Source organism: Coregonus clupeaformis, chromosome 12, assembly GCF_020615455.1.
Source record: "Coregonus clupeaformis isolate EN_2021a chromosome 12, ASM2061545v1, whole genome shotgun sequence".
NCBI classification, from domain to species: domain Eukaryota; kingdom Metazoa; phylum Chordata; class Actinopteri; order Salmoniformes; family Salmonidae; genus Coregonus; species Coregonus clupeaformis.
The window spans coordinates 29369584-29441672 of record NC_059203.1 but is presented as its reverse complement, the minus strand read 5'-3'; the positions used below and the strand labels follow the sequence as shown (position 1 = coordinate 29441672).

General features: G+C 42.7%; 4 protein-coding genes across 8 annotated transcripts in view; 1 reads left to right on the top strand and 3 right to left on the bottom strand.

The window, feature by feature from the left end:
• Positions 1 to 14344: 14344 nt before the first annotated feature.
• On the bottom strand, positions 14345 to 16601 carry LOC121578168 (green-sensitive opsin-like). The gene is made up of 5 exons (XM_041892332.2): positions 16161 to 16601; positions 15813 to 15981; positions 15512 to 15677; positions 15159 to 15398; positions 14345 to 15023 (listed from the first exon to the last, which is right to left on the bottom strand). Exons 1-5 carry the CDS (start codon positions 16522 to 16524, stop codon positions 14922 to 14924), a joined length of 1041 nt encoding a protein of 346 aa, XP_041748266.1. The 5' UTR covers positions 16525 to 16601; the 3' UTR covers positions 14345 to 14921.
• A 19025-nt stretch (positions 16602 to 35626) lies between these two features.
• On the bottom strand, positions 35627 to 46430 carry LOC121578463 (synaptoporin-like). The gene is made up of 5 exons (XM_045224053.1): positions 46298 to 46430; positions 43744 to 43868; positions 39313 to 39511; positions 38773 to 38964; positions 35627 to 37396 (listed from the first exon to the last, which is right to left on the bottom strand). Exons 1-5 carry the CDS (start codon positions 46319 to 46321, stop codon positions 37016 to 37018), a joined length of 921 nt encoding a protein of 306 aa, XP_045079988.1. The 5' UTR covers positions 46322 to 46430; the 3' UTR covers positions 35627 to 37015.
• Positions 46431 to 58341: 11911 nt separating this feature from the next.
• LOC121578167 (caveolin-3-like) lies at positions 58342 to 68973 on the top strand. Of its 5 annotated transcripts, none has more exons than XM_045224052.1 (4): positions 58342 to 58424; positions 58544 to 58779; positions 59210 to 59397; positions 67790 to 67877. In XM_045224052.1, the coding sequence occupies exons 2-4, from the start codon at positions 58549 to 58551 to the stop codon at positions 67806 to 67808; spliced, it is 438 nt and encodes a 145-aa protein (XP_045079987.1). In that variant the 5' UTR covers positions 58342 to 58424; positions 58544 to 58548; the 3' UTR covers positions 67809 to 67877. The 5 variants fall into 5 exon arrangements, with proteins under 5 accessions (XP_045079987.1, XP_045079986.1, XP_041748262.1 ...); XM_045224051.1 differs by lacking the exon at positions 67790 to 67877 and adding an exon at positions 64764 to 65051; XM_041892328.1 differs by lacking the exon at positions 67790 to 67877 and adding an exon at positions 59622 to 60334.
• A 1812-nt stretch (positions 68974 to 70785) lies between these two features.
• LOC121578166 (isotocin receptor-like) overlaps positions 70786 to 72089 on the bottom strand; it is a 16242-nt gene continuing 14938 nt past the window's right edge. The window contains exon 2 of the mRNA XM_041892326.1: positions 70786 to 72089. This exon is cut by the window's right edge and continues 2313 nt beyond it. The gene's annotated coding sequence lies outside the window, so the exon portion shown is untranslated.

Sequence of the window (72089 nt, the reverse complement as noted above, 5' to 3'; positions counted from 1 at the left end):
CTGTGCAGCGATGCTCCTCATCCAACCTGACAGAGCTTGAGAGGATCTGCAGAGAAGAATGGGAGAAACTCCCCAAATACAGGTGTGGCAAGCTTGTAGCGTCATACCCTAGAAGACTTGAGGCAGTAATCGCAGCCAAAGGTGCTTCTACAAAGTACTGAGTAAAGGGTCTGAATACTATATTTCTGTTATTTATTTTTAATAAATGTGCAAACATTTCTAAAAACCTGTTTTCGCTTTGTCATTGTGGGGTATTGTGTGTAAATTGATGAGGAAAACAAATAATTTAATCAATTTCAGAATAAGGCTGTAACGTAACAAAATGTGGAAAAAGTGAAGGGGTGTGAATACTTTCCGAATGCACTGTACATTTCATTCTACATTTCATTTTAGCTCACAATCAAGGATGGCTATGTATTCCCTCCACCAGTTGTGAAGTGTAGGCCTATGACTATGTAGCCTTGTGACACTGTTCTACTGGACTTCTCAATGACCCAAGACCATCTCAGTTAATCCCTACCATTGTGACAATGAGATGTCATAATGCCGCATCAAATGTATATTATCCCAGAGGCTTGGCAGACACAATGTAAGTAACTTCATTTATGTCCCCCTAACTGCCCTGAATACCTCTGTTGATCCTACAGCTATTGAATGCAGTCATGTGCCTATGAACCAGAGTTACACTGTTAGCACTGAGGCGGTGTGCCCTGGTAGGAAGTCCACTGTGTGTAGCTCCCCGTGCACTATCAGCTCCAATATAAATAACAAGAGCAAGTCTACTTCTGATAAGCTTTCCAGTAAAGCATTAAAAACAATCAAGCAACCCAGAAAAGTGCTAAAAATAATTGCCCATATTAACATATGTAGCCTAAGAAACAAGGTTAACTTTCTTGTAACAGATGACATTCATATTCTGACTATCTCTGAAACTCACTTAGATAATACATTTGATGATACAGTGGTAGCTATAACATCTACCGAAAAGACAGAAATTGTGTTGCGGTTTATATTTAGAACCACATTCCTGTAAAGCTTAGAGAGGATTTCATGTTAAATACTGTTGAAATAATATGGCTACAGGTTCATCTGCCTCACCTAAAGCCCATTCTTGTGGGAAGCTGCTATAGACCACCATGTGCTAACAGTCAGTATCTGGATAATATGTGTGAAATGCTTGATAATGTATGTGATATCAACAGAGAAGTATATTTTCTGGGTGATTTAAATATTGACTGGCTTTCATCAAGCTGCACACTCAAGAAAAAACCTCAAACTGTAACCAGTGCCTGCAACCTGGTTCAAGTTGTCAGTCAACCTTCCAGAGTAGTTACAAATAGCACAGGAATGAAATCATCAACATGTATTGATCACATCTTTACTAATTCTGCAGAAATTTGCTCTAAAGCAGTATCCAAATCCATAGGATGTAGTGATCACAATATAGTTGTCATATCTAGGAAAACCAAAGTTCCAAAGGCTGGGCCTAATATAGTGTATAAGAGGTCATACAATAAGTTTTGTAGTGATTCTTATGTTATTTGCTGGTCTGTGGTGTGTAATGAGGAGCAACCAGACGCTGCACTTGACACATTTATGAAATAGCTTATTGCAGTTACTAATAAGCATGCACCCATTAAGAAAATGACTGTAAAAACTGTTAAATTCCCGTGGATTGATGAGGAATTGAAAAATGGTATGGTTGAGAGGGATGAGGCAAAAGGTATGGCAAATAAGTCTGGCAGCCCAATCGATTGGCAAACGTACTACAAATTAAGAAATCATGTGACTAAACTAAATAAAAATAAACTATACTATGAAACAAAAATTAATTATATAAAGAATGACTTTGGAGCACCTTAAATTAAATGTAGGAAAAAAGGCTCCATCATTAATTGAATTAGATGGCTCATTCATCACAAAAGCCACTGATATTGCCAACTACTTTAATGACTTTTTCATTGGCAAGATAAGCTATCTTAGGCATGACATGCCAGCAACAAATGCTAACACTACATGTCCAAGTACAGTGGGAAAAAAAAGTATTTAGTCAGCCACCAATTGTGCAAGTTCTCCCACTTAAAAAGATGAGAGAGGCCTGTAATTTTCATCATAGGTACACGTCAACTTGAACAGACAAAATGAGAAAAAAATATCCAGAAAATCACATTGTAGGATTTTTTATGAATTTATTTGCAAATTATGGTGGAAAATAAGTATTTGGTCACCTACAAACAAGCAAGATTTCTGGCTCTCACAGACCTGTAACTTCTTCTTTAAGAGGCTCCTCTGTCCTCCACTCGTTACCTGTATTAATGGCACCTGTTTGAACTTGTTATCAGTATAAAAGACACCTGTCCACAACCTCAAACAGTCACACTCCAAACTCCACTATGGCCAAGACCAAAGAGCTGTCAAAGGACACCAGAAACAAAATTGTAGACCTGCACCAGGCTGGGAAGACTGAATCTGCAATAGGTAAGCCGCTTGGTTTGAAGAAATCAACTGTGGGAGCAATTATTAGGAAATGGAACACATACAAGACCACTGATAATCTCCCTCGATCTGGGGCTCCACGCAAGATCTCACCCCGTGGGGTCAAAATGATCACAAGAACGGTGAGCAAAAATCCCAGAACCACACGGGGGGATCTAGTGAATGACCTGCAGAGAGCTGGGACCAAAGTAACAAAGCCTACCATCAGTAACACACTACGCCGCCAGGGACTCAAATCCTGCAGTGCGAGACGTGTCCCCCTGCTTAAGCCAGTACATGTCCAGGCCCGTCTGAAGTTTGCTAGAGTGCATTTGGATGATCCAGAAGAGGATTTGGAGAATGTCATATGGTCAGATGAAACCAAAATAGATATTTTTGGTAAAACTCAACTCGTCGTGTTTGGAGGACAAAGAATGCTGAGTTGCATCCAAAGAACACCATACCTACTGTGAAGCATGGGGGTGGAAACATCATGCTTTGGGGCTGTTTTTCTGCAAAGGGACCAGGACGACTGATCCGTGTAAAGGAAAGAATGAATGGGGCCATGTATCGTGAGATTTTGAGTGAAAACCTCCTTCCATCAGCAAGGGCATTGAAGATGAAACGTGGCTGGGTCTTTCAGTATGACAATGATCCCAAACACACCGCCCGGGCAACGAAGGAGTGGCTTCGTAAGAAGCATTTCAAGGTCCTGGAGTGGCCTAGCCAGTCTCCAGATCTCAACCCCATAGAAAATCTTTGGAGGGAGTTGAAAGTCCGTGTTGCCCAGTGAAAGCCCCAAAACATCACTGCTCTAGAGGAGATCTGCATGGAGGAATGGGCCAAAATACCAGCAACAGTGTGTGAAAACCTTGTGAAGACTTACAGAAAACGTTTCACCTGTGTCATTGCCAACAAAGGGTATATAACAAAATATTGAGAAACTTTTGTTATTGACCAAATACTTATTTTCCACCATAATTTGCAAATATATTCATAATAGAATCCTACAATGTGATTTTCTGGATTTTTTTTTCTCATTTTGTCTGTCATAGTTGACGTGTACCTATGATGAAAATTACAGGCCTCTCTCATCTTTTTAAGTGGGAGAACTTGCACAATTGGTGGCTGACTAAATACTTTTTTTCCCCACTGTATATCTGACCAAATTATGAAAGACAAGCATTGTACTTTTGAATTCCGTAAAATTAATGTGGAAGAGGTGAAAAAATATAAATATATAAAAAAATATATTGTTGTCTATCAACAATGACAAGCCACCGGGGTCTGACAATCTGGATGGAAAATTACTGAGGACGATATTGCGGACGATATTGCCACTCCTATTTGCCATATCTTCAATTTAAGCCTACTAGAAAGTGTGTGCCCTCCGGCCTGGAGTGAAGCATAAGTCATTCCGCTACCAAAGAATAATAAAGCCCCCTTTATTGGCTCAAATAGCCGACCAATCAGCCTGTTACCAACCCTTAGTAAACTTCTGGAAAAAATGGTGTTTGACCAGATACAATGCTATTTTACAGTAAACAAATTGACAACAGACTTTCAGCATGCTTATAGGGAAGGACATTCAACAAGGACAACACTTACACAAATGACTGATGATTTGCTGAGAAAAATTGTTTATAAAAAGATTGTAGGGGCTGTTTTGTTAGACTTCAGTGCGGCTTTAGACATTATCGATCATAGTCTGCTGCTGGAAAAACGTATGTGTTATGGCTTTACACCCCCTGCTATATTGTGGATAAAGAGTTACTTGTCTAACAGAACACAGAGGGTGTTCTTTAATGGAAGCCTCTCCAACATAATTCACCAGGGTAGCTGTTTAGGCCCCTTATTTTTTTCAATCTTTACTAACGACATTCCACTGGCTTTGAGTAAAGCCATAGTGTCTATATATGTGGATGACTCAACACTATACACATTAGCTACTACAGCAACTGAAATTACTGCAACACTTAACAAAGAGCTGCAGTTTGTTTCAGAATGGGGGGCAAGGAATAAGTTAGTCCTAAGTATTTCCAAAACTAAAAGCATTGTATTAGGCACAAATCATTCACTAAACCCTAAACCTCAACTACATCTCGTAATGAATAATGTAGAAATTTAGCAAGTTGAGGTGACCAAACTGCTTGGAGTAACCCTCGATTGTAAACTGTCATGGTCAAAACATATTGATACAACAGTAGCTAAGATGGGGAGAAGTCTGTCCATGATAAAGCACTTCTCTGCCCTCTTAACAACATTATCAACAAGGCAGGTCCTACTGGCCCTAGTTTTGTCGCACCTAGACTACTGTTCAGCAGTGTCGTCAGGTGCCACAAAGAGGGACTTAGGAAAATTGCAGTTGGCTCAGAACAGGGCAGCAAGGCTGGCCCTTAAAAGTACACGGAGAGCTAACATTAATTATATGCATGTCAATCTCTCATGGTTCAAAGTGGAAGAGAGATTGACGTCATCACTACTTGTTTTTGTAAGAAGTGTTGACATGCTGAATGTACCTAGCTGTCTGTTTAAACTACTAGCACACAGCTCGGACACCCATGCATACCCCACAAGACATGCCACCAAGTCCAGAACACACTATGGGAGGCGCACAGTACTACATAGTGCCATGACTACATGGAACTCTATTCCACATCAAGTAACTGATGAAAGTAGTAATATTAGATTTAAAAAACAGACAAAAAAACACCTTATGGAAAAGCAGGGACTGTGAAGCAACACAAACATAGGCACAGACACATGCATAAACACACACGATAACATACGCACTATACACACACGTACACATGGATTTTTGTACTGTAGAAATGTGGTAGTGGTGGCGTAGGGGCCTGAGGGCACACAGTGTGTTGTGAAATCTGTGAATGTATTGTTATGTTTATAAAATTGTATGAACTACCTTAATTTCGCTGGACCCCAGGAAGAGTAGCTGCTGCATTGGCAGCAGCTAATGGGGATCCATAATAAATACAAATACAAATACTACATAGAGACATGACTACATGGAACTCTATTCCACATCAGGTAACTAATGCAAGCAGAAGAATCAGGTAATGGAACAGCAGGGACTGTGAAGAGACACACACAAAGGTACAGACACGCATACGCGTACATTGTAATATTTTTGTATGGTGGTATTATACATTTTGTATTGTCCATTTTGTATTGTAGATAGGTAGTGGTGTTATGATGTTATATGATGTACTGTTTTATCTGTTGTTTTATATGTAATGTAAGTGCTTTAATGTGTTTGGACCCCAGGAAGAATGGGGATTCCGAATAAATACAAATACAAATACAAAAATTAGATTTTTGAGAAATAGAATCCACACATGGGGGTGGCTTCACCTCAATGTATTTTTACATTTTAGGCATTTCAAATACAGTCACTCAAGAGGTATGAATACAGAAAATATTCATACCTCTTGACTTATTCCACATTTTGTTGTGTTACAGCCTGAATTTAAAATGGATACAATCTATGTTTTTTCTCATCCATCTAAACACAATACCCCATAATGACAAAGTTTTTTAGAAATGTTTTTACATTTATTGGAAATGAAATACATAAATATCTAATTCACAGAGTGAAAAGAAGGAAGCCTATTCCAAAACATGCATCCTGTTTGCAATAGGGCACTAAAGCAAAACTGCAAAAATGTGGCAAAGACATTTATTTTATGCCCTGAATACAAAGCGTTATGTTTGGGGCAAATTCAACACAAAACATCACTGAGTACCACTCTTCATATTTTCAAGCATGATGGTGGCTGCGTCATGTTATGGGTAAACTAATAATCGGCAAGGACTAGGGAGTTTTTTAGAATAAAAAGAAATGGAATAGAGTTAAGCACAGGCATAATCCTAGAGGAAAACCTGGTTCAGTCTGGTTTCCAAAAGACACTGGGAGACAAATGTACCTTTCAGCAGGATAATAACCTAAAAAGACAAGACGACATTGAAAGTTCCTGAGTGGCCTAGTTACAGTTTTGACTTACACTACCGGTCAAAAGTTTTAGAACACCTACTCATTCAAGGGTTTTTCTTTATTTTTACTATTTTCTACATTGTAGAATAATAGTGAAGACATCAACATTATTAAATAACACATATGGAATCATGTAGTAACCAAAAAAGTTTTAAACAAATCAAAATATATTTTATATTTGAGATTCTTCAAATAGCCACCCTTTGCCTTGATGACAGCTTTGCACACTCTTGTCATTCTCTCAACCAGCTTCATGAGGTAGTCACCTGGAATGCATTTCAACAGGTGTGCCTTCTTAAAAGTTAATTTGTGGAATTTATTTCCTTCTTAATGTGTTTGAGCCAATCAGTTGTGTTGTGACATGGTAGGCGGTAAAAGACCAAGTCCATATTATGGCAAGAACAGCTCAAATATGCAAAGAGAAATGACAGTCCATCATTACTTTAAGACATGAAGGTCAGTCAATACACTGTTTGTGATTTATTTAGAATTCAAGGCACACTTAACTAGCATGGCTACCAAAGCATTCTGCAGCGATACACCATCCCATCTGGTTTGGGCTTAGTGGGACTACCATTTGTTTTTCAACAGGACAATGACCTAACACACCTCCAGGCTATTTTACCAAGAAGGAGTGATGGAGTGCTGCATCAGATGACCTGGCCTCCACAATTCCCTGACCTCAACCAAATTGAGATTGTTTGGGATGAGTTGGAACGCAGAGTGAAGGAAAAGCAGCCAACAAGTGCTCAGCATATGTGGGAACTCCTTCAAGACTGTTGGAAAAGCATTCCAGGTGAAGCTGGTTGAGAGAATGCCGAGAGTGTGCAAAGCTGTCATCAAGGCAAAGGGTGGCTACTTTGAAGAATCTCAAATATAAAATATATTTTGATTTGTTTAACACTTTTTTGGTTACATCATGATTCCATATGTGTTATTTCATAGTTTTGATGTCTTCACTATTATTCTACAATGTAGAAAATAGTAGAAAATGAAGAAAAACTCTTGAGTGAGTAGGTGTTCTAAAACTTTTGACCGGTAGTGTATATCGGTTGGAAAATCTATGGCAAGACATTAAAATGTCTGTCTAGCAATGATTAAAAACCGAATTGACAGAGCTTGAAGAATTTTTTTAAGAGTAATGTGCAAATATTGTACAATCCAGGTGTGCAAAGCTCTTGGAGACTTGCTCAGAAAGACTCACAGCTGCCAAAGGTGATTCTAACACGTACAGTATTGACTCAGGGGTGTGAATACGTATGTCATTTAGATTAGTACTGTGGAGTAACTTAAATGTTGTTGGGGATGGATCGAAATTGACAGAACGGTTACCTGGAGGAAAATGGGGGAGGGTCATCCTTTTTCAATTTCAGTCAAGGGGAGTTTTATTTGTAATTAATGGAATATCAATTTTTCTCAGTGTTTTAGAATTAGTTGCTAATTAGGCTATATATCAATGTGCCCGATGCTGCCCCTCATCTCTAATTCTCCGCTGGGCATGCAATATCAAGTGTACATATAGGCTATTTAAAGACAGTATTGGCTGTCTAAAATAAATAATGGATGATTAGGCTTTATAAAATTGATTTATTATACTTTTTTAAATGTAGATGTTCCAAAGGTCTGCATCAGTGGCTTGTAGGCTATGCGTGGAAGCCAGGAGATGCTAAACGTGTTTATGTTAATTAAGGGTCAATTTTCTTGAGAATCACCAGCTGACAAAATGTCATGACCGCCACAGCCCTAATCGCAATCAAATGATCCATAGCCTGTTGGCTATAGTCTACGAAGTGCATGCTTGGAGAAGCACAGAGCAAAGTTATTATTAGGCCTAGTCCCAAAAACATTCAGCACTGGCTAGAGAGCTTGGAGATGAGAAGGAGGACCGGAGGTCAACTTTGATAGCTTGCTACTACTATAATAGAGTTTTATTAAAAAACAATATGTTTCTTAGCCATTATGTATTTATCAGAGTTATTGACCTCACAATAAGACAGATTTGAGTAAGTTATATTGTGGTGCTGAAACATGAAGCAGCAGCCGCTGCAAAATAAATCGGAAATGGACAGCTCATGGTTCTGAAATAATTCATTTCAACGTCTTCATTTTAATGAAATTAGGGTATAGGCTGCTATATCAATAGATGTGTCTGTCAATTCCTCCCACTACCATGCACTCTTTAAATAGCCTACCTCCATATCAGTGAAGGGCTGTTAAATGAAAACCAAGACTGGAATTGAGGGGGTATAAGAAGGTATCCCATAGGCCTACCTTTTATTAAAGAAAATGGCAAAAAGCATAGGCCTACCCATTGTTAGTTTAAGATTTTGAAGAAATTAAACAGATCCGATTATATAAAGTGATCTATAACAGTGCTTTGGTCCATGATGCTTTATGCTACAAACAAGCTGTAAAATACCCGGGAAAGATGTGACTCCGATGCATATGGGAATATCCTGGTTTCGTTTCTTGACATTCAGAGGCTGCGCTACAACCTTCTATAGCCGAGGAGACATAAATAGACTTTGCTTGGGAAGTAATCTAATTCTGTCACTATCAATTGATTAAGTTATTCACTTTCTCGACAATAGAATATGTTTAAACCCAGACAGTTTTTAGGGAAACGTTTGTGACCTTCTCTCGTTGGGTTAAGCCATGGAAGAAGAGTAGCCAGCAGCTGAAGATTACATTTTTCTGCATCAGAAGGCCTTCTCTATCTGGGGTGGAAAGGTAGGCCTTACGTTTGAAGGTACCATGCTCAAATTCCTAATGACTTCTCAGATTAAATATTTTGCAAACAGGGACATTTTTGTTGCAAACAAGACACACTGATTTGGCATTGGAGAAATATGATACGATGAACACATTGGCCTATCTTTCTGTTCTTTCTTAGCCTGTAATTCTTAGCCTGTAATTTATGTAATTATGTTATTAAAAAAGATTCTGCTAATATGTAAAATTACGTAGAATTGCATGACATGATCATAAAAGGCAATTTTTTCTCGGATCTGCAAATATGATGAGAGATTCATGCAATGCTTTTACTATAAATAATAATAATAATTAATAATTGGTCATTTAGCAGACGCTCTTATCCAGAGCGACTTACAGGAGCAATTAGGGTTAAGTGCCTTGCTCAAGGGCACATCGACAGATTTTTCACCTAGTCGGCTCGGGGATTAGAACCAGCGACCTTTCGGTTACTGGCACAACGCTCTTAACCAGTAAGCTACCTGCCGCCCGATGTGGCCCAGAAGTTAATTGACAGCATGCCATTGCAGAGGTCTTGAAATTGAAGGGTCAACACTGCAAATATTGACTCTTTGCATAAACTTAATGTAATTGTCAATAAAAGCCTTTGACACTTATGGAATGCTTGTAATTATACTTCAGTATACCATAGTAACAGCTGAGAAAAATATCTAAAAACACTGAAGCAGCAAACTTTGTGAAGACCAATACTTGTGTCATTCTCAAAACCTTTGACCACGACTGTACATGAAATGGTCAAAAGAGCGCCGATGTTTTGGTTTCTATGTTTGCTAGCAAGCTACCGAGGAGGCTGATGAGTCTGTGTTGTTGAAAAAGCTTCCTGTCCACTGGACTATACGTCACGCAAGAAACAGCTCTTGAAAGACTCACATCGTCATCTGCTGACTGGAGTGGGTAACGCAGTTTGGGAAAATATTCACTATACTGTGTTCATTCTGCCAAATAATATCATGTCATTTCAAAATATGGTGAGCTGGATGGTAGACAGGGTTGATCATGGTGAGTTGGATGGTAGACAGGGTTGATCATGGTGATGGTGAGTTGGATGGTGGGATCTGAGAAATGAGATCTTTCCATCCCTACTCTTGTCCATGGTGGTCTGCCAACCCACAACCTTCTGGCCCGCAGCCCTTTGCACTATCAAGATTATTGCATTGCCATGTAAGGATTATAGGACGAAGAACACTTTATAAAACTGTATATCTAAGGCTCCTGTCTGTCTAAGAAGTGAAGGTAAACGGTAGACATGTTCTCTGCTATCCAATTTGTTTTAATTATTATTTTGGGTATAGGGGAGGGTCACTTGTCTTTTGTCTTTTTAAGTGTTCAGGGAAGGTTTAGGTAAAATATACTGAACAAAAATATAAACACAACATGTAAAGTGTTGGCTGAAATAAAAGATTGCAGAAATGTTCCATACGATCAAAAAGCTTATTTCCCTCAAATGCTGAGCATTTCTCCTTTGCCAAGATAATCCATCAACCTGACAGGTGTGGCATATCAAGAAGCTGATTAAACAGCATTATAATTACACAGGTGCACCTTGAGCTAAGGACAATAGAAGGCCACTCTAAAATGTGCAGTTTTGTCAGACAACACAATGCCACAGATGTCTCATGTTTTGTGAGAGCATGCAATTGGCATTCTGACTGCAAGAATGTCCACCGGAGCTGTTGCCAGATAATTTAATGTTCATTTCTCTACCATAAGCCATCTCCAATGTCGTTTTAGAGAATTTGGCAGTACATCCACCCAGCCTCACAACCGCAGACCACGTGTAACCATGACAGACTAGGACCTCCATATCTGGCTTCTTCACCTGTGGGATGGTCTGAGACAAGCCACCCGGACAACTGATGAAACTGTGGGTTTCCACAACCGAATAATTTCTGCACAAACTGTCAGAAACCATCTCAGGGAAGCGCATTTGCGTGCTCGTCATCCTCACCAGGGTCTTGACCTGACTGCAGTTCCGCGTCGTAACTGACTTCAGTGGGCAAATGCTCACCTTCGATGGCCACTGGAGAATGGTGCTCTTCACGGATGAATCCCGTATTTCAACTGTACCGGGCAGTGTCGTGTGGGCGAGCGGTTTGCTGATGTCAACGTTGTGAACAGAGTGCCCCATGGTGGCGGTGGGGTTATGGTATGGGCAGGCATAAGCTACAGACAATGAACACAGTTGCATTTTATCAATAGCAATTTGAATATACAAAGATACCGTGATGAGATCCTGAGGGCCATTGTCGTGCCATTCATCTGCTGCCATCACCTCATGTTTCAGCATGATAACGCACGGCCCCATACCACAAAGATCAGTACACAATTCCTGGAAGCTGAAAATATCTCAGTTCTTCCATGGCCTGCATACTCACCAGACATATCACCCATTGAGCATATTTGGGATGCTCTGGATCGATGTGTAGGACAGCTCCCGCCAATATCCAGCAACTTTGCACGGCCATTGAAGAGGAGTGGGACAACATTCTACAGGCCACAATCAACTCTATGCAAAGGAGATGTGTCGCGCTGCTTGATGCAAATGGTGGTCACAACAGATACTGACTGGTTTTCTGATCCACGGCCCTACGCTAAAAATAAAGTTATCTGTGACCAACAGATGCCTATCTGTATTCCCAGTCATGTGAAATCCATAGATTAAGGCCTATTGAATTTATTTCAATTGACTGATTTCCTTACATGAACTGTAACTCAGTAAAATCTTTGAAATTGTTGCATGTTGCATTAATTTTTTTGTTCAGTGTATATTTTGCTAAAGGGATGTCCATCCATTTTTCTTTCGGAGAGGAACAATTTTCTCCATGTAACCCTTATTATAAATAACCTTCACTCCCTTGATCCATCCTCAGTTTTCTCCTATCACAGCCATTAAACTTTGTAACTGTTTTAAGGTCACCATTGGCCTCATGGTGAAATCCCTGAGCGGTTTCCTTCCTCTGTAGCAACTGAGTTAGGAAGGACGCCTGTATCTTTGTAGTGACTGGGTGTATTAATACACCATCCAAAGTGTAATGAATAATTTCACCATGCTCAAAGGGATATTCAATGTCTGCTTTTTTTTTTACCCATCTACCAATAGGTGCCCTTCTTTGCGAGGCATTGGAAAACCTCCCTGTTATTTGTGGTTGAATCTGAGTTCACTGCTCAATTGAAGGACCTTACAGATAATTGTATGTGTGGGGTACAGAGATAAGGTAGACGTTTAAAAATAATGTTAAACACTATTATTGCACACAGAGTGAGTCCATTCAACTTATTATGTAACTTGTTAAACACATTTTTACTCCTGAACTTCTTTAGTTTTGCCATAACAAAAGGGTTGAATACGTATTGACCCAAGACATTTTCAGCTTTTAATTGTTTTTAATTTGTAAAAAATTGTACAATCTTAATTCCAGTTTGACATTATGAGGCCAGTAACATTTTTTAAAATATTTTATCCATTTTAAATTCAGTCTAAAACAGCAACATGTGGAATAACTCAAGGGGTGTGAATTCTTTCATAAGGCACTGTGTACTGTTCATAGCTATGAGCTAATGTGTTTGCCTATAAACTACACATTTATTTTGACTGATTATTAGCAAGCACAACAACAGCATGATCTAACATCTTATTGAATACTGCCAGGCATTGATACAATCATGCAGTAGATTATATCCATGAACACAATAACAATCAATTTACCATCTTGCCTAACTCTTAGGGGAGAGTGGGGTAAGTTGAGCCAAATGGGTAAGGTGAGTCACCCTTGTTTCTAGGAAACATACACAACATGAATAATTGTATCAAATATTTAGGAAGAGGTCATCATTTCATGGAGTCTGTGAAGGAAGCAACCACATGGAAAAAGTGGTAAGCAAGTTATGTCCAAAAAACAGATTACATCTAAACCAAAGGAGATCATTTTAAGATTGTTCTATAAATCAGTTGGGGTCTCTATAAGCTTCAAAATGAGGTCCTAAACCAAGCATGGAAGTGCATCCTTGTAGCTGTGTGAGCTAATATAGTCATATTTTTGGACTTGGGGTAAATTGAACAAATGGCCATGGGGTAAATTGAGCCAATGGCAAGTTGAGCAAATTGAAGTGTTTTCTTCCCAGGAGTAATGAAAGGCATTGTTGCTGAGATATGAGGTATCAACAGGGCCTGGCCTATGTTAAAAGTGTTTTAAAAAAGTACAAAGTGTTTGTTAGGTGTTAAACCTGTGTTAAAAGATGCTTAAAATGATTAAAATACACACAAAAAAAGGTGATTGTGATTGGGTTGAATTGTGTTTGGGAAATAAAGATAGATATGGTTTTAAAAAGGTAGTGGTAATATTTAATTAAGCAGAGAAATTTGTAAGCGGCTTAACTTATCCTGTTGTGATGAGTGTGATGGAAGGAGTCAGGCGCAGGAGGGTAATCACCGAATACAGAGTTTATTCCTTCGTGGACACACAAATGCGCTCAAATAGCGATCAACGAAACAGGCACAGGGGAAACTCTCATCCCTGGCAAATACACTGTAACGGTAGAATCCAATAATACATAGGCACAGGGGAAAATCTACCCTGGCAACAAAATGTACGAGTAACTCCACCGAACTACACTACTCTCACAAATAACAATCACCCACAAGGACAAGGGGGCAGAGGGAACACTTATACACAGACTAATGAGGGGATTAGAACCAGGTGTGTGTGATTGACAAGACAAGGGTGATGATGATTGGGGCGGCAGTGGTTAGTAAGCTGGTGACGACGAACGCCGAACTGCCCGAACAAGGAGGTGAAGTCGTGACACCTGTCAAGCAGCTCAAAAAGTGCCAAGAGACCACTTTTTTTGGGACAAGCTATGCTTCAAAACTGTAATGTTTACATAAATCCTGATTATTTCCAGGGATACACAACATTATGAAATATATGTAGATATCTTTGTTAGAAATAATACTGTAATTCCCTTGATGGAGTGATGCTGAATGTAAAAAATGACTCAACTCTCCCCTACTACCCACTGGACATTAATGAGTGCAGGATTGGAAATCAGTTGTCAAATGAATATCACAACAACAAATAAGTATTTATCATGCATGCATTTATTTATCTAGTACTACATTTTTTATTTTTATAAAATATTTACATTCAATGACACAGGCCAACAATAACATAAAAATACAATTTCGTGATCCAATCTCAACTACATTGAGTGACACAGTGCAGAATGACGCAGTGACAGTGCAGAGAGGTTTTGATCGTATCTCGTGTGCCTTGAAACTAGGTTGTGTCTTATTGTTGAGCTTGCCTTTAGATGTTACCATCGTCAATTACAGCCCTCCAATTGGGGAACTGTCTCTTGATTGAGGTGAGAAAAAAGAGAACAAGAAATTGGTTCGGATTAGATGTCAATACACTGCCCTGATTCTGTCACAACCTGCAGTAAACGTATTATAAAAACGGTTTACATTAGTTCATTTTAGGAATCTAAGCAGCAAAATGCAGTTGTTGAGTTTGTTTTGGAGTGACAGAGTCCAATCGTTACAAGTAAATATAATAATCAGCACATAATGTCCAATTGGTAGAAGTCTTCAAAAGCAGTCCATGTAGAGCATCAGACAAGAGTAGAAATCAGAGGGCAGGAAGTGCAGGATGAGGGAAAGTCTCTATGCAGGGCCCACAGAAGACACTTCTGTCTTGCTTGCTGACACAGAAGTCTCATCTTCTTCTGCTTTCATCCCTACAGCGGCCAGCATGCAGCCACGGAACTGGGAGGGGAAAGAATGAAAAGCAATGAGCATGACAAGTCAAAATACATTGAACAAACAATATATTCTGTTACTGCTACGTCAAACTCAAAGAGTAAGTAGAAAAGGTTTTAAAAAATGTATAATGTTACCAACCTGTTTGTTCATCAGCACATAGATGATGGGGTTGAACAAGGCTGAGCTCTTGGAGAAGAAGGCAGGGATAGCCATGGACTGGGCACTGAAGGCAATTCCTTTGTTGAAGAAGATGTAGGCAGCAAGGCTAGCATAGGGGGTCCAGGCGATCAAGAAACCACAAACCATTAGGACGCACATACGTGTGACTTCCTTCTCTGCTTTCTGGGTAGATGCTGAGTCCTGCTGGGAAGCTGCAGCCTGAAAATGAAGATAATCAAGACATCAGAGTGGAGAACTATCACCTACATTTTATACTATGCACACTATGTGGAACTCCTAGATAAATGTTGTTTGTGTAAGACGTCACTTACCGCCTTGACTGTGAGGACCAGGCTTCCATAAGTGAAGGCGATCATACAGACTGGGATGATGAAGTGGCAGGAGAACATGTAGATCACATATGATTCATTGTTGAAGCCTTCGGCCAAGGTGTAGTAGTCAGGTCCACATGAGCACTGCATGCCCTCTGGGATGTACCTAAAATAAATAGAAGTGCACAATATTATCATTTTGTGTGAGTGAGTAGGATTGGTGGTGGATGGAGCATGACTTGAATAGCATGTGAATAACATTTTATGTAACTTCAAATTTCCTACACTGGTTACAGCTTACCTGGACCAGCCAACCAGTGGGGGAGCAGCACATGCCATAGCAGCTATCCAGGTGAATGCAACACCAGCACCAGCGTGGGTGGCAGTGAACGTGAAGCTGCCCATGGGCTTGCAGACCACAATGTATCTCTCAACAGCCAGCACTACCAGAGACCACAGGGCAACCTCACCTGGAGAATGAAACCACAATCCAAAGTCAGTTACTTCAGTTCTAAATGGATTTACAATAACATTGAGAACAGTACTTTCAGTTCCAAAATTATTTTCAATTACTTTGGGTACAGCTTATCAGTATTTTGAATCAGTTTAAACTAAAGTAGATTATGTAGCATTTTTTATTATTTCTTACCTCCAAGTGTAGCCATGAAACCCTCAATAGCACAACCCATTGGCCCAAAGATGAAGTAGCCGTTAAGAGCAGATGTGATGGTGATGGTGAATCCAAAGAGGACCATGATCATTCCAGCCGCAGCCAAGTTGACCAGAATGAAGTTGAGGGGTTGCCGGAGCTTCTTGTTTGTGAATGTGACATACAGGGTCAGCCCGTTGATGGGGAATCCAAAAATTATCAGACAGAACACGTAGGCGGCAAGACAATAGTATTGCCATGGAGGTGCCAAGTAGTACTGAGGGTAGAGAAAAGGACTCCTTACAAGCCCAGTCCTGTTGGACATGGGGATGTAGAAGTTGTTGCCTTCTGTCCCGTTCTGCATCTTCACTCAGTGGATATCCAATGAATGCAAGAGAAAGGCAAAAAGAGATCTGATCTGGCTCTGAACCTTTTGCCTATGCTAGGTTGTCCTGGCAGGAAGTTTTATACGCTTTTGGGGCCCTATGTCATCGGCTAAAATAGGCTGAATTAGCTTAGGAACTAATTTGTTAATTGATCTTATCAGGGAAAGGGTTTAATTGTGAATAGGCTTAATTGATCTAACTATTGAGGAATAAAGATTATCACACTGACCTTGTTGACGTGTTATCAACTAGGGGAGACTGGGGATAGTTGTAAGGCAGGGTAGCTTTAACACGCTCAATATCTCCAATCAAAGAGCAAGTTAGAATCATGTGACTCGTGCATAGGCTATTTTGTGCTGTTCGATGGTAATTTCAATTAAGGATGAATTGATTCTTGAACAATAGCCTATAACTGATAGCCTTACGGGCTTTGTTAAATTGTCTTACCTACCCTGTCATGAAATATGACTTTGTATTATACTCCATTGTTCATGTTATCATTTTAGTCACTCTTAACAATTGTCGTATATAGTAGGGGTATCCAACTCTTACCCTACGAGGTCTGGAGCCTGCAGGTTTTCTTTTCTACCTGATAATTAATTTCACCCACCTGGTGTGCCAGGTCTAAATCAGTCATTGATTAAAGGGGAACAATGAAAACAAGCAGTGGAACTGGTTTCGAGGTCCTGCTCATCGAACATCTCATAAACAAATATTGATCATTAATATGGAGTAGGTCCCCCCTTTTCTGCTATAACAGCTTCCACTCTTCTGGGAAGGATTTCCACTAGATGTTGAAACATTGCTGCGGGGCTTCCATTCAGACACAAGAGCATTAGTGAAGTCAGGCACTGATGTTGGGCAATTAGGCCTGGCTCGCAGTCGGCGTTCCAATTAATCTCAAAGGTGTTCGATGGGGTTGAGGTCAGGGCTCTGTGCAGGCCAGTCAAGTTCTTCGACACCGATATCGACAAACCGTTTCTGTATGGACCTCGCTTTGTGCACGGGGGCAATGTCATGCTGAAACAGGAAAGGGTCTTCCCCAAACTGTTGCCACAAAGTTGGAAGCATAAAATTGTCTAGAATGTAATTGTATGCTGTAGCATTAAGATTTCCCTTCACTGGAACCAAGGGGCCTAGCCCGAACCATGAAAAACAGCCTCAGACCATTATTCCTCATCCACCAAACTTTACAGTTGGCACTATGCATTGGGCCAGGTAGCCTTCTCCTGGCATCCACCAAACCCAGATTCGTCCATCGGAGTGCCAGATGGTGAAGCGTGATTCATCACTCCAGAGAACGCGTTTCCACTGCTCCAGAGTCCAATGGCGGCGAGCTTTACACCACTCCAGCCGACGCTTGGCATTGCGCATGGTGATCTTAGGCTTGTGTGCGGCTGCTCGGCCATGGAAACCCATTTCATGAAGCTCCCGAGGAACAGTTATTGTGCTGACGTTGCTACCAGAGGCAGTTTGGAACTCGGTAGTGAGTGTTGCAACCGAGGACAGACCATTTTTACGCGCTACGTTCTTCAGCACTCGGTGTTCATGTTCTGTGAGCCTGTGTGGCCTACCACGTTGCGGCTGAGCCATTGTTTCTCCTAGATGTTTCAACTTCAAAATAGCACAACTTACAGTTGACCAGGCAGCTCTAGCAGGGCAGAAATCTGACGAACTGACTTGTTGGAAAGGTGGCATCCCATGGTGCCACGTTGAAAGTCACTGAGCTCTTCAGTTTTTTTATTTTATTTTATTTCACCTTTATTTAACCAGGTAAGCCAGTTGAGAACAAGTTCTCATTTACAACTGCGACCTGGCCAAGATAAAGCAAAGCAGTGCGATAAAAACAACACAGAGTTACATATGGGGTAAAAAACATAAAGTCAAAAATACAACAGAAAATATATATACAGTGTGTGCAAATGTAGCAAGTTATGGAGGTAAGGCAATAAATAGGCTATAGTGCAAAATAATTACAATAGTATTAACACTGGAATGCTAGATGTGCAAGAGATTATGTGCAAATAGAGATACTGGGGTGCAAAAGAGCAAAATAAATAACAATATAGGGATGAGGTAGTTGGGTGGGCTAATTTCAGATGGGCTGTGTACAGGTGCAGTGATCGGTAAGGTGCTCTGACAACTGATGCTTAAAGTTAGTGAGGGAGATAAGAGTCTCCAGCTTCAGAGATTTTTGCAATTCGTTCCAGTCATTGGCAGCAGAGAACTGGAAGGAATGGCGGCCAAAGGAGGTGTTGGCTTTGGGAATGACCAGTGAGATATACCTGCTGGAGCGCAGACTACGGGTGGGTGCTGCTATGGTGACCAATGAGCTAAGATAAGGCGGGGATTTGCCTAGCAGTGATTTATAGATGGCCTGGAGCCAGTGGGTTTGACGACGAACATGTAGTGAGGACCAGCCAACAAGAGCGTACAGGTCACAGTGGTGGGTAGTGTATGGGGCTTTGGAGACAAAACGGATGGCACTGTGATAGACTACATCCAATTTGCTGAGTAGAGTGTTGGAGGCTATTTTGTAAATGACATCGCCGAAGTCAAGGATCGGTAGGATAGTCAGTTTTACGAGGGCATGTTTGGCAGCATGAGTGAAGGAGGCTTTGTTGCGAAATAGGAAGCCGATTCTAGATTTAACTTTGGATTGGAGATTCTTTATGTGAGTCTGGAAGGAGAGTTTACAGTCTAACCAGACACCTAGGTATTTGTAGTTGTCCACATTGTCACGATCGTCTGAAGAAGCGGACCAATACGCAGCGCGTGGAGTGAACATGATGACTTTCTTTAATAAAGCAACCACAAAAAACCAACAAATGACGATAGTGAAGTCCTCTGTAACACTGACAGAAACATGGAACAAAAACCCACAAACCCAACAAGAAAACATACAGATTAAATATGGCTCCCAATCAGAGATAACGAGCCGACAGCTGACACTCGTTACCTCCGATTGGGAGTCAATGACCAAACCTAGAAATACAACCAACAGAAAGGCAAACCTAGAAATACAACACCAAACCCCAACAAATCAAAATACACCCTGGCTCAAATATAAAGTCCATGGAGCCAGAGTGTCACAGTACCCCCCCCTAAAGGTGCGAACTCCGGGCGCACCAGCATACAGTCTAGGGGAGGGTCTGGGTGGGCGTCTGTCCATGGTGGCGGCTCTGGCACTGGTCGTGGTCCCCACCCCACCATAGTCACTACCTGCTTACGTAGCCTCCTCCAAATGACCACCCTCCAATATAACCCCACTGGATTAAGGGGCAGCACCGGACTAAGAGGCAGCACCGGACTAAGGGGCAACACCGGACTAAGGGACAGCACCAGGAGAAGGGGCAGCACCAGGATAAGGGGCAGCACCAGACTAAGGGGCAGCACCGGACTAAGGGGCAGCACCGGGATAAGGGGCAGCACCGGGATAAGGGGCAGCACCGGGCTAAGGGGCAGCACCGGACTAAGGGGCAGCACCGGGCTAAGGGACAGTACCTGACTAAGGGGCAGCACCGGACTGAGGGGCAGCTCCGGACTGAATGGCGGATCCGGGCTGGACGGCTCTGACGGATCCTGGCTGGACGGCTCTGGCGGATCCTTGCTGGACGGCTCTGGCGGATCCTGGCTGGACGGCTCTGGCGGATCCTGGCTGGACGGCTCATGGCTGGCTGACGGATCTGGCTGCTCGTGGCTGGCTAACGGATCTGGCTGCTCATGGCTGGCTGACGGATCTGGCTGATCCTGTCTGGCGGAAGGCTCTGGCTGATCCCGTCTGGCGGAAGGCTCTGGCTGATCCTGTCTGGCGGAAGGCTCTGGCTGATCCTGTCTGGCGGAAGGCTCTGGCTGATCCTGTCTGGCGGAAGGCTCTGGCTGATCCTGTCTGGCGGAAGGCTCTAGCGGCTCCTGTCTGGCGGAAGGCTCTAGCGGCTCCGGTCTGGCGGACGGCTCTGAAGGCTCATGGCAGACGGGCGGCTTTGCAGGTTCAGTACAGACGGGCGGCTTTAGCGCCGTTGGGCAGACGGGCAGTTCAAGCGCCGTTGGGCAGACGGGCAGTTCAGGCGCCGTTGGGCAGACGGGCAGTTCAGGCGCCGTTGGGCAGACGGGCAGTTCAGGCGCCGTTGGGCAGACGGCAGACTCTGGCCGTCTGAGGCGCACCTTAGGCCTGGCGCGTAGTGCCGGAACTGGAGGTACCGGGCTGAGGACACGCATCTCAGGGCTAGTGCGGGGAGAAGGAACAGGCCGGACCGGGCTGGCGACGCGCACCGTAGACTTGGTGCGGGTGGCAGGAACAGGCCGGACCGGGCTGGCGACGCGCACCGTCAGTTTGGTGCGAGTGGCAGGAACAGGCCGGGTCGGGCTGTCGACGCACACCGTATCCTTGGTGCGTGGAGCAGGAACAGGCCGGGCAGGGCTGTCGACGCACACCGTATCCATGGTGCGTGGAGCAGGAACAGGCCGGGCAGGGCTGTCGACGCACACCGTATCCTTGGTGCGTGGAGCAGGAACAGGCCGGGCTGGGCTGGCGACGCACACCGTAGGTTCTGTGCGTGGAGCAGGAACAGGCCGGGCTGGGCTGGCGACGCACACCGTGGGCTTGATGCGTGGAGCAGGAACAGGCCGGGCTGGGCTGGCGACGCACACCGTAGGTTCTGTGCGTGGAGCAGGAACAGGCCGGGCTGGGCTGGCGACGCACACCGTGGGCTTGGTGCGTGGAGCAGGAACAGGCCGGGCAGGGCTGTCGACGCACACCGTATCCTTGGTGCGTGGAGCAGGAACAGGCCGGGCAGGGCTGTCGACGCACACCGTATCCTTGGTGCGTGGAGCAGGAACAGGCCGGGCAGGGCTGTCGACGCACACCGTATCCTTGGTGCGTGGAGCAGGAACAGGCCGGGCAGGGCTGTCGACGCACACCGTATCCTTGGTGCGTGGAGCAGGAACAGGCCGGGCTGGGCTGGCGACGCACACCGTGGGCCTGATGCGTGGAGTAGGAACAGGTCGGTCCGCACCGGGAACACACACCACTGGCCTTAACTGGGGATCAGGAACGGGCCGGACCGGACTGGTAACACACATCAGTCTCTCACGCCGTGCCACAACAACTTCCCTCCCTCTACTCGCCAATGGCTCCCGTAATCCGATCGCCTTCTCTCCACATCTCCCTGTGGCAGCCTCCTGCTGCCCAGCCGCCCAAGCCATGTGCCCCCCCCAAAAAACTTTTTGGGGTTGCCTCTCGTCCTTCCAACGATGATGGCCCTGCTGACGCCGTTGCTCCTCTCTCGCCAGGGCCTTGATCTTCCCCCCAAGGTCCCTTGCCCCCGAGCATGTCCTCCCAGGACCACGATTTGCCCACCTGGGCCATCGCCAGCCTCTCGATCTCCTTACCAGGCGCTTCCTCCCATGTCCAGCTGTCTTGCTCCTGGACACGCTGCTTGGTCCTTTTACGGTGGGTTTTTCTGTCACGATCGTCTGAAGAAGCGGACCAATACGCAGCGCGTGGAGTGAACATGATGACTTTCTTTAATAAAGCAACCACAAAAAACCAACAAATGACGATAGTGAAGTCCTCTGTAACACTGACAGAAACATGGAACAAAAACCCACAAACCCAACAAGAAAACATACAGATTAAATATGGCTCCCAATCAGAGATAACGAGCCGACAGCTGACACTCGTTACCTCCGATTGGGAGTCAATGACCAAACCTAGAAATACAACCAACAGAAAGGCAAACCTAGAAATACAACACCAAACCCCAACAAATCAAAATACACCCTGGCTCAAATATAAAGTCCATGGAGCCAGAGTGTCACACACATACTCTAGGTCAGACCCGTCGAGAGTGGTGATTCTAGTCGGGTGGGCGGGTGCCAGCAGCGTTCGATTGAAAAGCATGCATTTAGTTTTACTAGTGTTTAAGAGCAGTTGGAGGCTACTGAAGGAGTGTTGTATGGCATTGAAGCTCGTTTGGAGGTTTGTTAACACAGTGTCCAATGAAGGGCCAGATGTATACAAAATGGTGTCGTCTGCGTAGAGGTGGATCTGAGAGTCACCAGCAGCCGGTTCGCAGCTGGTTCGAATCCAGGCTCTGTCGCAGCCGGCCGTGACCGGGAGACTCATGGGCAGCGCACAATTGGCCCAGCGTCGTCCAGGGTAGGGGAGGGAATGGCCGGCAGGGATGTAGCTCAGTTGATAGAGCATGGCGTTTGCAACGCCAGGGTTGTGGGTTTGATTCCCACGGGGGGCCAGTATAAAAAAAAAAAAAGACTAAAATGTTAATATAGTCCACTTGCGCTACCAAGCAAGAACCATGCTCTACCAACTAAGCCACACATGACATTAAGCTATTTACAAGTAACCATATATTTGTTTAATGAAGGGGTATGCCTTTATTACATTATTTGAAATGTTCAGAATGAGTGGCTAATGTACTGCATACACTGTATACCAAAATTAATGCAAAGTGTGCTCACTCAAATGCACGGACACACACACACACACTCAGGTAACATTTTACTTGATTATAAATAGGCATTCATAACAGTCATGACATCAGTGGAACGAGTTTTTCTAAATAAATGTCCCAATTGAACACATCTTCACTTCAAAAACGTGTCTCTTGTGTACAATGTGTATTTTTGCTATCACAGCCTCTGAGATACCATACACACAGCAGGCTGTGTATCATGATGAGTAACCTTGCTTGAGACCTTATAGTGCACAGGAGATCCAGGTTAGACCTCGATCTGTGACCGGATTGGTTTCCGCTAGGAGGGGGAGGTCAAAAGGGGAGTGAAGTGTAACTGAGGAGGTTTGGTAGTTTGGTGAACCGCGCATGTTGAGTAAATTTGCTTGAGACCTTAAGACTTGCATTTGCCCTCCCAAGGTAAAAAATTAGATTTCACCTTGGAATAGTTTTTTGTGGTTGTGCTTTGCTCATGGGCACAAAGACAGAAGATGACATCTATAATAATATACAGTACCAGCAACCCTGCAGTTGCTGAATCACATCCTCCCGATTTTTCCCATCAGACCCAGCAATCCAACGAGCAACCCTCTGTTTGCTGGACTGCCCGTCTAACCGCTAGGCTTCATAACGCCCCTTAGTTCAGCATAGTAACACTGTCTTGTGGCGTCAGGCCCGATTTTTTCAGCCCTTGGATTCAAACTGGCAACCTTGCAGTTACTGGCCTGCCACTCTAACCTCTTAAACTGACGCATTTTTATGGGGATTTTTTTATGATGCTAATTACATTAGACATTGACTCTAGGGGGTTAAGGTATGAAGAAAGGTTACTCAATACAGTAGCATGGTTTACAGAACCACCTTCATTATACTCCACCACACATTTCACCTCCTCCTCACACAGACCTATCTAGGTCATGGCATCAATGGGACAGACTGGTTTCTAACCTAGGTCTCCTGCAGGCCACATGACCGTGTTACCCTGCTGAGCTTAAGCGTAGCCATTAGCTCAGGGAGCTAACACAAGTCTTTAGGTTTCAGACACGGTTACTCATCACCTACATACATTTTTCAGGTGCCATCCCCAACAGCCTTTGTGGCCATGAGCAAGTACTTTGCCCCTAAACTGCTACAAGGGCAATGCTGACACTGTGCTGCTCCCATCGTGTTGTGTGTCTGGTTTCCCATGGGATTTGGAACTCTGACAACAACAAATCTGTTACCTGAGTATGTGTGTGTGTTATTTTGTCACGTTCCAATGTGTGCCTGTAAGTGTGTGCGCATGTGTGTGTTTGTAATGCATGTTGTTTCTGTGTATGTGTGGGTACACATATATCAGTATGTGTGTGTCTGTGTGTGTGTGTGTGTGTGTGTGTGTGTGTGTGTGTGTGTGTTTGTGTGTGTATGTGTTTGTCTATGATCGTGCATGTGTGTACATTTCAATCTGTGCTTGTGAGTGTGTCTCTGAGTATGAGTAATAATGTAAGTGCATAGGTGCATGTGTGTTTGTAATTGGTGTAGGACGGTAGGTGCATCAAAATCAGGGAAATAATATATATATATATATATATATATATATATATATATATATATATATATATATATATATATATATATATATATATTAATGTTATGATTAAAAAAGGTTGTTACTCACCTGATAATGTAATAACCACCGGATAAGATAAGAACTTATGCAGACGTTAAATAACGTTGTCTGTTCAACATGTTTATGACATTATCCGTCAAGTTATTACATTCACCGGTTTTATTAAATTATGAATTAAAAAGTTATTAATTTTAAATAAGTTATTACGTTAAACAGTGAATAGTTGTTACAGCCTCCGAGGCCCATGTAATGCAAACAAGGGTTAAGTGTGGCTGGTGAGAATGCACAACCTTTCTCACCGTCTCCCACTGTGGAAGGCTTACCATTACATTGTTAGGCTGAAGTCACCTCGTGTAATCCCTCTCATAGAGAGTGGCACCTGCAATGCTCTAACAAGTCTCTAATTTGCTCAAGCCCCTGTAAAACCTGTTGGGCCTTAATTCGATTTTCCATTACCAGGAATAACAAAGCCTGTTCAAGTAAGGTACGTGTACCCTACCGTACGTGCCACCACAAGCACTGAAGCATCACTACGATATCTATATGCCACTTAAAGCCACTTACAGTACAGTGAGTGCAAGCATTTTTTTGGTATACGTGAAGCTCCCTGCAGGAATTGAAGCTAGGAAGGTTAACATTGTTAGCAACTTGTTCACTCAGGAAATGGGTTAACCGGTTTGAATTGAAAAATAAATAGTGCTTGTTTACAAATAATAAGCTTCTACCTGCAAACTATATGTGATTAGCGTCAATAACAAGGTTTTAGGTTTTATTTATTCGCACCAAAGAAAATAAGTGAAAGACAAAACAGTACAGATAAAAAAACTGGTAAAAATGGCGTGCAACAAGGCATCAAATAAATAAACAAAACATGCTTGCAGCTAGTGGAAAATAATATTGCCTAAGTTTTTCTGCAAACTGAATGTCATCCATATCAAAAAGGTATACAATAAATTGTTAAATAATGCAACTAGTCAATGGCCTCATCTAAATAGCAACCTGCCTGGCTGTTCAAACCATTTGGTACAAAGTCAGATACTGAGAATTCAGAATCTGGCAGTGGCCGGGCAGCCAGCCAACCTCTTCACAGGCTGATGTACAATATGTACAGTGCCTTCAGAAAGTATTCACACCCCTTGACTTTTTCCACATTTTGTTGTGTTACTGCCTGAATTTAAAATATATTAAGTTGAGATTTTGTGTCACTGGCCTACACACAATACCCCATAATGTCAAAGTGGAATTATGTTTTCAAAATGAAATGCTGAAATGTCTTGAGTCAATAAGTATTCAACCCATTTGTTATGTCAAGCCTAAATAAGTTCAGAAGTACAAATTTGCTTAACAAGTCACATAATAAGTTGCATGGACTCACTCTGTGTGCAATAATAGTGTTTTACATGATTTTTGAATGACTACCTCATCTCTGTACCCCACACATACAGTGGCTTGCGAAAGTATTCACCCCCTTTGGCATTTTTCCTATTTTGTTGCCTTACAACCTGGAATTTAAATGGATTTTTTGCGTGTTTGTATCATTTGATTTACACAACATGCCTCCCACTTTGAAGATGCTAAATATTTTTTCTTGTGAAACAAACAAGAAATAAGACAACAAAACATAACTATTCACCCCCCCCAAAGTCAATACTTTGTAGAGCCAACTTTTGTAGCAATTACAGCTGCAAATCTCTTGGGGTATGTCTCTATAAGCTTGGCACATCTAGCCACTGGGATTTTTGCCCATTCTTCAAGGCAAAACTGCTCCAGCTCATTAAAGTTGGATGGGTTCCGCTGGTGTACAGCAATCTTTAAGTCATACCACAGATTCTCAATTGGATTGAGGTCTGGGCTTTGACTAGGTCATTCCAAGACATTTAAATGTTTCCCCTTAAACCACTCAAGTGTTGCTTTAGCAGTATGCTTAGGGTCATTTTCCTGCTGGAAGGTGAACCTCCGTTCCAGTCTCAAATCTCTGGAACACTGAAACAGGTTTCCCTCAAGAATTTCCCTGTATTTAGCGCCATCCATCATTCCTTCAATTTTGACCAGTTTCCCAGTCCCTGCCGATGAAAAACATCCCCACAGCATGATGCCACCACCACCATGCTTCACTGTGGGGATGGTGTTCTCGGGGTGATGAGAGGTGTTGGGTTTGCGCCAGACATAGCGTTTTCCTTGATGGCCAAAAAGATCAATTTTAGTCTCATCTTGTTGTGGAAATTAATCACTATACTTTATTAAACAATCAAAGTTCTTACAGAGTTTTTGTTGAATCAAGATTTACTTTATTGAATTTCAATAAAAGGAAACTGGTCTGCAGAGTAGCCTCCCCCGCCCTCTCTCCATCTTATATCGTGCCCTCCACACACCCTAGCTTTATAATCCCTCCCTCTTCAGTTTCCGCTCTTTTATTACTCCGCCCACTCCCTTTGTCTATGGTGGCAGCTAAATTCGACTTTCATTCAGTTCAGAATCAATAGTAATACTCTCAATCAATCCCTTATCTTGCAAAAACACTCATGTTTAGTTTAAACTGTTCAACCCAAGCTCTCCCGGGCTTGACCTGAAGACTGGTTGTTGGACATGATAGGTCCCTACTCTAATCTTTCAACCATACATAAACCCCCCTTCATGCTGTAATCTATCAAGAAGATAGCCAAGGAGAGACAAAGGTCTAGCCCAAACTCCATTCAACCCTGGTGCCGCTCCCTCCACTGTGTTTGAAAAGAGAAACAAATGGCCACAAGCTAGTTTCAATCTCTGATTAGATAAGACAGCCATGGATTTAAGTAAGAGCGAGCAATTTGACCCTAAATCAGATTGCCTCTTTACCACTACACACACAGTGAAATTACCCAATGAAATTCCTGGCCCAGTAACAAAGAATTCTAACTCTATGTTCGTGAATAACCCAGTTTTATCTCATAGTCCATTAAAAATACACATATATCTAACCAGAGTACCTTCTTCCATATTTTTGGGGAGTCTCCCACATGCAGGCGCACTGGCGACACAGTGCATATCTCTGCATAACACGGAGCCTGCACGGTCACACGCTTCTTAGCGTGACTACGGGGAATTGGCTCTGCTCTGAACCCTGGCTCCGCCAACCACCCCGTGTGCCCCCCAAAAATGTTTTATTGGGGCTGCTTCTCTGGCTTTCTTCGTGACCGAGTCCTTTTGGGTCGCCATTTCTCCTCTCCTGCCTGGGCTTCCTCCTTCGCCCAGGGTCCTCTACCAGCCAATATCTCCTCCCAAGTCCAAAATGACTTCCCCACCTGTGTCTGCTGCTCCTGGGCACGCTGCTTGGTCCGTTTTTGGTGGGATCTTCTGTCACGATCGTTGAGAGACGGGTCAGACCAAGGTGCAGCGTGGTATGCGTACATGTTTATTAATAAGGATAAAGACTAGACAAAATAACAAAGTCCTATGGGCTATACATGAAACAAGCCAAACAGGAACACAAACACGAGTCCACAACCCAGGCAGGAAAACTGGCTGCCTAAGTATGATACCCAATCAGAGACAACGAGCGACAGCTGCCTCTGATTGGGAACCACACCCGGCCAAACATAGATATACAATACATAGAGTTTCACACCCTGACCAAACTACCTAGAGAATAACAGTCTCTCCAGGTCAGGGCGTGACATGCACGCACCATTTTTTGAAACAAGTTATTGTTTTCATTTCACTTCACCAATTTGGACTATTATGTGTATGTCCATTACATGAAATCCAAATAAAAATTAATTTAAATTACAGGTTGTAATGCAACAAAATAGGAAAAACGCCAAGGGGGATGAATACTTTTGCAAGGCACTGTACAATTATCTGTAAGGTCCTTCAGTCGAGCAGTGAATTTCAACCACAGATTCAACCACAAAGACCAGAGAGGTTTTCCAATGCCTCGCGAAGATGGGTAAAACAAATAAAATAAAATAAAACCCAGACAATAACAGTTACAGAATTTAATGGCTGGAGAAAACTGAGGATGGATCAACAACATTGTAGTTACTCCACAATACTAACCTAAATAACAGAGTGAAAAGAAGGAAGCCTTTACAGAATAAAAAACATTCAAAACATGCATTCTGTTTGCATTAAGGCACTAAAGTAAAACTGCAAAAGATGTGGCAAAGAAATTAACTTTATGTCCTGATACAAAGGCGCTGTGTTTGGGACAAATCCAACACAGCACATCCCTGAGTACCACTTTTCATATTTTCAAGCATGGTGTTGGTTGCATTATATTATGTGTATGCTTGTCATCAACAAGGACTAGGGAATTTTTTAGGATAAAAGAAAACAGAATAGAGCTAAGCACAGGCAAAATCCTAGAGGAAAACCTAGTTCAGTCTGCTTTGTACCAGACACTGGGAGAGGAATTCACCTTTCAGCAGGACAATACCCTATAACACAAGGCCAAATATACACCAGAGTTGCTTACCAAGATGACATTGAATGTTCCCGAGTAAATAAATAAATAATTTACAATCCAGGTGTGCAAAGCTCTTAGAGACTTACCCAGAAAGACTCACAGCTTTAATCACTGCCAAAGGTGATTCTAACATGTATTGAGTCAGGGGTGTGAATACTTATGTAAATCAGATATTTCTGTATTTCATTTTCAATAAATTTGCAAAAATGTCTAAAAACATGTTTTCACTTTGTCATGGTGGGGTATTGGGAGAGAAAAATATATATTTAATCCAATTCGAATTCAGGCTGTAACACAACAAAATGTGGAATAAGTCAAGGGGTATGAATACTTTCTGAAGGATATATAAGTCAATGAGAGGTGGTTAATACCCCTACAGACTGCTACAGGTAAACCCAGCCTGCCTACATACTGTTGTGGGTTTAAAAGGTGTAGGAATCTTGAAAGCAGCACACGTTTTTTAATGGTGGCTTGCACCCCCTGTTGGCTACTGATAGGAACCATCCATGTAAGTTGTGGGAAAGGTGTAAGGGATGACGGATCTTGAAAGCAGCACACGTTTTTTAAAGGTGGCTTGCACCCCCTGCTGGCTACTGATAGGCACCATCCATGTAGGTTGTGGGAAAGGTGTGAGGTTTGAGGGATCTTGAAAGCAGCATATGTTTTTAAAGGTGGCTTGCACCATCTACAGGCTACAGAGTAACCCTGAGTGTGGCACTAATAAGAACCATTTACTGCATGTAGGTTGTGGAAAAAGTTGTCAGGGATGAGGGATCTTGAAAGCCACTGAAGGAGTATGGTCACTGAAAGTCTTCTTAAGTTGTCTGGCTCTCCCTGCAGGCTCGAGTAACACAAAGGCCTGAAATAAGGCCTTTGGGCTGTCTCGATACCAGTTTTTCTGAAACATTTAGGGCTCTATTTTCATCTGGTGCTAAGTGCCCAATGCATTCGCCAAGGATCCAAGCCAATCAATAAAGGGTTTGGCTCGTGAGACCACTTTGAAAAAAATCTTAATCGCCAAAGCTTTGTTGGGAGCGGCAAAACAGTGAGCGACATCCTCTTTTTGTCTATGTATTATACATTATTTTAACCAGCTCCTGTTATTATTTTTGGGTGATAAAAAAACTAAACATGAAGGCTACATCATGTGTCCATATGCCCATCATGGAAGGAGAGACGAGATGATGCCGGTGACCTTTGTATTTAGAAACATTAAAGTTATTTTCCTGTAACAATTGCTTGTTTTCTGTTCCATTTGATTAAAAACCAAGCACTCCGTAGGCTACCCTTACCCTTTTACAATGAAGGCTGGTTCAACTGTAAAGTGTTGGGTGTCTTTTTTATCCTGGACATGCATTAGCCAAGTAGCCTATGCATAAAAGGTTTCTAAATGGTCCCTTAATAGCGAGGCTTTTGCAGTCATACATGATTCACAATTCACGTAGGCCGACCCGCATACTTAATTTCACTTGTATCCATTCCCATTTATCCAGTTACCAAAGACGCACTGCTCCAAACGTATTTAATTTATTCAGCCTTATCATGCCATATTGTAGCGAATTCAGGGGGTGTCCCAGACTGGGACTCAAACCCAGGTCCAGTGACTGTCAAGCCAACACCTTAACCGTTAAGGCAAGTGGTCTGAGCCTCTTGAAGGGGTTGTTTGGTGTTGGGTTAGGGTAGCTACATTATCAACAGTGGATGGGCCCAGGGCTGTGCACAGACCTTGCAGGTGCTAAGTGCTGCAGCGCGTAGGCTATTGGACAACCAGACCAAATATGAGCGATGTAAATATAGGTAGCTTGCTACACACACTCGACTGTTGATCGCATTTCAAGCCATGCATGCATGGATACCGGGCGTGCGCAATCTCTGTACAGGGCAGACTGAAAAATGCACAACCAGGGGCACATGAGCTCCATACAGGGGAGACCAATGGACAGGGTAGGGGTGGGGGGTTGGTAAACTTGATGACGTCACAACGACTTGGGAGCAGTGGGTTCGGAACAACAATGACAAAAAAGGGCACTTGGCGAGTGAGAGGGCAAAGGGACATGTGCTCGGGAACAGGTAGACCCCTATCTGTGCACGTGCCTGGATAGGCCTATATCCTGCTTATTGGGAGCGAGCCTCACACGTAGGCCTACAATACATTTTAAAGGGAGCCTAGTAGTTTTTATTTCAGGAGAAGAGCAATGTGTAAAGACATGTAGAAAATTATACAGTATACTTGTGGAAGCCAATTACAACAATGTTGACTGCCAGCACTCCAAACATATTTAGCAAAAACCTGAGGTATTTTATTGTTGCTATTATTTGTTACTGTAGACTATGCTTTTTAATAAACGGTATCAATATACAATGGACTAGGACGAGAATATTTCGTGCCCCTCAGCCGAATTGGAGTTGATGACAATGCAAAGACCGTCAATAACCTCCACAACTTGAGACAACTGCACGCAGTAGCTATGGAACACGTTGATTGGCCAGTGAATTGTCAAGCCTTTGTCACACCTACAACTTATTTTTTCATCAAAACCCAGCCCTTTCACGCCACCGTCAGCTATTGTGCTCATAATTCCCGCTGTATAAATAGCAAAAATATTTCTTACACACCCTCCAACCTATAGTGCTACCGCCAGCGCTAAGATTTACCATTGTGTTAGGTTTGTTAAATTAAAGCCCTTAATTTAATGAAGATCTAAGCTTTTACAATTGTGTTTGGAGATGTTTTGTATATTTATGCTGTGCTTAGAGAAGTGTTTTAAATGCGTAGTGAGATGAGACAATTAGTAAATTATCTCACAAACAAGCACATTCCAAGTGCATGTTGAAATATATTGTTGCATAAGAAATGATGTGTCGTGACTGATCCTCCCTCTCCATCTCTCCAACCCCCTCATCCATCTCCTGCCCTCCACACAGCCTTGTCATGTACATACTCAATGTAACCCTTCATTTCCTGCTGATAACCTGATCTTAATTCTTATACTGTGGGGTACCTACACTGCAATTTCCATCCTTGTGTCTTTCTGTGTCCTGGACACCTGCTGCTGACATTTAGCTAGCATCTCTGTGGAGGGTTGGCCCAACACACAGAGGATACATCCCAAATGGCACCCTATTTCCCATACTATAGTGTACTACTTTTGACCAGAGTCCTATAGGCGCTGGTCAAAATAGTGCACTATATAGGGAATAGGGTGCCTTTGGGACTCACCCAGAGAAACACTGCCTCTCTCTACACAGTGTTTTATGGCTGCTCACACAGAGAAGAGGGCCATGCAACCCACAGAAACATAATTACACCCCTTGTGCCTCGTTATTAAACAGGCTTTCCTTGGGTAACATCCGTCCATCCGCTCTCTTCTCTTCTCTTCTCTTCTCTTCTCTTCTCTTCTCTTCTCTTCTCTTCTCTTCTCTTCTCTTCTCTTCTGTTCTTGTCTCTTCTCATTTCTTTTACATCCCAGCTGTCATCTGCGTTTGGCATTTCATCATGGTGTTTGTCTTAGTTGGATTCCTCATTCCATTAGCTTGATCCTATGGAGCCTGCTGAATTGAATTATGCTGAGAAAAAAAATAAAAAAAGCTTGTTTCCCAATTGGTCTCAATTATAGGGACTGAACTGATGGAAACCTTTTGCAGAAGTTGTTAGATTCCACCATTAGGACTATATCTGGAATAAAAAGGTATTTTTTGTCATGTCAACATCTTTAGGGCTTTTTGAAGAACATTTTATCGCTGATATCGCAGAGATATGATATTGCAGCACCAGCTGCAGTGCATTAGCTACTGTAGGTGAATAACTAAAACCTAGAACACTCAGCCAAGATGCTCTCATGTATTAGCATGGCCCTCAGTGAGAGACAGAATGGAAGAGAATCCATGTTTTGTGATGTGAGCAGGCTTGGATGCCATTAAAATACCTGCATTCAAATGATTAGAATAGAGTCCCTGAGCCAGTGAGTGGGGCCCCATGGGCCCTTGTGTCTGTGCCTGTATGAGCCATTACTCTGACAGCCTTTCTACACACTTGTCTAGCACAGAGCTAAATGGGTTAAGCATGAACGGTATCCAGGGGACCGGGCAGGTGCAGTTACCATTCCACTCAACACAAACTAGACATTCACACTTACTCACATACTTTATTTTTCTCTTTCTTATCAATGTGCGTTCTGCCCTCTTCTAGCTCTCCTTTTTTGTTACTTCTATCTCTGTTCATATCATCCCTCTCTCTTTCTATCTCTCTCTTTCTCTCTCTCTCCTTCCCCTGTTCCATTCCAAATTGCCCACATGAGTCTGCCATGGAAAAGAGGCATTGCTGAATCTTATTTGTCTTGTTACAGACTAGGGGAGCTAGTACCTCAACTCCCTCTGAAGCAGGAGAGGATAACAGCTCTCACCTACCATATCCGCATCACCATGGTAACAGCTCTCAGGTAGATCTGATCTGATCACTGTGACAGGACTTAGCAGAATATCAGAGCACCTTTCACCTGTGTGATATAAAGTGTATTCAGAGCACAGAGTTAAAGTTGAGCAGTAGGTGTTCACGTCTTTGGAATGTCAGATCTAAGTGTCCACCTTACAGGACCTGCTTGTCACGCCCTGGCTCTGGGGACACTGTTATGTTGAGCCAGGGTGTGTAGATTTCTGTGTTGTAGGTCTAGTTGTTTCTTTTCTATGTTGCCAGTGTGGTTCTCAATCAGAGGCAACGAGTGTCAGCTGTGGCTGGTTGTCTCTGATTGGGAACCACATTTAAACAGGCTGTTTTCCCACAATAGTTGTGGGATCTTGTTCCGTGTTGGTCTATGTTACCTAGGACGTTACGAGTCGTTTGTTGTTTTTGTTTACTGTCTGTGTTTATCGCTAATGATAAATAAACATGTTCGTTCATCACGCTGCGCCTTGGTCTACTTCCTACGACGATCGTGACAGAAGATCCCACCAAGACTGGACCAAGCAGCAAGTCCAGGAGCCATCGCCTGGGAGATCTCTAGCGGATCTCCTTCGCCTCCTCGACTGGGTCAAGCCATGTGAGGAAGAGAGGGGCTTGACGTGGAAGCAGAAGGGCGAAAGGCTGGCAAAAAGTATGGAGACCTGGTCCACGGGTAGGAGTGAAGCCCATAAAATCTTTAGGGGGGGGCTAACGCCGTGGACGACGGGCCAGCAGGAGACCGCGACAGAGCGGCCCAGCGGGTTGGCAGAGGAGGCCGCCAGGTTACGGGGGCCACTGGTCGAAGAGGGGATGGAAGGTGTAGAGGCACGGCGAAGGGTACTGGGGTGTGTTACCAGTCCGGTCCGGCCCGTTCCAGATCCCTGCGTAGGGCCAGTGGTGTGTGTCCCCAGTACGGTCCGGCCTGTTCCTGCTCCCCGCACCAGGCCAATGGTGCGAGTCTCCAGCCCGGTCCGGCCCGCTCCTGTTCCCCACACCAAGCCAGTGGTGCGCATCGCCAGCCCGGTCCGGCCCGCTCCTGTTCCCCACACCAAGCCAGTGGTGCGCATCGCCAGCCCGGTCTGGCCCGCTCCTGCCCCCCACACCAAGCCAGTGGTGTGCGTCGTCAGCCCGGCACGGCCCGTGCCTGTTCCCCACACCAAGCCAGTGGTGTGCGTCGTCAGCCCGGCACGGCCCGTGCCTGTTCCCCACACCAAGCCAGTGGTGCGCATCGCCAGCCCGGTCCGGCCCGCTCCTGCTCCCCATACCAAGCCAGTGGTGTGCGTCGTCAGCCCGGCACGGCCCGTGCCTGTTCCCCACACCAAGCCAGTGGTGTGCGTCGTCAGTCCGGCACGTCCCGTGCCTGTTCCACCGGTGCCTGGTCCGGCACCGGTCAGATGCTTCACGCCGGAGCTAGAGCAATCCGTTCCACCAATGTGCAGTCCAGCTCCGGCCAGCGGGGACAGACCGGACCAGGGGTACTTTGGGGGGTTGGCGAGGGAGCGGGGATCAGGCCCGGAGCCGGATCCACCGCCTAGGCGGAGTGCCCACCCGGTCCCTCCCCTGTGGTATTTGGTTGGCGCGGTCGGAGTCCGCGCCTTTAGGGGGGGGTACTGTCACGCCCTGGCTCTGGGGACACTGTTATGTTGAGCCAGGGTGTGTAGATTTCTGTGTTGTAGGTCTAGTTGTTTATTTTCTATGTTGCCAGTGTGGTTCTCAATCAGAGGCAACGAGTGTCAGCTGTGGCTGGTTGTCTCTGATTGGGAGCCATATTTAAACTGTCTGTTTTTCCCTTTGTGTTTGTGGGTTCTTGTTCCGTGTTGGTCTATGTTACCTAGGACGTTACGAGTCGTTTGTTGTGTTTGTTTACTGTCCATGTTTATCGCTAATGATAAATAAACATGTTCGTTCATCACGCTGCGCCTTGGTCTACTTCCTACGACGATCGGGACACTGCTGCTCTTTCCCTGAGCGTAGATGTGTTCATACACTGTCCTGTGGTTGCTGTATAGAGACAGACAGACTGGTTTGACTTTAGTTTCATAAGGCTTCCATTTTAAGAACATACAGTATTCGCACAGAGGCAAACCATTTGGACAATGCGAATGTAAGGCTTTATTTGTGCATCTTCAAATGTCAGTATTATTAAGATCCCTGTGAAATATCACCATCACTTTAAAACCATTGAGAAATTACAACACTTATACAAAATGTGTGGAACGACTCACTGTGGAACATCACTGCACCATCAGCAGAGCACAGCCACCACCAATCAAACAAACTGCATAAATTTGAGAATCAGATGAGGTATAATTAGAGTATATATATAACAGGCGGTTCACAAACGTATATCCCCACCACAGTTTTAAATTCAACAGCACAAACCTACTGAAGCATGAAACAATTTGTAATATAAATAATTTTACAGACACTAGGGTTAAGTACCTTGCTCAAGGGCACATCAGCAGATTTTTCACGTAGTTGGCTCAGGGATTTAAACCAGCAACCTTTCGGTTACTGGCCCATTGTTCTTAACCGCTAAGCTACCTGCCACCCAATCATTGAACCTCAAGTGTAATACAGGTAACACCTGTGCGCCGATGCACCAAGTTATGGACTAAACACACCAAGAAAACCACTACCATGAGACAGCCACAACAAGTCATGCAAAGAAAAACGAATTACAATACTGTACATGAATGTGAGCGAAGCCAAACCTCTCACATTCACACTATTCACACAGTCTTCTCTCACTCTATTTCCATTTCCGATACATTTTCCAAACCACTCCGATGTCCTCTAAAAAACTCACTTGCTAAATCCTTCCTTTCCCTTTACTGTGTCTTCTTTTCATTTTCCTCTCTTACGGTCCACCCCCTTAGATATTACAGCTTCGTCCACGTGCCCTTGCAAACTTCATATCTGGAAATCTACATGGGAGTGGTGACCTATACCTTATGGGCAAATGTAATCAGCTACATGTAATCTGATCACCAAGAAATAATCAGTTATGTTACCAGCAAAAATATTGTAATCAGGTTACAGATACTTTTGAAAAAGTAGATGATGAATTTTTGGATTAGGCTACTTTTAAATTCAGAAAGGATGTTTGAGGAGAAAATACATTATGACACCTTTCTGTTTCTAAATGACATTAAATTAAGTTTGTTCCATCTGAGCGAGTCTGACCACAAGTCAGAGACCACTATGATGACACACCAAATGCGTTTTATGGATCCTTTTCGTCTTCTGCAAATGCCTCTTAATGCGAGAGTAATCCAAAAGTAACTGAAAGTAATCCGATTACGTTACTGAGTTGGGGTAATCCAAAAATTATGTTTCTGATTACAATTTTAAGACAGGTAACTAGTAACTGTAATGGATTACATTTAGAAAGTAACCTACCCAACCCTGCTTATGGTCAGGTATCAATATACAAAAGTATTTTCAGATCTAGTTACGTTTGTGAGGGTAAGTAGATGAGGGGAAAATATACATAAAATGTGATCTAAGTATCATTGACAAACATGATAGGATTAATCCCTTTAGAGGTGACATCCCCCTGACTGATGATGATTGGCTGTCCTAGACTGGTCTGTGGCAAGCGGAAGCTCCCTATTGATTGGTTGAAGCTACCTTGGCTGTAGTGCTGCTGGCCCAAGCTCTCCCGTGATTGATCAAAACTAGTCTGCCTGTATGGATGTTGATAGAAGCTGTCCCCTGATTGGTCGAAACTGCTTTGGCTGCAGAGCCGTTGGCTCATCCCATTGGCCCGTCTCCCAGAGGCGCTTCTCATTGGGTACCTCTGGCCAGTCTTGTACCAGCCTGTCTCTTTGAAGACAAACCAGATGTTGCCGGCCCACAGGATAAAGTTTAAAAAACCAAAAACCTGTATAGAGGTACAGAAAGAGGGTATTTAGAGTGCATGTTGACGTTTCTTGTCCTGGAGGCAAAACTGAGAGCGATTTCCCCTTAGATAGGCCAGCTGCAAAGTCAAAATTGTCTATATTGTAAAAATACATGAAAGCAAAAATGAGCTTTTTGGTCTTAATTTAAGGTTAGGGTTGGGCATTAGAGTTAGCAGTGTGGTTAAAATTAGGGTTGGGCATTAGGGTTAGCAGTGTGGTTAAGATTAGGGTTGGGCATTAGGGTTAGCAGTGTGGTTAAGATTAGGGTTGGGCATTAGGGTTAGCAGTGTAGTTAAGATTAGGGTTGGGCATTAGGGTTAGCAGTGTGGTTAAGGTTAGGGTTGGGCATTAGGGTTAGCAGTGTGGTTAATATTAGGGTTGGGCATTAGGGTTAGCAGTGTGGTTAAGATTAGGGTTGGGCATTAGGGTTAGCAGTGTGGTTAGGGTTGGACATTAGGGTTAGCAGTGTGGTTAAGATTAGGGTTGGGCATCAGGGTTAGCAGTATGGTTAAGATTAGGGTTGGGCATTAGGGTTAGCAGTGTGGTTAAGGTTAGGGTTGGGCATTAGGGTTAGCAGTGTGGTTAAGATTAGGGTTGGGCATTAGGGTTAGCAGTGTGGTTAAGATTAGGGTTGGGCATTAGGGTTAGCAGTGTGGTTAAGATTAGGGTTGGGCATTAGGGTCAGCAGTGTGGTTAAGATTAGGGTTGGGCATTAGGGTTAGCAGTGTGGTTAAGATTAGGGTTGGGCATTAGGGTCAGCAGTGTTGTTAAAGATTAGGGTTGGGCATTAGGATTTGCAGTGTGGTTAAGATTAGGGTTGGGCATTAGGGTTAGCAGTGTGGTTAAGATAAGGGTTGGGCATTAGGGTTAGCAGTGTGGTTACGGTTAGGGTTGGGCATTAGGGTTAGGTTGAAAGTCAGATTTGATTACTTTGTGGCTGTGCCAGCTAGTGACAACTCTGAAGAGTTGCCTCCAGAACAAGATTTATGACGAAAAATGCTAACCTGCATTTAGAGTTTGGGTCTAAACATCAAACTGTCAGATTCAGAATCAGAAAATGTTATTGACGTAAAACAAATGGTTGCTAAGAATTTTTGTTGCTGTGCATACATTATTTAAAACATCATCATCAACAATCGGTTGAAGGACGAGCATCACGTAGGAGTAAACACCACCTGTCTGAAGACAATGGAGCTGACATTGATCAGCATTGGTATTTCATGCATAAGGAATGTGTCCCAAATTACCCTATTCCCTATATAGTGCACTACTTTTGACTAGGGCCCATAGTTGTCTGGTCAAAAGCAATGCACTATATGGAGATAGGGTGCCATTATGGACATCACCAATGACTCACCACAGACGTGTTGAGCTCAGACCAGACTGGGTGGTGGGAAGCTGAACACTGGTTGGCCGGGTGTCTGCAGGCAGAGATGAGCAGGAGGACCTGGGTGGGATCAGTGGCTGACTTTACATCAGACAGAGCTTTGGCCCAAGTACAGGAACTCACCAACCACATGAAGGCGAAGAGCACGGTCACTACAAAGTCCTGGTTAGCAGGGAGAAATGGAGAAGGTTATTATCAGGTTCAATGCGATCGTGAGAGTTGAGGTGTGAAAAAGAGGATGGGGTGATGTTATAAACGAGGTCTAAAGGAATATGGAAGAAAAGAGCAGGAGTAACAACAAAGTACAGCTAACTGCTATTTATAAAATGCCACAATATACCACATCTTTCAGAGGTAATAATCTTGTGAATCACATTTCTCTATATGTTAAGCTACCACTGTCCTGTAAATTATTTAATTCAATGTATCTCAATTAATAGACACATACATTATACAAATACCATGACATTAATGAACCAAAGGCAGCTCTTGATAAGTAAAACAACTCACCACCAGCGGTCCTCTATTACCCTCGCGGTACTTGTTCTGGTAGTAGATGTACACTACGGTGGCCATCAGTGAATAGAGGAAGGCAAAGACAGCCACGGTCACAAAAAACTGAGCTGAGGAGGAGTAGTCTCCTACCAGGAAGATGGTCTCCTGTCTGTTCCTCTCACACAGCGTGGGCTGGAAATGGACCTGCTGTAACCTATAAGATGTCAGGAACAAGGACATGGTCACAGTTAAAGCCTTTTATTGACAAGTGTGAGGCTCTGATCACAGTGCAGGTGAGTGAGAATGAGGTTGAGAATGTCATGACCATCATCCTGCAAGTCATTGTCAGATGTCATGCTGTAGCTATGTCGTCAGTAAAATGTCTATCATCAAAGCTCAATGTGTTAGAATCCTAATCACCTGTTACAGTAGTTTTCATTTATTTTATTTAACCTTTAATTTTACAGGTTAGTCATTGAGATCAAATTTCGTTTGCAAGAGAGACCTGTAGTTAAGCCATCTTGCCTATAAAATAACATAGTCCTGCATTATGGCAGGAAATGTCCAGGTAAAAGTAGAGTATGAGCAGAGTGTTTGAACACACAATGATTTGCAGAAGGTAGAGATAGACCCTGCTGATCCTTGCTTCAGGCAAGAAAAAAAAAAAAGATATCTTTTAAAGAACAAAAGTCTGTCTTGGTGAGGAACCCTTCCATTACCAATGGACTCTGACAGGCTTTAAAAATAGCGATTGTTAAACTGAGTGAAACAAGTTCCTCCCACTGATCTGAGTGAACCTGCGATCTTCAGAGAGACAGAGAGAGAGAGAAGAGAGAGGAAGGAGAGAGAGAGAGAAGGGGGAGAGAGAGAGAGCGACAGAGAGATAAGAGAGAGAGAGATTAAAGAGAGGTAAAGGTATACAGTGCCTTCGGAAAGTATTCAGACCCCTTGACTTTTTCCACATTTTGTTAGATTACAGCCTTATTCTAAAATTGATTAAATATATATTTTTTCTCAGCAATCTACACACAATACCCCATACTGTCAAAGCGAAAACAGGTTTTTAGAATATTTTGCAAATGTATTAAAAATAAAAAACAGAAATACCTTATTTACATACAGTTGAAGTCAGAAGTTTACATACACTTAGGTTGGAGTCATTAAAACTCATTTTTCAACCATTCCACACATTTCTTGTTTTGGCAAGTCGGTTAGGACATCTACTTTGTGCATGACAATTTGTAGACCTCCACAAGGCTGGTTCATCCTTGGGAGCAATTTCCAAAAGCCTGAAGGTACCACGTTCATCTGTACAAACAATAGTACGCAAGTATAAACACCATGGGACCATGCAGCCGTCATACCGCTCAGGAAGGAGACGCGTTCTGTCTCCTAGAGATGAACGTACTTTGGTGCGAAAAGTGCAAATCAATCCCAGAACAACAGCAAAGGACCTTGTGAAGATGCTGGAGGAACAGGTACAAAAGTATCTATATCCACAGTAAAATGAGTCCTATATTGACATAACCTGAAAGGCTGCTCAGCAAGGAAGAAGCCACTGCTCCAAAACCACCATATAAAAGCCAGACTACGGTTTGCAACTGCATATGGGGACAAAGATCGTACTTTTTGGAGAAATGTCCTCTTGTCTGATGAAACAAAAATAGAACTGTTTGGCCATAATGACCATCATTATGTTTGGAGGAAAAAGGGGGTGCTTGCAAGCTGAAGAACCTCATCCCAACTGTGAAGCACGGGGGTGGCAGCATCATGCTGTGTGGGTGCTTTGCTGCAGGAAGGACTGGTGCACTTCCCAAAATAGATGGCATCATGAGGAAGGAAAATTATGTGGATATATTGAAGCAACATCTCAAGACATCAGTCAGGAAGTTAAAGCTTGGTCGCAAATGGGTCTTCCAAATGGACAGTGACCCCAAGCATACTTCCAAAGTTGTAGCAAAATGGCTTAAGGACAACAAAGTCAAGTTATTGGAGTGGCCATCGCAAAGCCATGATCTCAATCCTATAGAAAATGTGTGGGTAGAACTGAAAAAGTGTGTCCGAGCAAGGAGGCCTACAAACCTGACTCAGTTACACCAGCTCTGTCAGGAGGAATGGGCCAAAATTCACCCAACTTATTGTGGGAAGCTTGTGGAAGACTACCCGAAACATTTGACCCAAGTTAAACAATTTAAAGGCAACGCTACCAAATACTATTTGAGTGCCCACTTCTGACCCACTTGGAATGTAATGAAATAAATAGAAGCTGAAATAAATCATTCTCTCTACTATTATTCTGACATTTCACATTCTTAAAATAAAGTGGTGATCCTAACTGACCTAAGAAATGGAATTTTTACCTGGATTAAATGTCAGGAATTGTGAAAAACTGAGTTTAAATGTATTTGGCTAAGGTGTATGTAAACTTCCGACTTCAACTGTAAGTATTCAGACACTTTGCTATGAGACTCAAAATAGAGCTTAGGTGCATCCTGTTTCCATTGATCATCCTTGAGATGTTTCTACAACTTCACTGGAGTCCACCTGTGGTAAATTAAATTGATTGGACATGATTTGGAAAGGCACACACCTGGGTATATAATGTCCCACAGTTGACAACGCATGTCAGAGCAAACACCAAGCCATGAGGTCGATGGAATTGTCCGTTGAGCTCCGAGACAAGATTGTGTCGAGGCACAGATCTGGGGAAGGGTACCAGAAAGATTCTGCAGCATTGAAGGTCTCAAAGAACACATTGGCCTCCATCATTCTTAAATGGAAGAAGTTTGGAACCACCAAGACTCTTTCTAGAGCTGGCCACCCGGCCAAACTGAGCAATCGGGGGAGAAGGTTCTTGGTCAGGGAGGTGACCAAGAACCCGATGGTCACTCTGACAGAGCTCCAGACTTCCTCTTTGGAGATGGGAGAACCTTCCAGATGGACAACCATCTCTGCAGCACTCCACCAATCAGGCCTTTATGGTAGAGTGGCCAGACGGAAGCCACTCCTTAGTAAAAAGCACATGACAGCCTGCTTGGAGTTTGCCAAAAGGCACCTAGAGACTCTCAGACCATGAGAAACAAGATTCTCTGGTCTGATGAAACCAATATTGAACTTGAATGCCAAGCGTCATGTCTGGAGGAAACCTGGCACCATCCCTATGGTGAAGCATTGTGGTAGCAGCATCGTGCTGTGGGGGAGAATAGTCAGGAGAATAGTCAGGATCGAGGCAAAGATGAACAGAGCAAAGTACAGAGAGATCCTTGATGAAAACCTGCTCCAAAGTGCTCAGAACCTCAGACTGGGGCGAAGGTTCACCTTCCAACAGGACAACAACCCTAAGCACACTGCCAAGACAACGCAGGAGTGTCTTAGGGACAAGTCTCTGAATGTCCTTGAGTGGCCCAGCCAGTGCCCGGACTTGAACCCGATCAAACATCTCTGGAGAGACCTGAAAATAGCTGTGCAGCAACGCTCCCCATCCAACCTGACAGAGCTTGAGAGGATGTGCAGAGAGGAATGGGAGAAACTCCTCAAATACAGGTGTGCCAAGCTTGTAGCGTCATACCCAAGAAGATGTTAGGCTGTAATCACTGCTAAAGGTGCTTCAACAAAGTACTGAGTAAAGGATCTGAATACTTATATAAATGTCATATTTCCGTTTTTTTTATATACATTTGCATAATACATTAAATACCTGTTTTTGCTTTGTCATTATGGGGTGTTGTGTGTAGATTGATGCGGGGGGACAATTTAATCAATTTTAGAATAAGACTGTAATGTAATAAAATGTGGAAGAAGTCAAGGGGTCTGAATACTTTCCGAATGCACTGTATGTATTCCTCAGAATCACTGCATGATGCTCATGAGTCTCAATTATGAATCTCTCCCCTGATCATCAGGAGTCTTTCCACATTACTCTTAACCTGAGCTGAAATGTTTAAGGTCTTCAAGGGAGCAGGTAGATACACGTGAGATACTGAACGTGGAAACAAATGAATGATTTGACAACTACAGCTCCATATTCCATAATCTTTCAATCCAAACATAGATTTTTTAAATGTATTTTTATAGATGGAAAATAAATCTCTGCCACCACACCTCCACCCTATCTGTCAAACACATTCATGGACGGACAACACTATCATTGTCTCACCAAGGCTATATCCCCAAATGCACAGTAGATTACAATACAGAATGACTCTTAGTAAAGTGTTGTGGAGTGTTTATCTGGATAAATGTGACTTGTCTCTCAACGTGTATACCCATGCATGTGACATGTGACAATGACATGAGCCTTTTGCTCCAGTTTGCACATGACTGTATGACATGACTGTCAGTGTAAATTCTGTTGAATTTATGTTTTGGAGAATTTTGACCATGAACCACAATAAAATGGACAAAAGTCTAGTAGTCAGACTGTGGAAAAATAACAGCATGTATTACCTGAAGGGATAGGCAAAGTTTACGGTGATGCTGAGGTTGCTCTGGCTCTTGTCCGGACATTCCACTCTAACCCGCAGGTGACCAGAGTACCCTCCACATGTTGCAAATGCACAGATGGCAAAGATCTGGAATATATATATATACATATATATATTATTAAACTCCTACTCATTGAGCACGCTAGACATAGGCTGTGTCCCAAATGGCACCCTATTCCCTACATAGTTGACTAGCTACTTTTTACCAAAAAGTAAAAAGTAGTGCACTACATAGGGAATAGGGTGCCATTTGGAATGCAGTTTACTAGTTTCTCCTGGTCCCTCCTTTCCTGTCTGGTCCTCTACAAAACTGCTAGACCAACAGCTGGACCTAATGAGCCACAGAGGACTGTCTATATCAACACCCTGACAGATGCCGCCTTTGGGAAAGTTATCAGGGAACTTTCTTGTGTGTAATATATGGTACATGGTGTGGATATATGGTGGAATGAGGTTTACTGTTGGTTGTCTTTAGAGTTTATGAATGTGGGACTGTTGATGTTGATCCTAAAATAAAATAAAACCTGCTCTTTCCAGTAGAGGAGAGTGGGGTAAGTTGAGCCAGAGAGGTAAGTTGAGCCAGCCTTGTTTCCATACACAAAATTAATAATTTGACCAAATATTTAGGAAGAGGTCATCATTTTATTGAGTCTGTGAAGGAAGAAACTACATGGAAAAAGTGGTAAGCAAGTTAGGTCCAAAAAACAGATTTTCACCAAATCAAATAAATGTATTGTGTTAGAGGTTTCATGATGCTTGTATCTAAACCAAAGGAGATAATTTAAAGATTGTTCTACATCAGTTTGGGTCTCTATAAGCTTCAATATGAGGTCCTAAACCTAGCATGAAAGTGCAGCCTTGTAGCTGTGTGGGCTAATATAGTCAAAATGTTTGACTTGGGGTCAGTTGAGCAAATTGAAGTGTCTCATGGCTACCCAGGGTAAGTTGTGCCAAGACACTACTTTTTTGGAACAAGCTATGTTTTCAAACCTGTAATGTTTACATGAATTATGATTATTTCAAGGGATACACAACATCCTGAAATACTATATATGTAGATAGAGGCAGGGACAGAGAGAGAGAGAGAGAGAGAGAGAGAGAGAGAGAGAGAGAGAGAGAGAGAGAGAGAGAGAGAGAGAGAGAGAGAGAGAGAGAGAGAGAGAGAGAGAGAGAGAGAGAGAGAGAGAGAGAGAGAGAGAGAGAGAGAGAGAGAGAGAGAGAGAGAGATTCTCTCAGATTGTTTCTAAAAGGTATAACATACAGCCAGACAGTTGTTGTGTAATCCGATCAGATCCAAAGTGTTTAAGACCACATCTAATTAAGTGTGTGTGGCTATAATTATAATTAAAAGTCAGTGATTAGATGTATTTATAGAAGAATGATTAATGTGTCTGTTGTCTGCAAACATCCTGTTAATTCACTCATTCATATTCAAATGGGAAAAGGATGCATTCTAAATAGTTACAATCATTAATGACACATTATAACTAGAATAATCATTATTACGCCATGAAATTATAGATTAAAACACAGCTGTTAACAAAGTATCCTCTGAATACAAAGGCTTTTTGGTTTCAGTGTTAAAAGATGAACAGAAAGAGAGAGAGGGGGAGAAAGAGAGACAGAGAGAGAGACAAGAGAGAAAGGGGATTGTGAGAGAGAGGAGGAGAGAGAGAGAGAGAGAGAGAGAGAGAGAGAGAGAGAGAGAGAGAGAGAGAGAGAGGAGGAGAGAGAGAGAGAGAGAGAGAGAGGAGGAGAGAGAGAGAGAGAGAGAGAGAGAGAGAGAGAGAGAGAGAGAGAGAGAGAGAGAGAGAGAGAGAGAGAGAGAGAGGAGAAGAGAGAGAGAGAGGAGGAGAGAGAGAGAGGGAGAGAGAGAGAGAGAGAGAGAGAGAGAGAGAGAGAGAGAGGAGGAGAGAGAGAGAGAGAGAGAGAGAGAGAGAGAGAGAGAGAGAGAGAGAGAGAGAGAGAGAGAGCGAGAGAGAGAGAGATATGGTAGAGGAAAGCTAATCTCGGCACCATGTCTATTAAGCAGACTGATGATCAAGGTTTGGGATTGATTTTCTTGAAGACAACATTATGAAAACAACTGAATAATTTAGAAATGGGCTGACTGCAAACAGAGAGCCACCTACTGTGGGTTAGAGGGTGGGCGGAGCCCCGTAGAGTGACTCAACCTGTTGGAATACTGTGCATGCCACACACACAAACACACAGGCACACGCATGCATGCATGCACGCACAAACACACACAAACACAAGCACACACACACATCCTAAAGAACTGCCCTGGGAAAAATAGTTGATAAAAATTCACCCACCAAACATAAATAATATTCCTTACAAACTAAATTGAAATTGAAACAATTAGTTTAAAAACAGATCTATCACATACAATAGCCTATAAAACACACCCCTACTTCATAACTAAATAATTATAATGCTGGTTTAACCAGGAATGTACTTACTAATGAAAATCAGTTACCCACAGTCCAAATATGAAAGAAACAACAACTTACCGGAGCAAATATGACCATACACATTTAAAAAGCACAGTGATTAAGTTCTACTCCACAAAAGGGTGTTAGCAGCTTTCTCCTCATACTAATGCACTGTCACTAATGTAGATGGTTCAACAACAGAGAGCAGAGAGAGAGGGAGAGAGAGAGACAGAGAGAGAGAGACAGACAGAGAGAAAGAGAGAGAGAGAGAGCTCATACTAATGCACTGTCACTAATGTAGATGGTTCAAAGACAGAGAGCAGAGAGAGAGGGAGAGAGAGACAGAGAGCGAGACAGAGAGAGAGAGGGAGAGAGACAGAGAGCAGAGAGAACAGAGAGCGGAGGTTGCCTGGAGGGAGGTGAGAGAAACGACAAGATATCTGAAGGGATGAGAGTAGAGTGCAAAGGGAGCTAGAGGGTAGGGGAAGGAAAATGATGTAGTGCAGAGCTCCTCTCTAGTATAACTGTGTGGCTCTGCTACTCTCTTTGAGGACAGACCTACCTACAGTACCAGACACTCCGGTAGAGAACAAATAGACAGAATTATGAGGATTCACCTAGCAGATTTCCACCCATAGATTCCCCAGAGAAACAGAGACAGATAATTGACCATGCACCAAACGTGTCTATGACAGGATTCTTCAGACATACTGTCCACTGGGTAATCAAGGTCCAACTTTTACAATGTTTTACTTTATCATGATCACAACCTTACTTTTCACATTGGTATACAGAGAGATTATTGGATAGGTTAATTATGAGATATGAAAGCTAATTTGTGTTTTAGATTTTAAAAAATACATTTAAAAAAGCCACTTGTCATTTCCTACTAGCACTGAATTTGCTGATAAATACTTTGTTAAGGGAAAATGTACTTGATACGATTGTGATGTGTTGTTTGTTGTCTCACCTAGCTATCTATCTTACGATGAATCCACTAATTGTAAGTCACTCTGGATAAGTGCGTATGCTAAATTACTAAAACGTAGAGACCGATATCATGTTACACAACACAGAATTCTAATAATCTTTTTTCATTTCCCATAAATACACTTACCACATATTTTACATAAATCAATTACAAAGCTAAAACATTCAGTGCCTTGGGAATGATCCAGTGCTTGTGATGTTCGAGAAGTTATTTCATACTTATTTTTTCACAGTAAAATATCAACAAGGAGGTAAGATAATATGGATATGGTGAACCGTAGGATAACACCTGAACTGCTTACAATTGTACAGCCACACTGATCATCACTATTACCCTGTTGAAGGTATAGAGAGTTTAGGAGCTGTCCATGGTGCTGAAACATGTACAACTCAATGACAGGGAACCATAGAAATGCTTATTTAAACTGGTATGTATCTAACTCCAGTCCAGAGATAAACAAGTGGGGAGATGTAAAGTATAGATGAAAGGTGCTCAGATGCTTGGACCCAGATAATAGATGACAGCGTCTGGCAGGGTCTGACTCTCAGCACAGAGGGAGGGAAGCCTGTTGGAGAATATTAAGGTTTGGAGTCATTGAATTTATTGAGTGTTTCTAGTATCAATGTGATAGATGCATATTATCTGTATTTTTCTATCTCTAAGTGTAGTACCTCCTTTATAAACCTGATAGTGGACTATACTAGAATTCCTTGGGTTGGAGTCCTTGAATCTAATGAATGTCTCTAGTATCATAGAGATAGAGATGCATACATAAATACAAACAGACATACATACTGTATCTCTATCTAGTTCTAGTATCCCCTTATAACCTTGATAGGGGACTATATTACACACCCACTACCCTTTTAACCATCACCCAGTTAAACATCTAGTCATTTTTTAAGTATTTTTATTGGTCGTATGGGCGGTCCAACGTCATGATAAGTGTAATTAGAAGACAACAAATGAGCACTGGTCTCCACTTCCTCTAAAGCCCAGATGGGAAGCCATCATGCTGGGAGGAAAGATGGTAGGTAATAAAGTCATTATTGCATTGTTACATTACTTTGAGCTCTACCGAACCTGTTAAAGGCAACACCAATAAGATGAATAGTATTTTATTTTATTTTGGGTTCCTAAATTAAACATACATGACAAGATGACAGGGTGCAACTCTTATTTCCAAGGTCATCCTACCATTATATAGCTGAACTTTCATGGAATCCCACATCATGGCAATGTTCTCATTAACTGTAGTTAATCCAGTCTCTCTATATACCAGGTGGTATATTAATGTTTGAGATGGGAAGAAAAGATGACATACAGTACTTGATCACAGTCAAAGATGAGCCCGTTCCTCAAAAGAAAGCTCTCGAGTTGCCATAGTAACCCAGAGTCTGGAGCAGTCCAAAATGTTAACTCAAAGACACTGTTTGTACAATCTTAACTTTTAATGGAACAAAAACCCTACCCTCCTCTCCACTGATTAAACTTACTCAGTCATTACTGAGTAATTGTGGAAAAGAGATCTGATATTTATTTGGTAAAGGGAGTTTGAATTACAGTTTGACGTCACATGAAGCACAGGTCAGACACAATTATATATTCCAACCACAATCCTTTGGTACAGTTTCTCTACAGTTGTGAAACAACAATCTCAAATTCACATTCCTACTGACGGAGCAATGCATTTTCTAAATCAGTATAGTGCCTCATAGATGCAACATTTTCTAGGAACAGTACTTAACACAGTATATATTTGCTCCTCAGCTTCTGATTGTTATTGTCATCATCTTTGAACCCGTGGCCTTGGACACCATGGTGACTAGTGATGGTTAATTGGTGTCTGATTAGGCTATTGTATTGATCAGATGTGGAAAATCAATGGGATTAGTCTGTGAATGGACTTCAATCTGATGTTAACATTTTGTGTGCAGTCAGTGAATGCTACTATCCATAAACTCATACTGTAGAATGTCATGTTTTTTTATTTACTGTTGCGTTATATTCAAGCAATAAGGCCAAAGGGGGTGTGGCTAATGGCTGTTCTTACCTAATGCATGACGTGAAACGGAGTGCCTGGATACCGCCCTTAGCCGTGGTATATTGGCCATATATCGCAAACCCTGAGGTGACTATTATAAACTGGTTACCAACACACAGTCATTCGGAAAGTATTCAGACCCCTTGACTTTTTCCACATTTTGTTACGTTACAGCCTTATTCTAAAATGTATTAAATAAATACAAAATCTCATCAATCTCCACACAATACCCCATAATGACAAAGTGAAAACAGGTTTTTAGAAATGTTTGCACATTTATTAAATATAAAAACCATAAAAACCTTATTTACATAAGTATTCAGACGCTTTGCTATGAGACTCGAAATTGAGCTCAGGTGCATCCTGTTTCCATTGATCATCCTTGAGATGTTTCTACAACTTGATTGGAGTCCACCTGTGGTAAATTCAATTGATTGGACATGATTTGGAAAGGCACACACCTGTCTATATAAGGTCCCACAGTTGACAGTGCATGTCAGAGGTCGAAGGAATTGTCCATAGAGCTCCGAGACAGGATTGTCGAAGCACAGATCTGGGGAAGGGTACCTAAAAATGTCTGCAGCATTAAAGGTCCTCAAGAACATAGTGGTCTCCATCATTCTTAAATGGAAGAAGTTTGGAACCACCAAGACTCTTCCTAGAGCTGGCCGCCAGGCCAAACTGAGCAATCGGGGGAGAAGGGCCTTGGTCAGGGAGGTGACCATGAACCCGATTGTCACTCTGACAGAGTTCCAGAGTTCCTCTGTGGTGATGGGAGAACCTTCCAGAAGGACAACAATCTCTGCATCACTCCACCAATCAGGTCTTTATGGTAGAGTGGCCAGACGGAAGCCACTCCTCAGTAAAAGGCACATGACAGCCTACTTGGAGTTTTCTAAAAGGCACCTAAAGGACTCTCAGACCTTGAAAAACAAGATTCTCTGGTCTGATGAAACCAAGATTGAACTCTTTGGCCTGAAAGCCAAGCGTCACATCTGGAGGAAACCTGGCACCATCCCTACGGTGAAGCATGGTTTTGGCAGCATCATGCTGTGGTACTGGGAGACTAGTCAGGATCGAGGGAAAGATGAGCGGAGCAAAGTACAGAGAGATACTTGATGAAAACCTGCTCCAGAGTGCTCAGGAACTCAGACTGGGGCGAAGGTCCAGACAATGACCCTAAGCACACAGCCAAGACAACGCAGAAGTGGCTTTGGGACAAGTCTCTGAATGTCCTTGAGTGGCCCAGCCAGAGCCCTGATCGAACATCTCTGGAAAGACCTGAAAATAGTTGTGCAGCGACACTCCCCATCCTACCTGACAGAGCCTGAGAGGATCTGCAGAGAAGAATGGGAGATGCTCCCCAAATACAGGTGTGCCAAGGGAAAAAACTATTTAATCCATATTAGAATAAGGTTGTAACGTAAGAAAATGTGGAAAAAGTCAAGGGGTCTGAATACTTTCCCAATGCACTGTATAATTGTAGCGTCACCATCTTTATTGCGAAAAGAAATACAAATACGAACATAACTTTAGACTACATGTTCAGAGGTAATGAACTGTCATTGATCAGCACTGCAATTGATAATACAAGTGGTTCTGCGCTAACGGTGACAGAAATCAGGAATGCAGACATGCTCTATAGACCTCTATATCTATATGAGTGACTGCGTCCAACACACCAATACAGGTAGGCACCACATTACTACAAGACAAAACAACTTACTCAATCAAGACTGATGGTCTTGTAAGTATAAAAGCAAAGTTTGATTTCATATAATAAAAAAAGCTTGAAATGGTAGTGGAATGGGATAATGTCTTAGTGTATGTTGTTTTTATCGCACTGCTTTGCTTTATCTTGGCCAGGTCGCAGTTGTAAATGAGAACTTGTTCTCAACTGGCTTACCTGTTTAAATAAAGGTGAAATAAAAAAATATAAAAAATAAAAAATTAAATGCAGTACACATCACATTATTGTGGGAGCACCTCCGCTAAGAGTATGAATGAAGCTGTTTGAGGAGGTTTGAATCCTAAGCAACCTGCCTACGCATTGTTTGAATTACAATAGACCAACATAGCTACTGTAGTAGGTCAAAGCTGTTTGCTGGAAAACGTTGGTAGAGCATGGGTGAAGTAGGGATTGTGTTGCTCATGTGAATTTCCTTTCTTTTTTGGCTTCAGACCAATGCCTACTTCTCAATTAAAACAGTATTTTTATAGTCTCAGCCCCATCACCATATATAGCTGCACAAATGTACAGAAATAGAATAAGTCACACAATTAAACCAAACCGGGTTGAGGGTTAGGGTTGAACCTGGATGTGGATATAAAGCTAGGGTAAGGGTTAGGGTTGAACTGGCATGTGGACATAAAGATAGGGTTAGGGTTAGGGTTGAACTGGCATGTGGACATGAAGCTAGGGTAAGGGTTAGGGTTAGGGTTAGGGCAAGGAGTTTTCTGTGACTATGTAACCTGAACAGGAATAACTCTGGCCCCTAAGACCTAATTATAGCCAATTGAGTTTTTGTTAGTCAGGTTTCAATAGCCTACCTATGATGCTGAGGCTTCGGAATCTGAAAACGTTTTGACCTCTCTTGTCTTCTATTGACCACACATCATCACCTCCTTAACTTTCCTCACCACCTCAATAGCCAGAGATATGTATGGCATCCATGGGCAGCTGGGCAAGCATGGGCATGTTCATACTGTACTGGTGGTCATATAACACACTACCTCACTCACAGCAATGGGTATTACTGTCAGTCTACTATAAAACCTAGACAATCTCTCACTTCCACAATGTACAGTATGTCTATGGGACTTCTGGTCTGGAGCTGTAATAACTACAGTAACAAGCTGTAGCCAGTGGTTACTAAGTCAATATTTACAGCAGAAGTAGAGTAGTTACAGTCAGGCAGAGAGCCGATCAGGTTTCAGATCAGCTGTGGTGTCTGAGGGCAGCTGCCACTATCAGAAGGGAGGATGCTGTTCCCTGAGAGACCAGCATGGGGCACTATTGGGCTGCAGGTACTATTTAATGAAGCTGCCAGTTGAGGACCTGTGAGGAGCCTGTTTCTCAAACTAGACACTCTAATGTATTTGTCCTCTTGCTCAGTTGTGCAACGGTGCCTCCCACTCCTCTTTCTATTCTGGTTAGAGCCAGTTTGCGCTGTTCTGTGAAGGGAGTAGTACACAGCGTTGTACGAGATCTTCAGTTTCTTGGCAATTTCTCGCATGGAATAGCCTTCATTTCTCCGAACAAGAATAGACTGACGAGTTTCAGAAGAAAGTTATTTGTGTCACGTTCGTTGTGTAAAGGATCGGACCAAGGTGCAGCGTGGTATGCGTACATAGTCATTTATTTTAATAAACACCGACAAAATAACAAAATCCAACAGAACGTGAAGTTCAAGAGGCTAAACATCAAACAAGCCAAACAGAAACAAGATCCCACAACTAAGGTAGGCAACAAGTATGATCCCCAATCAGAGACAACGACCGACAGCTGCCTCTGATTGGGAACCACACCCGGCTAACATAGAAATATATAAATTAGATTTCCCACCCTGACCAACCCAACTAGAGATGTCTCAATGTCAGGGCGTGACACTTTGTTTCTGGCCATTTTGAGCCTGTAGTCGAACCCACAATTGCTGATGCTCCAGATACTCAACTAGTCTCAAGAAGGACAGTTTTATTGCTTCTTTAATGAGCTGTGCAGTTTTCAGCTGTGCTAACATAATTGCAAACGGGTTTTCTAATGATCAATTAGCCTTTTAAAATGATAAACTTGGATTAGCAAACACAACGTGCCATTGGAACACAGGACTGATGGTTGCTGATAATGGGCCTCTGTACGTCTATGTAGATATTCCATAAAAAATCAGCCGTTTCCAGCTACAATAGCCATTTACAACATTAACAATGTCTACACTGTATTTCTGATCTATTTTATTTTATTTTAATGGACTAAAAATTGTTTTTCTTTCGAAAACAAGGACATTTCTAAGTGACCCCAAACTTTTCAACGGTAGTGTATATTATTTTAAATATATTTAAAAATATATATATTTTCCCTCTTTATTATTTTCCCCTAACCCTACCATGCCTCCCCTAATTGGAGTAAACTAATGGACAACAACACTTAGGCTTCTAATTCCAGCTTATACATACTATATAAATTTTACGGACACAGTATATTTTACATTAATGATCTTTTGTTTGTTGTTAGTCCCACCCTTCAGCTACCCCCAACCCCTCCCATCTATCTCTGAAGACCATCCTGTTTTGATTTCTAGCTGTCATATATTTTTCCACTGTGCTGTGATGTTTCACAAAAGTTCTGAACCTTTCTATTCTCATAGTTTCTACAGTTTGTAAATTAAAGATAAACATTTTTGCTAAGAGTGTTACTATATTATTGATCGATTGACGATGACTTTTCAAATCACCCAGCAGTGCTATTTGCAGAGTTAGCTCCAAGTAAGTGTTGAAAATGTTCAGCCATTTGTGAACCTGCGACCAAAAACAAGCTACATATGGACAGTACCAAAACAAGTAATCTACTGATTCTGTCTCTTTGCAGCAAAATCTGCAGAGCTGAGATGGTTGTATCCCCCATATATATAACGTTCTATTGGTTGCAAGAATTTGATATAATAATTTAAATAGAAAAACCACGTTTTGTATCTGCCGTCATTTTGTGTACAAGTTCATAAATCATGTACCATGGAATCTGTACATCGAAAATCTCCTCCCAACTATTTTACAACCTGTATGGTGCAGCTGTCAATTCTTTGGTCCTTCAATGAAACTGGTATACTTTTTTATTTATCACAATTTTCTTTAGCCAATTTTGGTCTTTAATGCAGGGCAGACAGACAAGTTCCTTACCTTCTCCCCTTTCCACTTGCCTCCATTTTTGCAGCCTTTACACAGTTTAGTTCAAATCAAATCAAATCAAATCAAATCAAATCAAATTTTATTGGTCACATGCGCCGAATACAACAGGTGCAGACATTACAGTGAAATGCTTACTTACAGCCCTTAACCAACAGTGCATTTATTTTAAACAAAAAAGTAAGAATAAAACAACAACAAAAAAGTGTTGAGAAAAAAAAAAAAAAAAAAAAAGAGCAGAAGTAAAAATAAAGTGACAGTAGGGAGGCTATATATACAATAGAATAAAGTGACAGTAGGGAGGCTATATATACAGGGGGTACCGTTGCATAGTCAATGTGCGGGGGGCACCGGCTAGTTGAGGTAGTTGAGGTAATATGTACATGTGGGTAGAGTTAAAGTGACTATGCATAAATACTTAACAGAGTAGCAGCAGCGTAAAAGTATGGGGTGGGGGGCAGTGCAAATAGTCCGGGTAGCCATGATTAGCTGTTCAGGAGTCTTATGGCTTGGGGGTAGAAGCTGTTGAGAAGTCTTTTGGACCTAGACTTGGCACTCCGGTACCGCTTGCCGTGCGGTAGCAGAGAGAACAGTCTATGACTAGGGTGACTTTAGTCTTTGACAATTTTGAGGGCCTTCCTCTGACACCGCCTGGTATAGAGGTCCTGGATGGCAGGGAGCTTTGCCCCTGTGATGTACTGGGCCGTACGCACTACCCTCTGTAGTGCCTTGCGGTCAGAGGCCAAGCAGTTGCCATACCAGGCGGTGATGCAACCAGTCAGGATGCTCTCGATGGTGCAGCTGTAGAATTTTTTGAGGATCTGAGGACCCATGCCAAATCTTTTTAGTCTCCTGAGGGGGAATAGGCTTTGTCGTGCCCTCTTCACGACTGTCTTGGTGTGTTTGGACCATGATAGTTCGTTGGTGATGTGGACACCAATGAACTTGAAGCTCTCAACCTGTTCCACTACAGCCCCGTCGATGAGAATGGGGGCGTGCTCAGTCCTCTTTTTTTTCCTGTAGTCCACAATCATCTCCTTTGTCTTGGTCACGTTGAGGGAGAGGTTGTTGTCCTGGCACCACACGGCCAGATCTCTGACCTCCTCCCTATAGGCTGTCTCATCGTTGTCGGTGATCAGGCCTACCACTGTTGTGTCGTCGGCAAACTTAATGATGGTGTTGGAGTCGTGCCTGGCCATGCAGTCATGGGTGAACAGAGAGTACAGGAGGGGAGTACAGGAGTTGACCCTCTTCTTCTTCGAAGTATGGGTGGCACAGGAGGCTGCTGAGGGGAGGACAGCCCATAATAATGGCTGGAACAGAGCAAATGGAATGGCATCAAACACATGGAAACCATGTGTTAGATGTACAGTATTTGATACCATTCCACTCATTCCGCTCCAGCCATTACCACAAGCTCATCCTCCGCAATAAAGGTGCCACCAACCTCCTTTGATATGTGCTATAGATGGATTAACTGACGTCACAAAAACGATGCGTACGCTTCAATGGGGCAGAAGTCCATGTGTTGAAGTGATTCAAGCATTTCACTACATCCGCAATAACATCTACTAAATATGTACAGTGGGGGAAAAAAGTATTTAGTCAGCCACCAATTGTGCAAGTTCTCCCACTTAAAAAGATGAGAGAGGCCTGTAATTTTCATCATAGGTACACGTCAACTATGACAGACAAATTGAGAAGAAAAAAATCCAGAAAATCACATTGTAGGATTTTTAATGAATTTATTTGCAAATTATGGTGGAAAATAAGTATTTGGTCACCTACAAACAAGCAAGATTTCTGGCTCTCACAGACCTGTAACCTCTTCTTTAAGAGGCTCCTCTGTCCTCCACTCGTTACCTGTATTAATGGCACCTGTTTGAACTTGTTATCAGTATAAAAGACACCTGTCCACAACCTCAAACAGTCACACTCCAAACTCCACTATGGCCAAGACCAAAGAGCTGTCAAAGGACACCAGAAACAAAATTGTAGACCTGCACCAGGCTGGGAAGACTGAATCTGCAATAGGTAAGCAGCTTGGTTTGAAGAAATCAACTGTGGGAGCAATTATTAGGAAATGGAAGACATACAAGACCACTGATAATCTCCCTCGATCTGGGGCTCCACACAAGATCTCACCCCCGTGGGGTCAAAATGATCACAAGAACGGTGAGCAAAAATCCCAGAACCACACGGGGGGACCTAGTGAATGACCTGCAGAGAGCTGGGACCAAAGTAACAAAGCCTACCATCAGTAACACACTACGCCGCCAGGGACTCAAATCCTGCAGTGTCAGACGTGTCCCCATGCTTAAGCCAGTACATGTCCAGGCCCGTCTGAAGTTTGCTAGAGTGCATTTGGATGATCCAGGATTTGGAGAATGTCATATGGTCAGATGAAACCAAAATAGAACTTTTTGGTAAAAACTCAACTCGTCGTGTTTGGAGGACAAAGAATGCTGAGTTGCATCCAAAGAACACCATACCTACTGTGAAGCATGGGGGTGGAAACATCATGCTTTGGGGCTGTTTTTCTGTAAAGGGACCAGGACGACTGATCCGTGTAAAGGAAAGAATGAATGGGGCCATGTATCGTGAGATTTTGAGTGAAAACCTCCTTCCATCAGCAAGGGCATTGAAGATGAAACGTGGCTGGGTCTTTCAGCATGACAATGATCCCAAACACACCGCCCGGGCAACGAAGGAGTGGCTTCGTAAGAAGCATTTCAAGGTCCTGGAGTGGCCTAGCCAGTCTCCAGATCTCAACCCCATAGAAAATCTTTGGAGGAGTTGAAAGTCCGTGTTGCCCAGCGACAGCCCCAAAACATCACAGCTCTAGAGGAGATCTGCATGGAGGAATTGGCCAAAATACCAGCAACAGTGTGTGAAAACCTTGTGAAGACTTACAGAAAACGTTTGACCTGTGTCATTGCCAACAAAGGGTATATAACAAAGTATTGAGAAACTTTTGTTATTGACCAAATACTTATTTTCCACCATAATTTGCAAATAAATTCATAAAAAATCCTACAATGTGATTTTCTGGATTTTTTTTTCTCATTTTGTCTGTCATAGTTGACGTGTACCTATGATGAAAATTACAGGCCTCTCTCATCTTTTTAAGTGGGAGAACTTGCACAATTGCTGGCTGACTAAATACTTTTTCCCCCACTGTATATGTGACCAATAAAATTAGATTAGATTTGATTCTGGATGGCCAGATAACTAGCAACAATGACAAGAAGCGGCCACGTGGGGAATCGTAGGTGGCTCGTTTCAGCTAGTTTTATCTTGTTCTTGTTTTGAGTTGTTTTGACTGATTTCATGTCAATGATAATATGGCAAAAATTCCTAAGCTTGCTAACTATCAACTCTAATGATGTATCTGAGAGACAACAAGTGCTCATTGTGCAAATGTATTTATGTTTTCAATAAACATTGGAGACGAAATGTTATGTTGTCAACAATCTTTTTGCCCCATAGTTTTGCCCCATAGTAGCATACACGTTGGTTTTGTTGCTATTCATTAGGAACAAAATGGGAGAAAACGGGCTGAAACAGGGAGGGAATATCTGAACATTTTCCGTTGTAAAGTGTTGTGCTACAGTGTGCACTAATGAATACGACCCTGGACTGGTTTGTATTACCTTCCTGTGGGACCTGGGCAAGGTATAGTTACCACTTTTAATAAGCCACAGAGTGCAGGGCAGGCTAATCATCACCAAGTCAATGATATCACAACAATGAGTAACCTATATATTTTAGGTGTCCATATCGAAGTGTGTTTGTGAGATCCTGTTGCCACATCACTATGACATTCATATCACACTTTAGTCCCACTGTCGGAAACATTCCACGTTTCTTCTTTCTCCTTTTCATATCAAGAGGAGAGTGTCTTTTTACTTCTGGTCATACATTTTGTAAGTCAAAATAAGTATCTTGCAGAGTTCCCAATCTGAGTTGTCTCTATTGGATCAGATGGGCAGGGCAGATCACTGTATGATTATAGGAGCAGGCGGTATATAGTCCTCTCTCTAGGTATTTATATCCTGCAGCAGGGAGTGTCTTCCCTTCTGCCCTCTCCCCTCTCCCCTCTCCTCTCTTCCTGGGTATGGGGAAGTAATCCACACACCAAAGCCCCTTTGAAAATTCAAGCCAGGCCAGTCTCACGTTCCAAATATAACCAACTGCTGCTGGCCACGCCCGTGTGAACAGCCTGCTTGGCTGAAAGTGTCACAGTTTGACAGTGTGGTGTGAGTGTGTAGGTATGTGTGTAGGCAGAGTGAGTCTTTCTGGTCCTGTTACTCTCTGCACACCCATATTTGAATCGTTTTTGTGTTTAATTGAAATCAATTCTAAAAACGTTATTTGTTCCGTTGAATAGGCACCATGATGAGGAAGACAGATCCAATAGAGACAGAGATTGACCTGGGAGACTCTGATGATGAAGACCTTGATGCAGACCTGTATAAGGACTGTGAGGAGCCTCAGCTGCTATGGAAGGCTGAACTGGGGGACAGGATGGATGAGGAGGAGGCTGTGTCCCCGTTAGTGGATGTTAGTGACACCAAGCCCCTGCTGAATGAGAGAGACCCTCGAGGAGTCAATGACTGTCTGAAGGTATTTCACACAACCTCACATCAATGCATCAATGCATTGACACAGGAGCTAACTGATAACCAGACGACATTTGTTGTGTTTATACATTTTTACCAATTTGAATGACTTCATTAATGAGTTCTTTGTGCTTTCTGGATTGTCACCTGAAACAGGTAATACTGTCACAAGCTTGATATAAAGTGTTGTGGCGTCAAGCATATTATCTGTCTTAACCCAATTAGTCAAACCTAATTATTTAAACTATCAAACAAATCTGAAGAGTTTTATATTTCTACAGTAATATGTGGCATGTCACAATAAATGTTTTTCTTATACTTGTACTGCCCTCTTGTGGTCATGTCATTGACTGCAGTTTATCGATATTTTCCATTGAGTGGCAAAAACATACTGTCTGTAAACAATCACCCCGAGACTATGACTCTGCCTCTAGGTGAGCTTTGAGGATGTGATAGCAGAGCCAGTGTCAGTACGTAGCGGAGACAGAGTGTGGATCTGGAGCAACGCCCTGTTCGAGGTCACCAGGGTCTGGCTCTACCGCATAGTGACCGTCCTGCTGGCCGTCCCTGTGTCCATCATCACCGGACTGATCTTCGCCATCCTCAGCTTCCAACACATATGGTATGTCTATAATATCAGTTCACTGACCACTGAATACAGTACATGCCCACTGGGCACACACTGGTTGAATCAACGTTGTTTCCACGTCATTTCAATGAAATTACATTGAACCAACGTGGAATAGATGTTGAATTGACGTCTGTGCCCAGTGGGTGAACCATAAGTTACCATCTTGAAACTCTTCTCTTCTCTTACTCCATGTATTCTCTATCCAACCCTGAAAGGTTCTTTAGCCCATGCGTGCGTTATATCCTTATCATCACATACTGGCTGCAGAGCCTATGGAGCATCGTACTGGATATCGGTGTCCTCCCATTCCTCACTAGTGCAGCAAGGTGCTACGTTGGAATCAGACTTCGCCTGACTCAAGAATGACAGAATATTGGACCTTCACACAAAATCAGGATTGGGAATATGGGATTGTTACCCTACTATGGAATGTCCTCTTGGGAGACTATCAGGCCTGGACAAAGTGTTTGTAGGATGCTCTAGGATCAGACCAGGGGCACAACTACCGGCTTTTTGGTGGTTCATGGGATCTTACAACTGAACTGAAATCAGTGTGATTGATCAAGACAGGATTTTTAAACATTTTTTAACAATATCCAACAAGGTGATTGATTACTTATCTAAGAAGTTGAAAAGGGGAATGTGTAAAATACACACTCATTTAGGGTAATTTTGTATCTGGTATGCACTTGAATTGTGCTTTGAGGTGTCCTTTTCTCATGTGATAATGTCAGATGATTCCCATGTTTGATGAGCACATTCAATATTATTCAGACAGCACTGGTATATAGTGTTATCTCAATAAAATCTGACCAGACAGTTCAAAATGTGCCTCCACAATTTCTTGTTGTATAGTAGAACATTTAAAGTTAACTATAGCTGTACTTTTATCATATACACAACCAGTCAAAAGTTTGGACACACCTACTCATTCAAGGGTTTTTCTTAATTTTTACTATTTTTTACATTGTAGAATAATAGTGAAGACATCACAACTATGAAATAACACATATGGAATCATGAAGTAACCAGAAAAGTGTTAAACAAATCAAAATATATTTTATATTTGAGATTCTCCAAATAGCCACACTTTGCTTTGCACACTCTTGGCATTCTCTCAACCAGCTTCATGAGGAGGTCACCTGGAATGCATTTCAATTAACAGGTGTGCCCTGTTAAATGTTAATTGGTGGAATTTCTTTCCTTCTTAATGCATTTGAGCCAATTAGTTGTGTTATGACAAGGTAGGGGGGTATACAGAAGATAGCCCTATTTGGTAAAAGACCAAGTCCATATTATGGCAAGAACAGCTCAAATAAGCAAAGAGAAATGACAGTCCATCATTACTTTAAGACATGAAGGACAGTCAATACGGAAAATGTCAAGAACTTTAAAAGTTTCTTCAAGTGCAGTCACAAAAACCATCAAGCGCAATGATGAAACTGGCTCTCATGAGGACCGCCACAGGAATAGAAGACCCAGTGTCACCTCTGCTGCAGTGGATAAGTTCATTACAGTTAACAGCCTCAGAAATTGCAGCCCAAATAAATGCTTCACAGAGTTGAAGTAACAGACACATCTCAACATCAACTGTTCAGAGGGAACTGTTTGAATCAGGCCTTCATGGTCAAATTGCTAAAAAGAAACCACTACTAAAGGACACCAATAATAAGAAGAGATCTGCTTGGGCCAAGAAACTCGAGCAATGGACATTAGAATGGTGGAAATGTGTCCTTTGGTCTGGAGTCCAAATTGGAGATTTTTGGTTCCAACCGCCGTGTCTTTGTGAGATCCGGTGTGGTTGAACGGATGATCTCCGCATGTGTAGTTCCCACCGTAAATCATGGAGAATTAACCAGCATGGCTACCACAGCATTCTGCAGCGATACGCCATCCCATCTGGTTTGGGCTTAGTGGGACTATCATTTGTTTTTCAACAGGACAATGACCCAACACACCTCCAGGCTGTGTAAAGGCTATTTGACCAAGAAGGAGAGTGATGGAGTGCCCCATCAGATGACCTGGCCTCCACAATCCCCCGACCTCAACCCAATTGAGATGGTTTGGGATGAGTCGGATGGCAGAGTGAAGGAAAAGCAGCCAACACGTGCTCAGCATATGTGGGAACTCCTTCAAGACTGTTGGAAAAGCATTCCAGGTGAAGCTGGTTGAGAGAATGCCAAGAGTGTGCAAAGCTGTCATCAAGGCAAAGGGTGGCTATTTGAAGAATCTCAATTATAAAATATATTTTGATTTGTTTAACACTTTTTTGGTTACTACATGATTCCATGTGTTATTTCATAGTTTTGATGTCTTCACTATTATTCTACAATGTAGAAAATAGTAGAAATAAAGAAAAACCCTTGAATTAGTAGGTATGTCAAAACTTTTGACTGGTACTGTATATTCTGATGAAAATTGGAATGCATTATATCTAAAATAAATGTTATAGATTCATCCCCTATTCTTCTACGAGACACAACTTTTTTCAATATCAATGTTGTACTCAGTACAGTAATAAGATTAAACTAGATTGGTAAAAGGGGTTCTTGTTATTGAAAGGTGGTACTATCCAAATGTTGAATTTATTCCTTCACACCCACTGATTGTATGGTGACCTGATCACCAAGTTTGCCGATGACACAACAGTGGTAGGCCTGCTCACCGCCAACGATGAGACAGCCTATAGGGAGGAGGTCAGAGACCTGGCAGTGTGGTGCCAGGATACCAACCTCTCCCTCAACATGATCAAGACAAAGGAGATGATTGTGGACTACAGGAAAAGGAGGGCCGAGCATGCCCCCATTCTCATCAACGGAGCTGTAGTGGAGCAGGTTGAGAGCTTCAAGTTCCTTGGTGTCCACATCACCAACAAACTATCATTTTCCAAACACACCAAGACAGTCGTGAAGCGGGCACGACAACGCCTATTCCCCCTCAGGAGACTGAAAAGATTTGACATGGGTCCTCAGATCCTCAAGAAGTTCTACAGCTGCACCATCGAGAGCATCCTGACTGGTTGCATCACCGCCTGGTATGGCAACTGCTCGGCCTCCGACCACAAGGCACTACAGAGGGTAGTGCGTACGGCCCAGTACATCACTGGGGCCAAGCTTCCTGCCATCCAGGACCTCTATACCAGGCTGTGTCAGAGGAAGGCCCTAAAAATTGCCAAAGACTCCCTAGTCATAGACTGTTCTTTCTGCTACCGCACGGCAAGCTGTATCGGAGCCCCAAGTCTAGGTCCAAAAGGCTTCGTAACAGCTTCTACCCCCAAGCCATAAGACTCCTGAACAGCTAATCAAATGGCTACCCGGACTATTTGCATTGACCCACCTCGCTGCTGCTACTCTCTGTTTATTATCTATGCGTAGTCACTTTACCTCTACCTACATGTACATATTACCTCAATTACCTCAACTAACCTGTGCCCCCGCACGTTGACTCTGTACCGGTGCCCCCTGTATATAGCCTCGTTACTGTTATTTTATTGTTGCTCTTTAATTATTTGTTATATATATATATATATAATTATTATTTTTTATTTTTTATTTTTTATTATTATTATTTTTTATTTTTTCCGATTCGATTATTGTTCCTAAATCAAGGAATACTTATTTTGCATTGGGTTGATGAGTTCATGTTTGTGAGAGATGTTGGCAGGAGTAATGGAATCATGTTATCGGATGAGGTATTCGGTGTGAATCAGATAATCTGGGAATTCATGTGATTTCTCATCATATCAGGAGCTACTACAGCTAGCTACTCAATCTGTCCATCTGTCTGACCATCTCCCTCACCGAGTACAGTCAGAAAAGTATTGTAATACACACACACACACACACACACACACACACACACACCAGTGTGCTGCTCTCCTTTCTCTCCACTGAGAGTTGAACCACATCCCAGAGTTGAACCACATCCCAGAGTTGAACCACATCCCAGAACACTATTCCTCACTTTCATCCTGACCTTTCTTTAGACTTAAGCCAATAGTTGGGAGGTGAGGAATTTAATATAATGATGATTACTTACTATATACTGTATATGTATTGCTGTATTTTGTGGTCGCTATGGAAACACAGGTTTGAGTGACAAGAAAAAACAGGCAGACCTTCGTGGTACATTCCATTTGTGGTTGCTATAGAAACACAGGTTTGAGTGAATAGAAAAAACAGGCAGACCTTCATTGTATATTCCACCGTCATCAGCCTGCTACATCTCCTGCCAAGTTGCATTATTTTAGGTGCCTCTCAGGATTTATAGGGTTAATGCTAGAAGAGAAAGCATTTTGATGCTGTTAATCACCACTGTCTGCTCTCAACTTAACGTGTGGTAGTAAATGTATCACAAACTCAAAATGCATAGGCCTACATGTCAGTCTCAGATCTTTGCACAGTTCTCTGTCCCAGCAGCAGATCCACCTGCTCAAACATATACGACAAGTCTCTGCATGGAGGGAATAACCAGAACATATCTTGGTAGGGTATCATAAGGCACATGGAAAGTGTCATCCAATTCTCTGTACGGACATCACTTGTCTATATCTAAGCATTGCAATATGGCATAACACACTTCCTGTTAGTGTACTGGTGAGAGGTTTCCAATATCTTCACCACAGGAGGTTGGTGGCACCATAATTGGGGAGAACATGCAAGTGGTAATGGTTGGAGCAGAATAAGTGGAATGGTATCAAATACATCAAAGCTGTTTGATGCCATTCCATTTGCTCTGAATCCGCCCATTATTATGAGCCGTTCTGTGATCTTCACACTATATTGGGCTACAGTAATTACTGTGGTGAACCATCAGGGATGTGTGAAATGCAACATTGGTCTGCTCTCTCATTTAAGAAATGCTTTGGGTCCCAGTGTGAGGTATGGCATGAGTGTGGATAGAGAATGGGCCTTACCGGTGTGTGTGTGTATGGTTTGGTTTTACTCTCCTGGGGACCAGAAGTCCTCACAAGGATAGTAAAATAAGGAAAATTAGGATAAGTGGGAACATTTCACCAGTCCCCACAAGGAAAAAATATATTTAAACTTAGAGGTTAGGTTTAGGGTTAGGGTTAGAATTAGGGTTAAGGTTTTGGGGTTAAGGTTAAGGTTAGGATTAGGTTAAGGGTTACGTTTAGGGTTAGGGGTTATGGAAAATAGGATTTTGAATGGGAATCAATTGTTTGGTCCCCACAAGGATAGTAAAACAAAGGTGTGTGTGTTTGTTCGTTCGTTGGTGTGTTTACAAGATGTTTATAAGCGATAATTAACGAGAATGTGTTGTTGTCAACAAAGTATGTGTGTAACTGTAGTCTATGTGTTGTGTGTTTGTGTGTTTATGCTATGCTATGGCTACAGTGGTTACAGTTTGACAGGACAACTAGGGGCTGTTAGTAGTGGCAGCTGCCTGCTGGGTGCTGCTGGCATTCCAGGAGTGACATCACAGTGAGGGGAAATCCAGAAGCTTGGGTACAGCCACTCCCTGTCCCACTCCCCACACTGCCTCTTTGACCACTACAGCTACCACTACCCAGCTCCAGGATCACTACCAGCCCTGCTCAGACCGCTCTTCTCGGACCCCTCTACTCTTCCAGGACCCGGGCCCTGCCTTGTACCTCTCTGCCCCCCTTCTCTGATTAGCATATGACCGTAACCATGGCTGACATCAACAATGGTTATGAACAGAAGTTTCAGGCAGATGGACATCATAAAGAGATTGACCTGATCAACAGAGACCCCAAGCAAGTCAACGAGGATGTGGTGAAGGTAGGCTATATTACATTTAAGTGTGTGTGTGTGTGTGTGTGTGTGTGTGTGTGTGTGTGTGTGTGTGTGTGTGTGTGTGTGTGTGTGTGTGTGTGTGTGCGCGCACCAGATACAGTGGGGGAAAAAAGTATTTAGTCAACCACCAATTGTGCAAGTTCTCCCACTTAAAAAGATGAGAGAGGCCTGTAATTTTCATCATAGCTACACGTCAACTATGACAGACAAATTGAGAAAAAAAATCCAGAAAATCACATTATTAGGATTTTTAATGAATTTATTTGCAAATTATGGTGGAAAATAAGTATTTGGTCACCTACAAACAAGCAAGATTTCTGGCTCTCACAGACCTGTAACTTCTTCTTTAAGAGGCTCCTCTGTCCTCCACTCGTTACCTGTATTAATGGCACCTGTTTGAACTTGTTATCAGTATAAAAGACACCTGTCCACAACCTCAAACAGTCACACTCCAAACTCCACTATGGCCAAGACCAAAGAGCTGTCAAAGGACACCAGAAACACAATTGTAGACCTGCACCAGGCTGGGAAGACTGAATCTGCAATAGGTAAGCAGCTTGGTTTGAAGAAATCAACTGTGGGAGCAATTATTAGGAAATGGAAGATATACAAGACCACTGATAATCTCCCTCGATCTGGGGCTCCACGCAAGATCTCACCCCGTGGGGTCAAAATGATCACAAGAACGGTGAGCAAAAATCCCAGAACCACACGGGGGGACCTATTGAATGACCTGCAGAGAGCTGGGACCAAAGTAACAAAGCCTACCATCAGTAACACACTACGCCGCCAGGGACTCAAATCATGCAGTGCCAGACGTGTCCCCCTGCTTAAGCCAGTACATGTCCAGGCCCGTCTGAAGTTTGCTAGAGTGCATTTGGATGATCCAGAAGAGGATTGGGAGAATATCATATGGTCAGATGAAACCAAAATATAAATTTTTGGTAAAAACTCAACTCGTTGTGTTTGGAGGACAAAGAATGCTGAGTTGCATCCAAAGAACACCATACCTACTGTGAAGCATGGGGGTGGAAACATCATGCTTTGGGGCTGTTTTTTCTGCAAAGGGACCAGGACGACTGATCCGTGTAAAGGAAAGAATGAATGGGGCCATGTATCGTGAGATTTTGAGTGAAAACCTCCTTCCATCAGCAAGGGCATTGAAGATGAAACGTGGCTGGGTCTTTCAGCATGACAATGATCCCAAACACACCGCCCGGGCAACGAAGGAGTGGCTTCGTAAGAAGCATTTCAAGGTCCTGGAGTGGCCTAGCCAGTCTCCAGATCTCAACCCCATAGAAAATCTTTGGAGGGAGTTGAAAGTCCGTGTTGCCCAGCGACAGCCCCAAAACATCACTGCTCTAGAGGAGATCTGCATGGAGGAATGGGCCAAAATACCAGCAACAGTGTGTGAAAACCTTGTGAAGACTTACAGAAAACGTTTGACCTGTGTCATTGCCAACAAAGGGTATATAACAAAGTATTGAGAAACTTTTGTTTTTGACCAAATATTTATTTTCCACCATAATTTGCAAATAAATTCATTAAAAATCCTACAATGTGATTTTCTGGATTTTTTTTCCTCATTTTGTCTGTCATAGTTGACGTGTACCTATGATGAAAATTACAGGCCTCTCTCATCGTTTTAAGTGGGAGAACTTGCACAATTGGTGGCTGACTAAATACTTTTTTTCCCCACTGTAGCTGTGGGCCTACTGAAGTACTGTCACCCCATACTGGACTTAGAAATGCCTTGGCTTTTTTGTGTCAATGGCACTGAAGGAGCTTCTGGTTCTGGAGTATGTTGTCTCATTGTACAAAGCGTTCTTAGTCAGGTTGGGAAGAGAAGGATGAAAATCATTATAATTAATAATGTAGCTATTAATGGATTATTTATTGTATGTTGTGTTATGGAGTAGCCTGTGTGACATCTTGATCTGGCAGTGTATCCTTTGGGTTACGATTGTGCCCCATCTATTTCTGGGAAGGCAAACGCAACGGTGTGAATGGCAGTGGAATGGAATATTTATCTTCCAAGACTGCGATCATGGAATTTGTTCTAATAAATGTTTTTACATAATGTCTTTGATGGTTTTCTCTGGTATTCTTTGATTTGCTAATGAATCATTAGGCTTTTATGGCTTTTATGGCTTTTATGGCCCTCTGTATATGACTGTAAGTCACTTTGGATAAAAGCGTCTGCTAAATGGCATATTATTATTATTATATACAGCAAGTGTATTCATAGTTACCGGTAGTGGTGTCAGATGGACTGCAGCTTACAAATACTGTTCCTTTAATTAGATCTGTGACGTTAAAACAGACGGGTTGTTAGAATGAGAACGTCTATATGTTGTAATAATGTATCCAATTGCCCTATTCTGTATTTACTCATGATAGACATATTTTTAATTGAGCTAAAAGAAGGTCCATGGCTGTAGCATGATGCGCTACAATACCCATAATGCTCTGCGTAAGATATTAGGTTTTATCTTAGTAAAGATGTTCCTGAAGCTAACATAATGGTGTCCTGTCTCATTGGTGTCAGAAGCGGGACCCTTTTATCAATTACAGTGCAATGGCCTCTCTGTCTCCCCCTGCAGGTGGACTTTGAGGATGTGATCGCTGAGCCTGACGGGACTCACAGTCTGGACGGGGTGTGGAAGGCCAGTTACACCACCTTCACTGTGTCTAAGTACTGGTGCTACCGCATCCTATCGGCCATTTTGGGGATCCCAGTGGCTCTGCTGTGGGGCTTCCTATTCGCTTGCCTCTCCTTTTGCCACATCTGGGTCGTGGTGCCTTGCATTAAAAGCTGTCTGATCGAGTCCCAGTGTCTGAGCCGTATCTACTCCCTGGCCATCCACACCTTCTGTGACCCCCTGTTCGAAGTCCTGGGGAAGATATTCTCAAGTGTTCGGGTGGTGCTACGGAAGGAGGTGTAGGATTCAGAAGCATGGGAATGGGACAGGGAGGTAGTGGTTAGGCTACTCTCCACCCATTTTTACCTTTATATTTTAGTAATTTAGCAGATGCTCTTATCTAGAGCGACTTACAGTTAGTGCATTCATCTTAAGATAGCTAGGTGAGACAACCACATATCACAGTCATAGTAAATTTTTGTGGTGCCAGAACGGAGTGCTCTGCAGTATGCCACGTCAGTAGGCTACTTCCCTGGCCTCCTGTCTGGCTGCTGCCACTGGGTATGGGTCTGACCCATCTTCCAAACAGAGTTTGTGATAGATAGAGATGGTTGTGTTCAATCAGAAGACAAGAAGAAAAGTGCTCACATCTGGTTGCCATAGATGGGGGTCATCCATGGTCTATTCAACATGGTACACGACAAACAACACTCATCCATGCTTGATTGATTTGATACTTAAGCCTATTCCATGTTCTATTCCATGGTCATTTTTCAGGCGTTGATGCTACAATAAATTACTTATTTATTGTTCCAGTTAGATGTGATGTCTGTCTTTAGCGCTCGTTGTGATATAGAATCTGCCTACAGTACTGTATGTAACTGATATGGAAAAAATTCAGTGAAAGAATTCCCGGTATGCTCAGGCAAGGGTGAGGCCAGACGGATCTACACAAACATGTCTCAGTGCCAGTGGTGAAGGTTATATCTGATGTACAGTATCTATGTGTGTGTGATATGGAAATGCAATATATAGGAATTCACAGCATATTTATCCAAGTCAGAGAAGAATCTGATGAACTAGAGATTACCTGTATATAGATGTCAAGTTTGGTCTCATTCATCCCAATTAAAGTATCAACAAAGGATGAGGAATATTCTGTTATATGATCTAAAGATACACCATTAAATCCTCTACGTTAAAGATAAACAAAGTGTGATCACTCCAAGGTACAATTCAGACAGGAGTAAAGGTTATAACCGACACCAGGGTCGTGTTCATTAGGCATCAAACAGGGAGTGACTACCTGAACATGTCCAATAGGAAACACTAATTTTAGATTTACATTGCAAAATGCTTTAAAGCATGTTCTGTTGCGTGCCCTGGTGAATAAAATAAAATAAAATAAAATCACATTTTATTTGCCACATGCCGAATACAACAGGTGTAGACCTTACAGTGAAATGCTTACTTACAAGCCCTTAACCAACAATGTAGTTTTAAGAAAAATAAGTGTTAAGTAAAAGATAGATAAGTAAAAAATTAATATAACAAATAATTAAAGAGCAGCAGTAAAATAAAATAACAGTAGGGAGGCTATATACAGGGGTACAGGTACAGAGTCAATGTGCGGGGCACAGGTTAGTCGAGGTAATTGAGGTAATATGTACATGTGGGTAGAGTTAAAGTGACTATGCATAGATAATAAACAGAGAGTAGCAGCAGCGTAAAAGAGGGGGTGGGGTGGGGTGGGGTGGGGGGGACAATGCAAATAGTCTGGGTAGCCATGATTAGCTGTTCAGGAGTCTTATGGCTTGGGGGTAGAAGCTGTTAAGAAGCCTTTTGGACCTAGACTTGGCACTCCAGTACCGCTTGCCGTGCGGTAGCAGAAAAAACAGTCTATGGCTAGTGTGGCTGGAGTCTTTGACAATTTTTTGGACCTTCCTCTGACTCCGCCTGGTATAGAGGTCCTGGATGGCAGGAAGCTTGGCCCCAGTGATGTACTGGGCCGTACGCACTACCCTCTGTAGCGCCTTGCAGTCGGAGGCCAAGCAGTTGCCATACCAGGCAGTGATGCAACCAGTCAGGATGCTCTCAAAGGTGCAGCTGTAGAACTTTTTGAGGATCTGAGGACCCGTGCCAAATCTTTTCAGTCTCTTGAGGGGGAATAGGCTTTGTCGTGCCCTCTTCACGACTGTCTTGGTGTGTTTGGACGATAATAGTTTGTTGGTGATGTGGACACCAAGGAACTTGATGCTCGCAACCTGTTCCACTACAGCCCCTTCGATGAGAATGGGGGCGTGCTCAGTCCTCTTTTTTTTCCTGTAGTCCACAATCATCTCCTTTGTCTTGATCACATTGAGGGAGAGGTTGTTATCCTGGCACCACATGGCCAGGTCTCTGACCTCCTCCCTATAGGCTGTCTCATCGTTGTCGGTGATCAGGCCTACCACTGTTGTGTCGTCGGCAAACTTAATGATGGTGTTGGAGTCGTGCCAGGCCATGCAGTCATGGGTGAACAGGGAGTACAGGAGGAGACTGAGCACGCACTCCTGAGGGGCCCCTGTGTTGAGGAGCAGTGTGGCAGATGTGTTGTTACCTACCTTTACCACCTGGGGGCAGCCCGTCAGGAAGTCCAGGATCCAGTTGCAAAGGGAGGTGTTTAGTCCCAGGGTCCTTAGCTTAGTGATAAGCTTTGAGGGCACTATGGTGTTGAACGCTGAGCTGTAGTCAATGAATAGCAGCTTCAGAGACACACACTCAAATATATTTATAATTAACCCAATATAGTTCATCTGTGTCGTTTGCAGTGGGAGCAAATGAAGCATAGTGGGCAGAACAAGCAAGGAGGTGGCCAAAGCCAAACACTATCTAGCGAGATCCTATTGTAGCATATATTTGCACATTTCCGTTAGGGAACACCTAGTCTGTGAAGTGCGTGTGTGCACAAACTCAATTCGACATTGCACTCCTTCTAAACAATGCAATCTTTTAAAACTTCGGCAAAGCGTCAAGTGTATGAAACTTGCACTGTGTTCATAACAGATTCTAGGTTTGGGAACAGGAAGTGTTTAACCTAGTTCCATCCTTTCCCACTACCCGCGACTGGACTTCCTCCCACTTTCATATTTGGTGGTGAGAAAACGTTCTAAATGGATGCTTCTACGGATGCTTATAGCCTCTGTGACGTGTCTGGGTTACCCCTTCTGTCTGTAACCACACTTTTTTTGAAAGACCGACAAACCATTCTAGCCACTAGGACGAACTACAGGGCAAGTTTTCCATCTTCTGCATGTTGTTCTCAGCTCCCTCGCAGGGAATGACTTGATCTGAATCATAGACATTGAGAGGACTTGAGTAATCCAAGACCTTCACAAATGTGACACCTTTTTCATTTATACTGACATCAATCTGACTGCTTAACTTATTTAGTATGGATGGACCAAGCTCCTCTATCTACGCATAACTGAACATTTTGCCGACACAAATGTTTTATTTTTTATCATACATTAGTGATACATTTAATATACTTACATTCAAAGAAACAGTTGATACAAAGGGAGAATCTTTACTTTCTGTATATATTGTGAACACTGTAAGGTATAAATCAGAAAGGTGAATGTGAATGAGAGGATACATATATACACAAATTAACATCTGTGTTGATCTAATCACCCACACAACGATAAAGAAGAAAGATACATTCAATAATGTTGGAGCACATTTAAAATCTAGTCCACATTTTCTTATTTTACAAAGCTACAGTATGTCTGTAGCTTTGGGTATATCAAAGACACTTTATTGCTATTTGTCTATCAAAGACACTTTATGGCACCCTATTCCTTATTATGTACACTACTTTTGACCAGAACCCTATAGGTCCTGGTCAAAAGTAGTGCACTACAGGGAATAGGGTGCCATTTGGGGGGGACAGCCTTAGACAAATAACAATAAATTGTCTTTAAAATCCCCTCCATGGTTTGAAGATATAGGCAATCTAATCTAACATCTCTTTGTGTAGAGATCAATAGCAATGCAATATCCCTGTAAGGTCACCAAGAGAATAGGTTTGTGGAACTTCATTCTATTTCTATTTCCCATTTTGTTATTGTGGTGACTGAAAGGTCAGCTTGTTGTGAACAAGCTCTGCTAAGTTTCTCTCTACCTAGACCTGAGAAATATGCAGAGTCACAGAGCTGTGTGTAGAAACAAATCGTATGTTAAGTGTTAGAATACAAAATAAGAATCCAATACAACCTTT

Bases quoted from the DNA above. Each gene is read 5' to 3' on its own strand.
- LOC121578168 (XM_041892332.2), bottom strand. From the start codon at position 16,524: ATGCAGAACGGGACAGAAGGCAACAACTTCTACATCCCCATGTCCAAC. The intron at 15,982-16,160 runs GTAAGAAATAAT...TTCATTCTCCAG, and splicing joins TTTCATGGCTACACTTGGAG to GTGAGGTTGCCCTGTGGTCT. The intron at 15,024-15,158 runs GTTGGTAACATT...TTCCCCTCCCAG, and splicing joins ATGTGCTGATGAACAAACAG to TTCCGTGGCTGCATGCTGGC.
- LOC121578463 (XM_045224053.1), bottom strand. From the start codon at position 46,321: ATGTGTATGGTCATATTTGCTCCG. The intron at 43,869-46,297 runs GTAAGTTGTTGT...TATATATTCCAG, and splicing joins GTATGGTCATATTTGCTCCG to ATCTTTGCCATCTGTGCATT. The intron at 37,397-38,772 runs GTGAGTCATTGG...ACCTCTATACAG, and splicing joins CTGAGCTCAACACGTCTGTG to GTTTTTGGTTTTTTAAACTT.
- LOC121578167 (XM_041892328.1), top strand. From the start codon at position 58,549: ATGATGAGGAAGACAGATCCAATAGAGACAGAGATTGACCTGGGAGAC. The intron at 58,780-59,209 runs GTATTTCACACA...CTCTGCCTCTAG, and splicing joins GAGTCAATGACTGTCTGAAG to GTGAGCTTTGAGGATGTGAT. The intron at 59,398-59,621 runs GTATGTCTATAA...CAACCCTGAAAG, and splicing joins CTCAGCTTCCAACACATATG to GTTCTTTAGCCCATGCGTGC.